The sequence below is a fragment of the Adiantum capillus-veneris genome, chromosome 14 (assembly GCF_014529385.1).
Source record: "Adiantum capillus-veneris isolate H3 chromosome 14, ASM1452938v2, whole genome shotgun sequence".
In the NCBI taxonomy this organism is placed as follows: domain Eukaryota; kingdom Viridiplantae; phylum Streptophyta; class Polypodiopsida; order Polypodiales; family Pteridaceae; genus Adiantum; species Adiantum capillus-veneris.
The window spans coordinates 121,842,494-121,914,582 of record NC_140944.1 but is presented as its reverse complement, the minus strand read 5'-3'; the positions used below and the strand labels follow the sequence as shown (position 1 = coordinate 121,914,582).

Sequence of the window (72,089 nt, the reverse complement as noted above, 5' to 3'; positions counted from 1 at the left end):
TTCTTCAACTCTTGAAGACCAAGCTGAAGATCTTCATCACTCACAATTATGTAGCTCAATGGCAAGGACAACGATTCAAAGACTGTCTACTTCGGTTTCCGGATGATGTTGTTGTCTCAGTTGGTGATTTTGCCAAGAATGATGCCTTTAAGGAGAAAAATGAGGTTTAGTCAATGCATTGGTACTCTAGTCATGCAACCATTTTTGTACACATTATGTACTATCGCAAGGCAGGGGAGGTAGTCAAAACAATTTACTTCTTCATATCAGATGACAAGGTGCATGACACATTGTTTGTGCAACATTGCTTCATGTTGCACTGTGACTAGTTATATGAGGAGGGTGTCACTTCTAAACATTATTGGGTGTGGTGTGATGGTTTAGCCTCGCAATTCAAGGCAGTCAAACCTTTCTACTTTGTTGCAAGATATGGTGGACTTGCAGAGATGGGGATGGGCTGGTTCTTCTTTGGATCAAGGCATGGCAAGGGTGAGCAAGATGGTGCAAGAGTGGTTGTGAAAATAACCTTGGCCCATGAAAAACTAAAACCCAATGGATCTATATTACGGCATGCAAAAGATGTGGTTACTTTTGGTCAAGCCACCCTCTCAGGGATTTTAATTACGCGATGACGCATTTTGTTAAATGTTAATTATTGTTGTTATTGTCAATATTTTTTTCATGTTAATAACATATCTAATGTCATGACCTACGAAAACCAGTAGAAAACGTAGAACCGGCGGGACAACCAACAATCCTGGCAGGCCCAGCGGGCTTAATATGAAACCCGGAGGGCCCGGCGGGACAAGCAAGAATCCCTCTGGGCCTGTCGTGTACCCCCTTTATATTTGGCGGCTCTATATAACCCTTTTATAGACATCACATCACATCACCTCTTCCTCGAAATTTGGTCATCCTTTAAAATTTAGAAGAAAAACTAAAGGTAAAAAAATGAATAGTTAAAAAAAAAATTTAAAACTTAATGTAACTTTGATCATGGATCATTAGTTCTTTTTTGGACTGAACTGATTCTTGAAAGGAGGTAGAAAGGTGAATCTTTGGGTCAGTATCTCTACATTTGGGATGGACTAATCTCATGTTTGGTTCACCATTATATTTGCTAAATTGATTGCTATATTGATTAGAACTTCTATCATGGGTCATTAGTTCTTTTTTGGACTGAACTGATTCTTGAAAAGAGATAGAAAGGTGAATCTTTGGGTCGATATCTCTACTTTTGGGATGGACTGATCACATGTTTGATTCACCGGCTATATCTACTTGCTATTCCGATTAGAGCTCCAATCATGGGTCATTAGTTCTTTTTTGGACTGAACTGATTCATGAAAGGAGGTAGAAAGGTGAATCTTTGGGTCGATATCTCTACTTTTGGGATGGATTGATCACATGTTTGATTCACCATTGTATTTGCTTGCTATTCCGATTAGAGCTCCAATCATGGGTCATTAGTTCTTTTTTGGACTGGACTGATTCATGAAAGGAGGTAGGAAGGTGAATCTTTGGGTCGATATCTCTACTTTTGGGATGGACTCATCACATGTTTAATTCACCGCGCTGTATTTTCTTGCTATTTTGATTAGAGCTCTGATCATGGGTCATTAGTTCTTTTTTGGACTGGACTGATTCATGAAAGGAGGTAGGAAGGTGAATCTTTGGGTCAATATCTCTACTTTTGGGATGGACTGATCACATATTTGATTCACGTTGTATTTGCTTGCTCATGTTTGAGTAGATTGAGGTTTATTCCCTTCAGGCTTCACTACTACGATTGTGTGTGATATTGATTATAACACTAATGTTTGGTTTGAATAATACTTGAAAGAAGAGATAGCATACTGAGCTATGTTTATTGATATTGCAGGAATCCAATAAGTATGTCTTCCACCGGGAATGTGAGTGGTGATGTTGGTGTCTCAAGCCTGGCTTCCTTGAGGAGACCACTTCGCAGGGCAAGCGAAAGGCAGGTGGAAAAAGTCCAAGACCCGAGTGGAATTTTGCCACAAATTTAAATAAGTATCAAGATTGGAAATGTAACTTTTGTGGCGAAGAGAAATCTGGAGGAGCACCAAGAATAAGGGATCGTTTTCTAGGTGGCAATACCAGAATCTAAGGAGGAAAGTGCAAGGGCTTAGGTGCAGAAGAAGCAGCTATGCACTTAAAATCTTTAATTGGTAAGCTAATTTCCACGAGCAAAAGATCAAAATTCTCTACTTTCGACCATCACAACCCGGTATCGATAAGATCAAACCAAGACGAGGGATCATTAAGTGTAACGCCCACCAATGGAAGCACTCAAAGCATGGAACCAACTTCTCATATCGATGGAACTACACCTCCAAACCATGGATCTCCTAACTTTCAGGTAGGATCGTCAAAAAGTAGAAAGGTTAGCTTACAGACGAGCTTCAAAATGCTTGCCTTAGAAGAAGCACAACGTGCACTAGCTAAAGCCGTCTATTTCACTGGGGGATCATTGTCCATTGTCACCCGTGATGCATGGAAGTCAGCTTGGAAACACATTGGGGAGTATGGTGCTGGATTTACCCCTCCAACATATCACCATATGAGAAACCAACTGTTGGATAAATGTTACACAAGCACACAACAGGATATTCAAAGGGTCATATTAAATGCATCAGAACAATCTGGATACACCATAGTTAGTGATGGTTGGTCCAACGTTCAAAGGCGGCCATTGACCAACATCATGCTTGTATGTCCTCGTGGTGAATGTTTTGTCAAAGTTGTGGATAGCTCTGGTCAAATAAAGTCTTGCAGTTTTATAGCTGACATCATTGGCGACGTAGTTGAGGAACTTGGAAAAGAAAATGTTGTCCAAGTAATCATGGACAATGCCAAAAATTGCAGGGCTGCAGGTAGGATACTTGAAAGTCACTTCTCTCACCTATATAGTGCTGGTTGCAGTACAAACAGCTTGAACTTGGTATTGCAAGATTGGTACAAGAGTAATAACATAGAGTGGTTCAAATGGATAGTAGACAATGCTTGCTTAATAGTCAAGTTTGTTTTGAAGCGTCAGAGGGTTCTTGACATGTACCGTCAGAGGATGTCTACTATGTTAAAACTGCCGTGCGAAACTAGATTTTGCACCAACTACTGTACGGTAGAATCACTAATAAAAAATAAGAATGCTGTGATGGAGACATTTGTTTGTGCCACTTTTTCAGAATGGGAGGCCGGTCAAAGAGAGAAGATAAAAATCAAAATAGGGGTGATCAGAGATCTACTTGATGATCGCCACTTATGGGATGATGTGGTGGATGTGCACAATGTCATGATGCCAATTATGCTCGCATTATGCCAACTGGATTCTGCCTTGCCTAACATAGGTAAGGTGTGGATGGCTTGGAGGAGTGTTCAAGAAAGCCTTGCAAATCTAGAGGAGCCCCAGGAGCCAATTGTGAAGCCTTGGAAGACACCATTCACTCAAAAAAGGAGAGAAATTCTGAGAAAGTATGTGCATGGTCGATGGGTTGGAGCACATAGTCCACTACACAGCGTAGCTTTCTTATTGGATCCATAGTATTGGGCAATGGAAATAGACAAACTTGATGAGGAGGTGCTGGAATACTTTTATGATGTGATAGGCAGGATTTATGCTGATCTTGATGAGCATGCATCAGCTGTTACTAATATTACGAAGTTTAAACTCAAAGAGGGTAAGTTTGGTACAGAATTTGTGCAGAAACTTGCCACGGAGCAACTAGTGTGAAAGTGGTGGATGATGAATGGTGGTAGTGCACCCACCCTTAAATGCCTAGCTGTTAGAATCCTAGCCCAATGTGCATCCAATTCAAGTTCTGAGAGAAACTGGAGTGCATATAAATATGTACATTCCACCATCAGAAACCGCCTTCTAAATTCAAGATCTGAAAAATTGGTGTATATGTACTGCAACCATCTGCTATTGGCAAGAGTGCAAGCTGAGAACTACAAAGAGGAGATGCCGCACTGGACTTATGATGTAAACAATGATGAGGTGGACGAAGATAGTGAGCTGCAAGGGGAATCTCATGAAGTGGAAACTACATGTACTTTAGAAGAGATTGAAGAGAATTTGGAAATTGAACCAACTTTGACCCGTCGCAGCAAGCGACGGTGGTTTAATTAATAGATTATCGAATCCATTGAGTGACTTCTATTTAAGTTCAGAAACTGTTTATCTTATAAGCTTTTTTTAATATTTAGTTTATGGTTTAGACATTTGCTTAATAATAAACGAAAACCTTTACAAGGCCACAAATCACTATTAAAGCGTCATAATATACAAAGCCCTAACAAATCTTTGCATTATCACATATCATAATTGAAGCTGAAGTGAAGACAATTCACAATTCACTAATAAATTCTCGCAAGACAACGAGTAAATTTTTTCAAATGTCATAAAAACTATCCAAGTGATAGTGAAATATTTGTGAGAATATCTTCATTCTCCTATTCACGCTGACCTTTAAGCTTAGTATAGTCTTTAGACATTTTGAACATTGCATATAGCTTTTTGGACATCTCATCCTCACATATAGCACAATGAAAGCTATTCATCATGATTTGCATCAAGCATGATATATGGTACATATGTCCACATGGCAAGCTGAAGTGACCACACCACTCATGAAAGAATGATCTACTTATGGGGCAAGGACCACCGTGCTCACCAGAAGCTAGAGGGGCCTCAATAGATGTTGGGTGCTCAATCAATGTGGCAGCATTTTGTTTTTTTATAGTCGCCTCTAAATCTTTTACGTGGCGAGATAGCACCTTCACCTCCCTTTGAAAGTCTCTATTTAGGGTTGCTTCTGCATGAGAGCCTTGTGTAGCTTGTGATGCTTGCCTGAGTTGAGTTTGAAGCTCCTCCTTAACTTGGTGCACTTCCATTGATGCACCTTCTAGCACCAATGACATATCTTGCCGTGTGACGGTGATTGCACTGCTGCAAATGTCCTCAACCGTCATATGAGGTGTCCTTGAGCTGAAGTCCACTGCTTCACCCAAGACATAATGCATGTATAACATCTTGGAAAACCACAATGGACAATCCATATGATGCATAGGATGACCCATAACATCGAGATATATGTTCTCTCCATTGTCTCATATGTCTGCATTAATGCATTGTGATAGCTTGAGTCGGCCTTTCTTGATGTTGTCATCTGCAACGCCTAGCCATATGGGTTTGACCATTTCTCGGTCAATCCTAGAGTTCACCTGTTTCCATTGTGTACCCACTCGGTTGGCCCACTGGGAGCAACGAGTTGCAATTCGAGCGATGTCATTCACTCCACCGCCTTGACACATGGATCTGAGATGCTCAAAAGCGCGCTTAGCCCTTTGATTATCATTATCCATATCCTGATTAAATAATATACTTCAGTTACGGCATACAAACTTAAGGAATAATCAGTTGCTATAAGAGTAACCACCATTTTACGACAATCAATTGATATAAGAGTAAGCACCATTTTACGACAATCAATTGATATAAGAATAACCACCATCTTACGACAATCAATTGATATAAGAGTAACCACCATTTTTTAAATCAATGAATGACAATCAATGATTCCACGTGGCTTATTGCTTGAAACTTAAGAGAAAAAACAAAACTCATAGAAAATTTGTTGTCTATTGAGATATAACAAAGTGTTTTTATTACTCATACATCATCCATGGCACATAAAACCCAAATTTTAAAAGTGTTTTTATAAGTCAAAAGTCTCAGAAAACCCTGCTTCATAAAGTACATCATATATCCATCAAAAAAAGGCTACACTCATTTCAGAGGGAGGGAGTAAGCATCGTTCTGGCTGGGCTTCAAATATTTCTAATTCATCGTCCAAAAGTGCCAAGGTCTTTCTCTCTGTGGATTTCTTCCTCACCCAACCTTCCACAACAATCCTAGATATGGCTTGTACCTCCACTGAAACCTTATGTTTGAACCAATCTGTGTTGTAGTAGTCAGATAACTCTCCACAAAACTTACAAAATTTCCATATCACCCATCCTATGGCGTACACATTTGTGGCCTTGGTCCATGGGCACGGGTGATTGCCATCTAGTAACTCAGGAGCTCGCCAAGGATGAAGCTTTTGCCAGTTTTCATCGGTATTGTTGGTCTTTTGTGTCTCTAAGCCAACACGGAGAGACAATCCCCAATCAATTATTCCAATATGGGGAGTGAGATCCTTGGTAAAGTCCAACATGATGTTCCATGGATGGAGATCATTGTGGATCACTCCCTTGTTATATGCGAATCGCAATGCCTTTACCAAGGCATGGATCAATGAGGGAGCATGATTGCACATGCTCTTGATACGTGTTTTCTGTCTTCAGAGGGCTGCTCCCATTTAAAGTCTTCAGGGATCTTTCCTTTCCCCTCTTGATGCGCTACAAGCGTCCTGAAAGAGCCATGTGGATGGGGCACTGTCTCCATAAGATCACCTAAAGTTCCCTCATTGAAGTAGGGGAATATCAAAAACCATGGCAACGTTACAGAGTGGGAAATACTCCTCACAATCCCTCTATGGTTGAGATCTACCCCACTTTCTGATGCAAAGCTTTTCCACTGATGCTTGGCATGTCCTTTGAACTCCTTGGCACAATAAGTATTTGTTGCAGGAAGGAGACTGATCCCTTTGATTTGAACTTGCCACCCTGTGCCATAAGCCCCTGGCCCAAGTTTCTTGATCTTCTTAATGGACTTATTTGGAATGCCCAGAGTCATACTACATTCAGAATTGTATATACTGCTCTCTAGGTGACTGGCAAAAGCAGTAGAACCCGATGTTCCCTCAATGGTAGCCTCCTCAATAAACAGTTCTCCTACTTGGCTGCTCCCCACAAATCTGGTGACAACCATTCGCATTTTCTTGCTTAGGCCAAACTGTGTGTCTATGTGGGATGCTCGCCTTGACCTCTCCTTTTCAGCTCTCCATCTAGTGTTCCAATGCTCTAGCTTACCCTTGTCTACTTCTTGAGGGCATTCCTCTTTCAAATCAGAGGCCACCTTGGGCAAATTGCCCACCCAACTGCTCAGTAGTTTATTGATTCGGTTGTTTTGTCTGGATATAACAACAACATTTTGCGGGCAATCTCACTGTATAATGATTGCAATCTAGACTCATCTGCAACAATCTGCGCTATATCGTCGGCATCTAGTGCACTGACGATCGTAATAAAAAATTGTCTAATTTTCTTTTTGAACTCTATCATTGAAGTAGCAGAAGGATTCATTTTGCCTGCAATGGTATTGTTGCAAAAAACACATTGTGAAATTTAACTATGTGCCACTGCATTTGGATCTTTTCTACGTGAAAGAAAAAGTGCAATATAGACCATAGATCTAGTATGCTTTTGCAGTGACACACCTAATCGCAATTGCAACCATGTGCCAATGCCTCACCGTACGACAACTTATAAACAGATGCTCTTGTCATTCTAGCAGCAACACCCCTAGTCGCAATTGCAACCATGTGCCGAAGCATGAATGACTGGGAGCAACATAAAACATAATCACCCTACGTTTTTGCAATGACACACCTAGCCGCAATTGCAACCATGTGCCAGTGCATTCACGCACGGTTACTTCTTTCAAACAAATGCTCCGGTCATTCTAGCAGCAACACACCTAGTCGCAATTGCAACCATGTGCCGAAGCATGAATGACTGGGAGCAATATAAAACATAATCATCGTACGCTTTTGCAATGACACACCTAGCCGCAATTGCAACCATGTGCCAGTGCATCCACGTACGATGATTTGATAAAAGAAATTTTAAACCTTTAAGTTAACGCAAAAAACTCAAAAAAACATCAATAAAATAAGGAAGGGTTTAAAAAATTACTGCTACACTGCTTTGAGAATGTGGAAAGTTTCCAGAAAGTTTGGTGAATACTTTTCAATGTACCTCTTTTGTGAAAAGACAAGCACCGGCGTCACCTTTATATAGCCACGGCGGACCCGACGCCGGGCAAATAACTTTACTCGACGTGACCGCCGTGAAGATTCACTAGCGTGGTGGGCCCGGCGGGCTACGAGCCGGTCTCCAGGTCTCCCTAGAGGTCAAAAAAGATGAATGTCAATTAACAAAATATTTGTTATTTTGCATTTCTATTGTTATTAACCTGAAATTCTAGTGTGATCACGTCATTTTGAAATCCCTGCACCCTCTTGTAGGGAGCACCTGCATCATATCCCCATCAAAATAAAGGGAATGTGCCAGTGTGTTTTGGGAGGTTAAAGTGGGGGATGCGAATAGAGAGTTCAAGTAGAATTGTTCCACTCTCCCTCAATGTCGCTCTATGCATGCTTTCCGTGGTCATAATCCGCAGGATCCATCTGCCCTTGAAACTAGAAACTTGGCATGCTTCTGTGATGCATGCATTCATGGAAGGTGGAATTGCTGCATCAGTAAAGCTCATGTCGAGGCTTGGAAGTATCATATTCTTGAGTCATTACCTAATGAGGTGGAGGCAAATTCCAATCCAGCAGTTGAAGTTACGGTAAAGGAGGTCGATGGATATGATGAATTCACATACAAAGGGCATCATGATGTGTTGAGTAGCGCTCTCTGTGCTGGTGACACAATTCCTGTAAATACAAATGCTTCAACCAATGCTGAGGGTGTGGATTTCTACTTGGTCAAGTGTGTTGCAACAAAGGAGAAGGTGGACAAGAGGTACATCAATGAATGGAGTAGTGTAATTGACAGAGGCTCATATGTTGTGCAAGGACTTTATTACAAGAAATTGGATGCATACACCTTCAAGCTGGACAACAAGCTGCCCATTGTTCACCTATTGTCGCATCTAGTGGGATGTATCAAAATACCTATGGAGCACATCCCAAAGATAAGGGTGGTGTACACAACCACTCCAAAAATCTATGAAGCAATTTGTAATAGCATGCCCTTCAGCTTTTAAGTTGTAACTACTGGATGTGCAATATATTTATTTGCTGCAATTTATGTTGTTCTATCTTTAAGTTGATTCTATGTCTCTTATGCACACTAGGTATCAACGGGTTAAGTTATAACCACTGGATTTTCAATGTACCATTTTTTTGCACGTTGTGTACCAAGGTTTTAAATTATAACCAAATGTTCAGTAAATATGCTTCTCTACACACATTCCAAAGGGCTATATCCAAGTCTTTGACAATGCCCAGAATGAAGTGTTGAGTAGGGCTTTGGTACCCTCTTGTATGAGTTGCAAGGCCTCGTAGAGGGAAGAGCATGTACCATGTTTGTTGTCTAAGGATAATTAGACCTGTGGTTATGCTACTAGCATACATAATATACTAACTAGCATACTGTGTATGCTAAGTAGTATCCAAGTCTTTCAAGGCCTCTTAAAGGGAAGATCTCCTACTAGGTTTGTTGTGTAATAAAACTTATTAGAATTGTGTTTATGCTAACTAGCATACAAAGATTTCTAACTAGCATCCAAGGCTTTAAAAGTGCATAGAATGAAGTGTTGAGTAAGGATTTGGTCCCCTCTTGTATGAGCTGCAAGGCCTCTTAGAGGGAAGGTCTGCTACCATGTTTGTTATGTAATGAAAACTGTAACTGTGATTATGCTAACTAGCATACACACATTGCTAGCTAGCATACACAATGTGCTAGCTTGCCGACTGAACAAGAAACATGAAAACAATACACAAGGTACATACACAAAAAATAGAGTACTACAAAATCTGATCCTGCAATCTGAAATGAAAGCATTTATAGGTATGAACATTGAAATGGATTAGGAAATGGCTAATAAGTACAACTTTTGGGGTCATGGCAAGCTCATGACCAAACAGATTATACAAAATGTATGAAACATTTATATGGCAATTTCATGGGTGATTATTACAACTCTCCAAAGCATGGAAATCTCATGCCTGATGTCGCCATTTTTTGGCTCCTGCATTTCCCTTTCTCTTTCTAAGTTTCTGCTCCAAGTGCTGCTTCAAGTGCTATTTTTTCTCTGATTTGAGACTCTCCCGCTTACTCCTCTCTTGCTTTGCTGCTTCATCAACAATGTCCTTTGTATATCAATGCAGGTCCTCTGCTTGTCTTTGACGCTTTTTTCCCTACAGTTGTTTGACTTCCAACTTCTCAACGAATCCAAAAACCAGTTTGGGTGGCTATCATACACATTGTTGGCAGTATATGCAGAATGGTTTTCCACCTGCAGCCATAAAACAGCCAGGGAGATCATTTTTGTCTACCAGACAAGATTGCCGCTCTTCAAGACTCTGGTCCTCCATCTTTGGAAGGACGAGCCAAGTTCCCTTGGGGTTCTGCCACACCTTAAATTTACTGTCATCAATGAATAGAGTGTTTGTGGGACCGAACTGTGGAAAACCTCTCCAAAACTGACTCAAATTCTTGAAGAAGATTGGTTTTTTATAGAGCTTGCAATGCCATTTGACACAGTGCTCTTATGAAGAAACCCCTCCCATCCTTGCACGCTGCGGTCTAAATACTTTATCAAGAATGGCATTGACTTTATGCCCCATGCTCGTGCTCCATACATAGACATGGAAAAACTATAGGCATCAATCCAAAAATCTGTGGCCATCTTTTCGATAGAATACAACCCTGCCCCCTTTCGTACAGTACTTATGGAGTTCCCTTGCATACTCCGGGAGGACTTCACCATGCCGTGACTCTACAACATTCACCAACACCCCATTCAAATCAAGAATAAGAGCACACTTCTCTTCTATACCAACAACTTTGGCACCCATATTGGGCTTGGAAGTTGATACCACTCATCAAAGATAACTTCCCCGGAGGGATGAAAAAAATTCAAAGACTCTTTAATTTTGTGAGCCTAGACTGGAACTGTTCCATGCACTTCTCAATCTCTACTTTTTCTCTCCTTATCTTTCTTGCCTCGACAATATGCCTTTTTCGCACCTTTTTCAATGCAATGGCCCAGTTCAGATCATGCAGGGCAATTATTTGTTGGCAATTTTTCCCTGCAACACATTAAAGGTATCAAATGAAACACATCATAAATGACAATGAAAAAATAATTAATTATTGCACAGAGACATCATGTACACAAAACGGTTTTCTCCATGATAAATATTTGCAAAGATACATGCCATTATAGTAGCTACATGATCTGGGAAGGACATAGTCAAAAGAATAGGGTCAACAAAGTCTTTTGCATACATGTGAGCTAATGGCTCTCTTGTCACCTTTGGCAGTCTTGGATAGATCTTTCTGGGTGGTATTTGGGGCAACAGAACTATCATTTATAGGGTTTTCTGGAAGTTGTTCCAGTCCACCTTTCCTCTTCATCCTCACTTTGTTTACAAAGCCCAAGAAAGGGTTGTTGTCACCGGTTCCTTACACACTAGGCACGATGTCATTTCTACCAGATTCCTCTTGTGAACTCCTCACCGTCTCCTTCAAAGCACTTATTTCATCCTCTACAATGGGCACGGGTTTGGGATGAGCAATCATTACAAATTCATTGTCGTCATTGGTTTCTTTGTTGTCACTTAAACCGTCGGGCAATGTCACATGCCCCGGTGTCGCATTTTCTCCTCCATGCATTGTATCAAGCTCATCCACATTACCATCAGAGGCCTTCTCTTCAACTATCCTTTTCTTGTCAGGATCTCTCTCATCCACCCTTCTCGTGGAAATGAGACCTGTGTATACCAAGAAATTGTTAATTAGCATATTCAATTGCTAGTTGAAATGCAGAGATGAATGGTTAATTCTACAACTAGCATATTGAAGATGGTGTTAGCATGGGAGGTGTGGTGCTTAGCATATCAAATTATGCGATTTTAAAATAGAGTATAATAAATATCATACTGGCTATGGTAAAAATCATATTCTGTGTAACTTCCATGTATGCTAACTAGCATATAAACTAGGCTGACTGGCATACACAACAGAGTAAGGATGTATGCTAGTTAGCATAGTGGGTATGCTAACTGGCACACATTTCATATGTTATGCACAATATGGTGGCTATCATACATGCTAGTAAGGCTACTCATCCTCACTGTGTATGCTAATTACTATCACGAGGTTGCTAGCTAGCATAACTAGTTTTGCTAGTTAGCATACAATATAGCATGTATGCTAGTTAGCATTATGGGTGTCATTAAGGACATACACAATTTTCTAGCTAGCATACCCAATATCATGTACTCTAACTAACTTACAAAATAGAATGTATGCTACTAGGCATACCAAAATATGCTAGTTAGCCTACTCTGTATGCTAATTACCATAATGAGGTTACTAACTAGCATAAACGGTTTTCCTTGTTAGCATAATTAGATATGCTACTGACTAACACACACAATAGCATGCATGCTACTTAGCATAATGGGTATTCTAAGGGCATAAACAGTTTGATAGCCATCATACCCACTATGCTAACTAGCATACAGAGTATGCTGAATATAATGTTATTATCCTAACTAGCTTACAGACTATAGTAACCAGCATAGTTACTATGCTAACTAGCATACATATCATAAATATCATGTATGCTGACTAGCATACATAGCACAAATAACATGTATGTTGACTAGCATATATACTATATTAACTAACATACATAGTATGCTAACATGTATAGTATGCTAATATATACTATATTAACTAACATGTATGCTGACTAGCATACATATCATAAATAGCCTGTATGCTGACAAGCATACATACCATACTAACTAACATACAGACTATGTTGACTAGCATACATAGCATGCATGATGTCTAACATAAACTATTGAATGTATTTTGACTAATATAGCACTCTAAACTGATTACCTTACCAGAATTGGTGTCAGATGGCCTTGCCCCACGAGCTTGCTACACCAGTGTGTTGGTAGCCTTTGATGGTAGCCAAAAACTATACATTTCGTACGCAAGGAGCACACAATAGCAAAGCAAAGAACGTGGTAGTTGTGCTCGTAGGGAATCTTCACCATGGCAGTGATTTCATGTACCTGGAGTGACAGACCACAACCACTACACGGGTTGATCGACATCCCATCACTTACGCCTTCGCACTTTCTGTAAATGTTTGCATAGCCAAAGTGCATAAAGCAGTGGGGAAGAAGGTGCCATGTAGCTGCTTGCTTGCTTATGCATGATAAGCTCTCACTTTATCTTCCATAAACTCCACAATGATCTACAAAATAAATAAATAAAAAGCATGGTCAGCACACAACTTAGTTGTGCACATATTCGAATCAAATAGTTGAAGCACAAAAGTAACAAACACTTACACATTGACAAGTTATGTCACAACCGCGACATCAACAGGCATCCCCTCACTGTGAGGAAACCCTATATCATCCAGCATATCCTTTAGTGTCTCTATCTTCATATTCAACTCTATTTCCCTCTTACATCCTGGATTTTTCTCTACCCCAAGCTCTCCAACTCGTCCATAGCATCACAAAGCTTTGCTCTCGTTGCAAGCACACCAAAGGTAGCCCTCACATTGCCTGCTTGGAGAATGTGCGCAGCTTCGAGCTCTAGTTTTTTTGTTTCCAAATTTTCTTCAACATCGTGTAATAGTTTTTTAAGATGTTCATCCACAGCCTTTATGGGCTTCAAATCTGCGTTGCCAAAGTACGACACGCTTTCTATCCGTTGGTGGGAGCTATAGTAAGAGATGAGTGTCACCTTGTGAGCTTTGACCTCCTTCATGTCAGTAACTCCTCCTTGATGTTTTCACTTGAGTTACTCACCTTCCACTTCTGGACATGTTGATCATAATAGCCTTTGTCTTGCAGATCCTGCAAATACTGGACAACAACAAAATCTACCCAATTGAGCTTTGTGGTTGATCCACTCGCAATTAACGTCGGTCTGAACTCTTTAACGAACCCCTTTGCAAAATCAGAGTTTATTTCCATGTTCGTGTGGGGATTTTGGTGCACCTTGTAGTGTACGATGGAGAGGGGGAATGGGGAACACACTCGCCACACACGCTGTGGCCCCTATATAGCTCAGGCCTGGTATTCACAGCACCCCTGTCCTCTCAAAAATACCTTCAAAATAAGCAACTCACACTAGCAGGGCCTCGCCTACACTTCGCCCAATGCACACACGCTTTGCACGATCACCAAACAACGATCACCCCAATCTTGCCTGCTTCCCGCTCTTCCACAACTGAACACCTCTCTCTCTCTTTCTCTCTTACACACACAGGGGCCTCGTGGGCGCACACACTCACACACACCAGCACCACACACCTTGGAGACGAGCAAAGAAGAAAGGGGGAAAGGGGGGAGATTCGACGCCAAAAACCGGCAATGGCAGCTTCTCCTTCAAAGAAAAAAAACACCATGTACAACATCCATATGGTCTGCTCCTGGACGCACCATGGCTATCACCTACTTTATATAGAGAGGCACACACCTCTCTCCAAACTCGCATCCATTAGCACCCGCCTCGACGAAAAATCCACCATTCGCTTTGCATCGACGACAACTTTGGGTTTTGATAACCCTCGCTAACCGCCTTCTCCGCAAGGCGCTTCACCTCTTGGAGCCGCCTCATAGACAACGTGTGCCGCCTTCGATCGTCGAGCGCGAGTGCACAAAGATCTCTTCTCCCCTTTTCCTACACAATCCAAGAAAACCCTTCTTTCCTTCGAAAACGTTCACTCTTTCCTCTTCTTCTTTTTTCCAAGTCCAAAAGAAAACCTTCTTTTTTTGGCACTAGCTCCCAGGGCCATTGCCCTCTCTTTCTAAGCCTTCCCTTTGTTTTTTTTCCCTCCTCCTTATGAGTTAACTTTCTTTCCCTTTTTCCAAGTCTAGCCAAGCTTTTTCCTTTGCATTTATAGCCAAGGGGGCTTAGTGCCGGTTTTCTATGTGGTCGGTGCTTCATGCACTCGAGTTCGCCAAACACCCATCTCATCCAGCTACCCCTTGCCAACTTTGAACCTTCTATCGCATTTCGACCACTTCAGACCCCTGAATAGCCAGCCGCAAAAATGGGAAAAACAACAAGTTTTACCCTTGCCGCGATTGTTTGTCAACTTAAAGTGGGCGCATCACGGTGACCGTGACTCGGATCGGTGAGCTGCAAATTTCGGCTAACTCCACGCAGTGCATCCAAAATTCGAGAACCTAATCGAGGCCCAAAATCTCCCAATAGGCACGCTTACCAATGCGGGCGAGTTGGCCCATAACGGACCCCTCGCAAACATTCAATTGCCTATATCTTTCTCTGTGAAGCTTTGATTAACAATCGGAGAAGATCGGAATGCTCCACAATCCAAGCTCCACGCATTTGTCTGCTTACCCTAGCTCTGACCATCTGTCATCACCTCCCGTGTCTGTCGAGGACCTGCAAATCCTTCTAACTTCGGACTTACATATCTTTCACACCGAAGCCCTGTTCGAGCCATCTGGACGAGCTTCTACAGCATCTTGAACACCACATTTCGGGACACATTTTTCGCATTTTGAACACCTTGACTTGCCGTCATCATTATCTCACTTTGGAGGCCCCCCTGGCCAAAAAAACCCCTTTAAGCATAAATTTCCGCTGTCACTCTCCTGTTGAGGTGTCCCACACTCGCTTTAGCCCTCTACCATGCACCTGTTAGCACCCTTTGCACTGCACAACAAACTTTATAGCACGGACCAACTTTGGCTGCACCATCATTGCCCACCCCCCTGTTGAACATTTATGTTCAGCCACAAACAGGCTTATTGCATTAAAAAAACTGCCCCACCAAAACAAACTCTCTGTACACCACAAAACCACCGAACATGTGTAAAAACCCTGGCATCTGCTACCCGCTGTCTGTGTTCATGCGGGTTGCCCAACCCCCTGCTTTACATGTCATCAACCGCCTGGGTCAAACACCATGTATTGGTCTCTTTCGTCCACCTGTAACACCCTTGCATAGTGCCATACCAAGGCACATAGCCAGTTGCATACCCAAACCGCCAACATCATACTTCTATTATTCCATGCACCCCATGGCATATTGCCCGCTTGTAACAAAGCACCTCCAAGAACACCAAATAGAGCACTATCGTGCTCAACCAACACTCTCGGCATATCTGCATCATCACTCGTATCAACATACCTAACATATTTGACCAGTCCTCCCATCCATGTAAAGCTAGATCCTCGTCTAGCAGATCCTATACTTGCTCAACAGCCCACTGCACAACCGCTTTTATCAGCATCCCTTTCAACCATCATTCACAAATCCCTTTAGAAAGCTAGGACACAATCTGGGAATCCGTATTCTCTGCCACCATAGAGTGCACTTGCTGCATAGGAAGCACATCTATCTTTGGCTCCACACTCGCCTTCACACTTGCCATGCACTCAATCCCAACATCATCAAGATCTCCCTCATCAATCGGCCCTTCAAGGTCTACCAACACCACCTGCCTGTCGGCTTCTATTACCTGCCCTTCAAGCATCTCCTCTACTGCTGCATCATGCTCCATCAAGGAAGAGAGAAACTCATTCTCTGTCACCTTATCCTCATATTCTCCCATAGTAAAGGTTGCTCCATCCCTTTTGGCAAAGTTTTGCACCTGTTGTACCACTATCGCACACTCCACCGTCACTTTCATCAGCATGGCCATTAACATGGCACCGCACATCACCTTCACTTGCATATCATCACTTGTAGGCTCGAGCTCCTCCACTTGGTCTCCATCAAGCATAACGGTATGCACTGCTCCTTGCTACTCGCACACACTCACTGTATCTGCACCCACTTGCAAGAGATCAAACTCATCATACCTTGACTGAGACGACTCAGTCTCCCAACTCGTGCCAGTGTCTATAGAGCTATTTTCACTGGGCTCAACCTCGTCCTCTGTCTCAAGCTCGGGAAGCTCCTCTAGCTTCACCGCTTCAACCTCATCTGCAAACCGCATTGTTTGGCCCTTACCACACTTCAATGGAGCTTCTACAAATGCACCTTGACTTGGCAGTACCTCCTTTGTCCATTTTGGAACCACCTGCACATCCTCTACAATTGGAGTCACTCTAGTCAGCATTTTCAGCATAGAAACCGCCCTATATCTCTGCAACAACAGAACCCTCGGTTCCTCTCGCACATGCACTTCTCTTTGCACAATCCTTGGCTCGACTATCACCGCATCACACTGTCTTGGCATCACAGCGTCTTGCAAACCCTGCCTAGCTTCGCGCTTCTTCAACATCTTTTTGGTCCGCCCTCTCACTAGAGCTACAGCCTCTTCGTATGACATCGTGCCATCAATTTCCACCTTGTCTCTTACTTCTTCATGCAGGCAATCCAAAAACTTGCTCAATTTCAAAAACCCAACATTCTCAGCAGCAGTTACCTTTATCAGCTTTCCCCAAAGGGCCTCGAATTCCCATAAAAATGCTTGAGAATCCTCTTCAAAGCTTTGTTTTAACGTGTCCATCTTTCTCTTTACTTCATCTAGTTGCGCATCCGCAACATATCTGCTTTGAAAAGCCACTTGCAGTGCTTCATGATCCACCTTTTCCTCATCATGCAGGCCATTGAACCATAGCCTCGATTTACCATGAACCAGGAGCGGAAACACCTGTACGGCACCTTCTTCCCTACACAAACCACTTTCCAACACGAACAATCTATAGTTCTGGAGCCAAGTTTCTGTATCTTCAACACCTGTAAAAATCGAAAAGCCAGTCCACGCCATCTCTAGCAGCACCTGCTTTTCAAAGGCCGCACCTTTGGCATCAAAAAAACCATCATTTTGTCTTCAAAAATGAGCATCAGTGTGCTCTTCCGTGGGGGCACGAGAAGATGGAGAGGGGGAATGGAGAACACACCCGCCACACACACAGTAGCCCCTATATAGCTCAGGGTATTCACAGCACCCCTGTTCTCTCAAAAACACCTTCAAAATAAGCAACTCACACTAGTAGGGCCTCGCCTGCACTTCGCCCAACGCACACACGCTTTGCACGATCACCAAACAGCGATCACCCCAATCTGGCCTGCTTCCCTCTCTTCCACAACTCAACACCTCTCTCTCTTTCTCTCTTGCACACACAGGGGGCCCGGGGGGTGCACATGCTCACACACACCTTGGAGATGAGCAAAGAAGAAAGGGGGAAAAAAGGAGAGACGACGCCAAAAACCAGCAATGACAGCTTCTCTTTTAAAGAAAAAAAACACCATGTACAACATCCATATGGTCTGCTCTTGGACGCACCATGGCCATCACCTACTTTATATAGAAAGTCACACACCTCCCTCCAAACTCGCATCCATCGACACCTGCCTCGATGAAAAATCCACCGCTTTGCATCGATGCCAACTTTGCGTCTTGATAACCCTCACTAGCCGCCTTCTCCATAAGGTGCTCGACCTCTTTGAGCCGCCTCACAAACAACATGTGCCACCTTCGATCGCCGAACACGAGTGCACGAAAATCTCTTCTTCCTTTTTCCTCCACAATCCAAGAAAACCCTTCTTCCCTTCGAAAACGTTCCTTCTTTCCTTTTCTTCTTTTTTCCAAGTCCAAAAGAAAACCTTCTTTTTTTGGCAGTAATGCCCGGTGCCATTGCCCTCTCTTTCTAAGCCTTCCCTTGTTTTTTTTCCCTCCTCCTTATGAGTTAACTTTCTTTCCCTTTTTCCAAGTCCAGCCAAGCTTTTGGCCTGCCCAAAGGGCAAAGGCTATACAGACGCCTTCTCTTTTTGCTGAGTAAAATGTTTTGATTTATTATAATTCATTTTGTGAATTTTTATGGAGAAGCAATACTTGGTATGATTAAGTGGCTGGGTCAGTGGCCATTACTCATCAAGATAGGATCCTAAGCGGTTGATGAAGCTAAGGCTTTCTGAGGTGTAGGATATTCATTGGTTGCTTGGAGATAAGTGAAGTGATGGGCTGTCCTCATGGCGCCTAGGTTTTCTCGTTTCTTTAAATGAAGGCTGTGAACTGTGAGTCCGCGGGTCTCGGGGTTACAAATTGAGGTGATGTTCTTGATGAGGCCTCGAGCTGTGTACGTGGGTTGTGCACCTCGAGGTGAGAGCACTTGAGTGTAAGTTAGGGTTGGGTTCTGCTGTGTGACTTAGTGATGGAGGGTAGTTCTCAACGAGGTCTCGTTGTTCTGTGTTTCTTGAAGCAAATCTCTTTTCTCGTGCGTGGCGCTTCCGGATCTGGTGTACCCGTAGGCATTTGCTGGTGTCGGGTGAGCTGCACTACAAGCGCCATTGCTGCAAGGACGCGGGCCAGGCAAAGGCACCCCCTGCATCCCCTTTGCTGGTGTCGACTGAGGTGCCTTAGCCGTGTGATGTTTCGGCTGAGGTGCTGTCCTGACACTGCTCCAAGGGCGGCCCAGCCAAACGCAGCACCTGCCTGTCCTAAGTTCGCCAACATAACCAACTGCAGCATGTGGGCTCGTCGACATGGTAGCAGTGCTCCTTGAAGCCCCCACCAGAGCGTGGTTAACGGGCTACACAATGCTCTTCTCGCCTAATTTCACAGAGGGTCCCATGGTTTGGGCGTTCAGGTCTACAACCGTCATAATCATCTGCAGCATGTGGGCTCGTCGGCATGGAAACAGTGCTCCTTGAAGCCCCCACTAGAGCGTGCTTATCGGGCTGCCCAATGCTCTTCTGGCCTGTTTTGATAGAGGGTCCCATGGTTTGGGCGCTCAGGTCTGCAGCAGTTGTTTATTGATGCAGGGTGGGGGTGGTGTTGAGCTCTGGAGAGTTTGTTCTTGCCATCGAATTCCTGCAGAGTTTGTTGGTGCCATCGAGTTGATTTCCAGGTACATATTTGCGGCTTGGATGCTGTGAGTTTGTATGTGTGTGGTCGTCTATTGTGCATGTTTCGTTGCTGCTGTTTTTTTTTATTATCAACCAGAGTGTGCTACATGCAGATCTTAGTTTTACCAGCTTGTATTTGGGTTAAGTTTGCTCTTTGTTTTCTCATTTGCTAGTCTGGAAAATAATCAAGGCAGCAAGGGGGGGATGAGGACACTATCAGCCATGATGCTCAGGGTTTTATCCTAAGAGGTTGCAACATTTCCGGAAGGGGTTTTCCGTGTTTGGAATGTCTCAGTGTTTGACAATCTTCTTGATCCAAGTATGTTACCTGTGTCAAATTATTTTTGGTTTTGGGATATCCATCTGCTAATTTCTACCTATTTGTGTTCACGTATTTTCACTGGTTTTTGCAGCTTTCAGCTAAAATGCAGCGTCTCAGCTTGTTTGGTGCTTGTTTGTGCAATCACTAGTTTTTGCAGGTGTTCAGCTAAAATGCAGTGGCTCAGCTTGTTTGGTGACTGTTTGTGCAAAGAATACTGCATTATCTTATGATACAGATGCAGATTTTGGTTTTGCGAAGGGTTTTGCTGAGCTTCTTTGTAATGTAAAAGGAAAATGCTACTTTTTAAAAGTATAACATTGGTTGCTGTGTCTCATATATCCGGCTTAAGAAAATTAAGTAATTTTAACTTATCTTTTCGTTTATAGTTTTCATAAGTCTGTTTAGTGCTTGTGGATTGGTCATACGACTTATTCTCAAATGTTTTTTTTTGGAGATTTGAAGTTTATTTTAATGGTTCATGAAGGTAATAGATAATGCCTGTCATTAGTTATGGCAAAGGAATTGCATTATGTCTTGCAAGGATCTTTATTGCCAAACCATATTGTACGGAAGAGGCAATGAAAGAGCAAGTTATTTGTTTGTTTTATGTTTTCTATTTTATGAGTACATTAACAAATATCTAAGTTGTAAAATAGACTAAGTTAACACTAGAATGGTAACATGACACTTTTATGTCCTTGGACACTTTTGTGTCCTGTTAAGTGACCATTTTGCTTGAATTATTTGAAGAGTATGAAAATGACTTTCTAGGTGTTATATATCCACAAAGTTGCCTTATGAGCTGAAAAAAACTTAGTATTTTTTTTGGAGTATCGATCTCACCATTAACCTTACTCTTGCACAACATTTTTGAACCTAAATTGTGTGAAAAAACGGGTCCTGTTTTTGGTTTTTTTTCAATTTTTGACAACTATACCACTCTAAACTTCATGTCTATGAGGTTTAGATGGCTAGAGGTTAGGCCTTCATAGTTCTCAACATGTTTTGATGCTTGTAGGAAGAGCTAAGTGTTAAAATTGAAAGTTATGACCAACTTACAAGAATTGCATAATTCTGTTTTTTTGGCCAAAATTAGCACTTTTATGATTTTTTTGGTGGCTTTCTTGATATCCAAATTCAATTTTGATTGTGTAAGTGTAATGTATAACATAAAGCTAATCTTCCTTGAGTTTTGGGGGACCTAATATGCTATATAGCATAGTATATGATGATGGTTGAGTTTTTTGATTACTGAAGAATACAATACATTTTAGAGTAGCAAGTATAACTTTCTCAATATTGCTAGTTTCTTAGGCCAATTGTGTGTATTTTGTAGGTGGTAACCATATCTAATCATAGACTACAAACTTGGCTAGATATTGAGTAGTTTCTATGGGTTTCTAGAGGTCATAATGCTAAACCCAGTTTTTTCATGTTTGCTGTATTTAGCACTTTATCATTGCCCCCAAGGTTCCAATTGTAAGAGATCCATTATCCTTTTGACATGCTCCATGGAACCTTTTGAATCCAAAGGCCCAAAGAGAACTAAGAAAACATGTATATAGTATCTGTATTGAGCGTGACTATAGAAACTTTGATGATAGGTCCGCAAAATGGCAAAAATGAAACTTTTTTGTACCTTTTTTTTTTGCCCAAAAAAAACTTAGTGAGGTAAAAGCAACCATATGTTTTGGTCACCAACCCATTGAAGTTAACGGGGCATTTTATCTCATGTCCTACAAAAATCCCCACTCTTATTTATATGCAATCAACCATAAGAAATTGTTGTTTTAGGCAAAATGCACTGGTCCATCAACTTTGGAGGCTTTTAGTGACCAAGGGATGAGAAAAATTACAAGTTTCTCATTTTTTCCATATGTAGTAGTTATTGAACTATAAGCTCATGAAAGGATTTTTCAAAATGAGTGGATCTACTATGGTTTTGGAATTTTTTTCCAAAATCCTGAAAGGACACTTTTATGTCCTGTTAGGTTACCATTCTAGTGTTAATTGGTTATATTAAATGAAAGTTATTTGTTGCCTTTGCATTTTAAATCTTCAAATTTATATTCTTGATTTTTATAAGTGTATTGTAAACTCAAATTTAGTGTGTGAAATCTGTTTCTGAATTAAAGTTTTCTAATTCTTTACTTAAAAAAATAATTGCTTTTTGAAAAAAGAAACCTCTCTAATCATTATTAACTAACTTCACGAAAATAAATTTTATATAAAAAAGTCATGATTGTTTTTTAAGCCTCATAAAGGCAATCTTTTCAAAGACAAAGATATATTGTGTAGTATAAACGTGAAGGCTTTTAACTTTCCCTCCTATCATTCTTTGCCCTCAATGCTTAACTCTCTTTATAAGCTTCCTAAAGCCACAATTCTTTCTATCCACTTCTCTGCAACATCAAACTCTCTATATCTCTAAGTATCAACTAGCTCATCTTATCTCTCTCTCTCTCCAAGGTTGAGTGTCAACCTACTGCTTATAAGCTCAACATAACCATGGATTCATCAATGGATGGTTAGTACCATCTATTTTGAGCTGTGTTTGATGTCTTTGTTGAGTTGTGTTTGATATTGTTTAAGAGCTAGAGCTTAAACTATTCTTTTGTTTAGATGTGGCTGCTCATGAGATTCCATTCTCTCCACTTCTTGATTTTGATCCAACACCACCAACACTAGCTTCCAAGGCTCTTGAAAGTGCTGCAACAGCCAACCTTTCACCCTCTCCTAGGTTGAAAAGTCTGAGTCTTGGGTCTTCTCCCATATCCAAAAAGCTAAGTCCTAAGGGAGGTGTGAAGAAAGCATCTATGTCCTTGAAAAAGGCTTTCCACATTGCTAGAGGTGAATGTTAAGTTATTTTTTGCTTAATACTGTTGGCCAAGGTTATTGCCTTATCATTTGTTTCTTTTTAGGTAAAACATCTAGGTCATTGGCAGATATCGCATTCTCATATCCCTTAGTTAACACTAGAATGGTAACAGGACACTTTTATGTCCTTGGACACTTTTGTGTCCTATTAAGTAACCATTTTTCTTGAATTATTTGAAGAGTATGAAAATGATTTTCTAGGTGCTATATATCCACAAAGTTGCCTTATGAGCTGAAAAAAACTTAGCATTTTTTTTGAAGTATCGATCTCACCATTAACCTTACTCTTGCACAACATTTTTGAACCTAAATTGTGTGAAAAAACGGGTCTTGTTTTTGGCTTTTTTTCAAATTTTGGCAACTATACCACTCTAAACTTCATGTTTGTGATGTTTAGATGGCTAGAGGTTAGGCCTTCACAGTTCTCAACATTTTTTGATGCTTGTAGGGAGAGCTAAGTGTTAAAATTGAAAGTTATGACCAATTTACAAGAATTGCATAAAACAATAGAGAGTGTGTTACTTAGTGTGCAATGGAAAGACAGATAGCCCTTGAGTGATGGGTGTATATACAATGCTCGGGGGAAAAAACCTCCTAAAGAGGGAAAAAATGCCCCGGCGGTCCTAGTGTGTTCACACACATCACTACCACATGTATATGGTAACAATTCCCCCCCTGGAGTGATGCGGTGAACGAGAGGTGGCACATGAGTAAAGGGAAGTGCCATGCCCTGAGGATATGATCAGTCCACAAAGGGGAGTAAGCCCAAAGCTTTGCGGAAAGCTTCAAGCTTCTCACGAGACAATGCCTTTGTGAAAAGATCTACACGGTTGTCCTGTGTTGGCACATAAGCCAAGCTGATCTCTCCTGTTGAGAGCCTCTCCCTGACATAGTGGCAATGCACCTCAATGTGCTTTGTGCGAGCATGAAAAAATGGGTTCCTCACAACTGCCAATGCGCTCTGACTGTCAGTGTAGATAGTGTTGGCAGTGTCCTATCCAACACCCAAATCATCCATAAGGTGTCTGAGCCATACACACTCAACCGTACCTATGAAGACTGCCCTGTACTCAGCCTCACAACTCGAAGTGGCCACAGTTGGTTGCTTCTTTCTCAACCATGATATACATGAACTGCCAAGCATGAAACAAAAACCACTTGTGGACACTCGCATGTCAAAGTAGCCAACCCAATTTGAGTCCGAAAAAGCATGTAAGTCTGGCGGCAATGATCCCCCCTTGGGATAAAACAAACCAAGATGTAAAGTGCCACTAAGGTAGCGGAAAACCCTCTTGACAGCTTGCGAATTCTTAGACCTTGGGCTATGCATAAATCTAATGACCTGTGAGACTGCAACCTGTATATTTGGCCTCATGTTGCATACATAAATGAGGTTGCCAACAACAGTTTGGGTGACATCAGCAGGATCGCGAGCATCATGTAGACTCAACTTCAAACCTATTTCCATAGGAGTGGCAATAGGTTTGCAATCCTCAAGTCCAAACTTACATAGCAATGTCTCTATGTAACTTTTCTGACACAAGGCAATACCACCATCACACTGTTTAAACTGTATACCCAAGTAATGATGCAATAGCCCCAAATCTTTCATCTTGAAAGTAGCATTCAAATCAGCCTTAAATTCAGCAATATGTCTCTCATTTGGTCTAGAGATCAGCAAATCATCAACATAAAGAACCACAATGATAAGTACATCACCCTCACGCTTTACATACAATGTGCTTTCTGTTGGACTGTTACAAAAGCCTCGTTTAACCAAATGAGTGTCAGCTTTCTCATACCAAGCACGAGGAGATTGCTTCAACCCATACAAAGCCTTCTTACATCTGCACACTTTGTTCTCTTGTCCTTTCATGACAAAACCACGAGGCTGCGTTACATAAACTTCCTCAAATATGTCACCATTCAAGAAAGCCGTAACAATGTCTGATTGATGTACATCCCAACCAAAATGAGCTACCAATGCACATAGAAAACGTACAATAGTCATACGACAAGTGGGAGAAAAATTCTCTTCATAATCTTTGCCTTTTTGCTGTGCATAACCCTTTGCAACAAGTCGAGCCTTATGGCGATCGATCTCACCATCTGGCTTGCTTTTCAACTTGTAAACCCATTGCGTACCAATGGCCATTTTGCCAGGAGGCAAATCACATAAATTCCATGTGTCATTCTCTATAAGTGCATCATATTCTGATTGCATGGCAGCCATCCAATTTTTTGAATTCTGTGCTTCATCAAAAGACAGAGGCTCCTCAACATCATGTAAGCTAGAAACAGCCAAAGCATAACAATCTGATGCATAAGATGCATGGCGAGAGCCTGAAGGAGTACGACTAAACAAAGGTGCATTCAATTTACTGTCACACAAAGTGTGCACTAGCCATTTTGGCATAGCTCTAGCCTGCTCATTTTCAGCCCTTTCCTCATCAAGTACATCATGTACATGTGCATCAGTAATAGGATGATCTGTAACATTTTTAGAAACCCCCATAGGCTGTACATTTTCCTCATTGGAAATTACATTCATATTTCCACCACTGAAAAGAGGCAACAAAGTGTCCTAAATGTCCTGTGAGCTTACATTACTGTCTCTAGTACATGATAGCAAGGGCTGAACATAATCTTCCACAAACACTACATCCCGTGAAACCATCATACGCTTTGTTTGCGGATGATATAACTTGTAACATTTTCTTTCCGCACTATAACCAACAAAAATACATTTGACAGCCTTATCATCCAATTTTTAGCGCTGTGTTTGTGGCACCAAAGCATATGCCAAACAACTAAAAACACGCATGTGCTCAATAGAAGGCTTTCTATCATGCCATGCTTCATAGGAGTAATAGACTGCAAAGCTTTCGTAGGAAACTTGTTAAGTACATAAGTGGCACACATGATGGCCTCAAGCCAAAAAGAATGCGGCAAAGCTTGACTTTTGACCATACATCGTGCCATTTCCGTCAGAGACCTATTTTTCTTCTCAGCAACACCATTTTGCTAAGGTGTATAAGGCACTGTACATTGGTGTTTTATCCCACGACTAGCCAAAAATGCATAAAATTCATGAGACATATACTCTCCCCCGCGATCAGAACCGAGGGTGCCCATAATACATTTTGAGAAATTTTCAGCCATAGCAAGAAATTGTTTGAAGCACATAAAATCTTCGGACTTCGCTTTAAGCGGAAATACCCATGCATGCTTGGAGTAATCATCAATGAAAGTCACGAAGTAAAGGGAATTTCCCAAGGACGGAGTTTGCATGGGCCCACAAACATCACTATGCACAAGCTGCAACGTGCATGTGGCCCGAGCAGAACCATCCTTTGGAAACTTAGAACACTACATCTTACCCAAAATACAGCCTTCACAAACATGTTTGACAGGTGCTTCAAGAGGCGGCAAAGAAGCAACCATATCGGATTTCTACAAACGCAACAAACTGGGAAAATTCAGATGACCAAAACATGCATGCCAAAGTTTCGCATCTGAAATATCCCTTGAATCTGCAACAGCATTTGCAAAATTTTGTCCACACTTGTCATACAAAGTGAGCTTATACAACCCACGGCACAAAAGGCCAAATGCAACAGTTTCATCACCAAAACTAAGATCATGAACTGTACATCTGTCATCCACAAATTTGACTACAAGTCCAAGTCTAGCAAGTGTGGATACAGACAAGAGATTCTTCTTGATCCCGGGTACATAAAGTGCATCAACAAGTGTGAAGGAACTACCATTTGCAGCACAGTAAGCACAATCTTTCCAACTCCTTGAACCGGATAAGAGGCATTGTTGGCACAAGTGATTGAATTACCATGAGGGACAGAATCGAGAGAGGTAAACAATTCACGATGTGAGGTAATATGCTTTGTAGCACCACTTTCGAAATATCACACATGTGACTCTGCAGCAACTGACAAGCATGCATCATGGACAACAGGATTGTATGTGCACTCTGCGCTAAAAGCCCATTTTGCATCAACATCAGCAACATAGTCTCCTTTCACAGAAAACTCAACAATGGTTGCATTTTTAGTGGAACCAGTATTTGCAGTGCAACCACCCTCTTTCTTCTTAGCCTGTTTGGCCTTCAACTTAGGACACGATTTGATCAAGTGATCATTAGCTTTACAATAATAGCAACGCATCTTCTTTTTGCCCTTATCACTAGAATTTCCATACGGATTGTTGCCACCAGAAGCATTAGGAACAGAAGTTTTTCCACTCGCAGCAGAACCATAAGAAGTGGCAGCATTGCTGTTACCACCCTTTCTTTGAGAAGCAATAAAAGCCTATTCAACTGCACACTGCCTAGTTTTGTTTTTTCTGGAAAGTGACTCTTACAACAGCAATGTGCATAATGCATCAAACTTGACAACTTTAGGATTTCCTTGGATCATCAATCTGCAAGTACTAGCAAAAGTCTGGTAGGAATCTCGTAAGGCATCAAGAACAGTCTGCACAAGGGAACTGTCTGAAATGACTTTACCTACAGAAATAAGTTGCTCATTGATATCCTTGACACTAGCATGGAAAGTTTCCATATCATCTTCCTCATGCATAATCTTTGACTCCAGCTCTTTATGCAACAAAGCAATTTTAGCCTCATTGCGGCTTGCATAAAGACCAGCCAAAATATCCCAAGCCTGTTTTGCAGATTTTGTTGAATGGATGTGAGGAACAATGGTGCGCTTCACAGACAACGCAATCAATGCATGAGTCTGCGCATCCTTTACATCCCAACGAGCTTGTTTTGGTGTAGGAAAAACAACTCTAATAGCAGCAATCCTTGCAGCAAGACCTGCAACATCCTCAACATCGCCTACATCCTCAGAAGCAGGACGTACATCAATGCCCTGCACAATATTCTAGACTCCCTTTGACACAAGAACGTGTTGCATCATATAAGCCCACATAAGGTAATTGTCCCCATCCAACCTATCCTCAACATCAAACATCTTGAAGACATCTGTGTTGTTGTTAGCCATGGTAAATGCTGCACTTGATGTGAAAACTACTCGAAAGTAGGAGAAACGGAGCGGAAACAACACGTGCTATATAGCACAAACCGTAGAAGACTGTAAGGCACCTGTTATGCAGAAAATGGCAGTGACAGAAACTCTGCACAGAATGAAAAAATAGCCTGTGCAGTACTGCTTGTAGTGGAAACGGAGGCTGAAATGAGCCTGAATCAAAAATCTGAGCAGACTAAGCTCTACGAGCTTCCCCGCAATATTTGTCAACCTACAAAAGCTCTCCAAAGTCACTAAAATCGAAGAAAGTGAGCAGGCGTGTATTGGAGCAGCTGGCGACTAAGCTCGGGAGGACGCAACCTGCTTTGATACCAATTGTTGGAATTAGGGTTGCAAAGAAATGCACAGAGCTCGGAGAAGATGAAGGAAGATCAAGGTACACAATAGAGAGTGTGTTACTTAGTGTGTAATGGAAAGATAGATAGCCCTAGAGTGATGGGCGTATATACAATGCTCGGGGGAAAAAACCTCCTAAAGAGGGAAAAAATTCCCCAACGATCCTAGTGTGTTCACACACATCACTACCACATGTATATGGTAACATATATACATGAGCCTTTGATTTATGAAATATCCAATAACAAAACTAAGGGAGATCAGTCACATACCATAGGTTGATGTCGCTCCCTAGGTGGTGGTGCTCGCTCAAAAGTACCAATAGCCACTTGATGTGAAAAGAACTCCCGTCGTGGCCTCCAATATGTGCCACAACAACGAGTGCACCAACATATAATAGACTCTTCCTAGTAGAAATCGTCGTAAATGGGTTCATGTGAAGTATTGGAACTCTGCGAACCCTGGCCACATGGAGTAGGAGGTGGCGGTGTACCCTCTGAGCGGTCCGAATATGATTTTCAAGTACCATAAAAATAGGAGACATTTGTCAAATGATCAATGTTAGAAAATAGATAAAAGTAACAAAACATTGAAATCTAACAAGTTCTATGGTATATTCTGACGCTTATTGTAATTTTAAAATTCAATAGATGCTACTGTATGGTAGAGACAAACAAGAGGAAGGTTGATATGTGCATGGAGACATGGAAATACTTTTGCAAGGAGAGTGCCTACGCATTAGTTTTCCTCAATAAAAGGTGTGTGCCTTTGCTAACATATAGTAGAATCGATATGAACTCTGCTAGATTGATTCTAACTATTCTCTAATCTATGTTATTTTTCTTAATCAAACTGACATAGGAGGAAACACGAAAGAGAGTAATAGCTAGTCACACATCAAGATTAGGCCAGATGGGACAAGATGGATTTGTGGCCACATTTGTGAGTATATACCAATCATACTTAAACTTTCAAAGGTAATATTATTGAATGAAGGAAACAATAAGTCTTTGGTTTTGTCTTAATGCAGACCGAAGACTATGGTCGTGCACCTACATCGTAGGAGATGGAGTGTGCCACATACTATGGCACCCGCGCTTTGCAGGAGACACTTACTAACATGCCATATCCACTTGTGAATATCACTGTTTCTTTTGTAGTTTATTTTCATGCTAGCTATAATATATTCTTATTTGATTTCACTAACATATGAGAGAAGTATGGCGAGTCGGACATGAAAAAGGTGGCTCGACAAGAGGCGAAGGGGTGATGTCAAGAGGCTGAGAGGAGCGGCGGCCTAACCGCTAGCCATTAATGGTGATGATCGTGGAGAGGGGGTAGTGGTGGTTCCATGGGTGGGGGCAATGGTAGTGTCATTGGTGATCATGGCGAGGATGCTAGTGACTCGTATAGTGATGGCTCTTTTAGTGATCGTGCCTAGAAATTTGTTTAATCTATTGAGGATGAGACTTGTATTGTATATGTGAGGATTCATCATTGTTCATTGTATAGAAATATGTGAGGATGATACTTGTTTTGTATTTGTGAGGATTGATCACCACACCCTCTGGACACATGTATTTATATTTACTAATGATATATGTTGATGTATGTTCATTGCATCATTGAATTTTTCTATTGTCAAACAATTAATTATTTGTCAGTAAGTTAACTAGCCTAAGTATCTGCTAGAATGTTATCTACTTGTTTATACTTTTTTTTTTAATGAAGGTGGATTGAAATTGTGGTCATTGCGTAAAAGGTTTCTAATGTTTGTCTGAAGATGACGATTTGAACTATGACGTTTCAAAATACCAACCATCATAAGCTCCATGTTCCAAATTATGTAGCATGTACCATGCACCAACTGCAAGTACCGAGTTTCAATATGGAACTCCATACCAAATCAAGTACCAAGTACCAAATCTAACACTAACAAGTTTAAGGTTTCAATGTTCATTGCTTAAGGTACCATAAAGTTATGCCGACATGTATCAAGTTGTACCGAATTATAGGGACATAAAACGGTTCTCAATCTAGGTACAAAACTTTACATCTTATCATTTTTGATGTTACTACTTTTTTGTTTTTTTTATTGGTTCACAATTTAGCAAGCTAATGTCTTGTATGCTACGTCCACAAAACTATAGTGTCTTTCACTTAAGCTAGGCTAGCCGTCACTTATGGGACACTTAATTTGTTTAGGGTTCTCTCTCTTATCTTCATCATTGTAGTCCCACCTGAATACATTGTGGCTGGATTCCAAGCTCTTGTCCATGCCATTCCATGAGGGTCCTTGTTTGGCAGCCTTCTTTGAGGACCTACCTACATCTGTAGCTTTGCCTTTTGTTATGAAAGTATGCTTGTTTAAGAGCATGTTTTTGCACATGGATAACCAGGCAACCCATGCTAGGAATTTCTTGGATTCTGAAGGTGAATAAGAGACTTCTTCCATGCATAGGTAGATAAAAGGGATTGACACCTATGAATATCCTACTTGCTATGTTGATCATTGGCACCCGCATCATCATAAGAGTAGAGCCTCATGTCTTTGTCCCTCAAGAAGGCTTGGGCAGGCTCTCTCTTAAAGTCATCATTGTAATCCCACTCTGGACACATTGAAAATAGAAATACCTTTAACCCTCCACTTCTCAAATGTCTGCTATTGATCTCCTCTCCAGTATCAAGAAGAATGCCATTCGTCCTCATTGAGAGGTGCTTGGTGTAGGCAACAAAGAAGTCCGCGAGCGGGGTCAATACTTAATCAAACGAAGTTCACATTGCAGAAAATTCTATGCCAAGTTCTATTTGAAGGGTTTGAGATCCCCTACTTGCAGCTCTATGACGACAAGGATGATCCGAGCTTTCCTCACTTTGAGAGATGTGAAAACAGAAGCATCATCGGGTTGGACGAATACAAGAGGTTTCAGTATTGCTATCCAGAATAGGTACCATGCTAGGTTGCTAAGTTTGGCACGTTTGGAAATGCACGGGCGTGAACCCTATGCAATACTTGGTTTCCTAATCTTCTTAGCATTCATGATGAAGTTGGTGTTGCACCAGGCACGCGCCGGAATGATGTACATGCGAGCTAGCAAGGAGAGAGCTTGTGAGTAATAACACAGATATTGCATTCCACAATATTTCATGAGAGAACTTAAGGCTGTTTGAATATTGCATGAGATATTCTAGTGTCATAACTCTAGTGCAGATAATGGTGGAATTGCAAGTCCAATTGAGCACAATGAGAACTATGGGTGAAACTCTCCATATAAGAATGATAATGTTGCATATAACAACAACCAGAAGAAGAACCAACCCATGCTGCTTATTTCGTGCCTCTGTTGCTTCTATGACAAGCTCTTCTTACAAGGGAGTCAGTAAGAGAAAGAGACCTAGCAAAGATTTCCTAGTATTACCCTCCCCTGCAAAGCGATCCGCCTCACCACATTAAGAGCATCTTCCCCTTCCTCCTCCCAAAAATCCCATCAGAACGAGACAACAACCAGCTGCTTCAAAGCCTCCATGATTGAAGCTTGAAGTTCTTCTTCCCGGTGGGGGAAATGTCATCTTGTAGCTTGAAACTGATGAAGAGCTCAGTGTGAGCGAGCTTGTCTGCAAAGTCAAGCACAAAATGGGCACGGAGACTTGCTTGGTTAATTGGGGTGCACATGTGTACCAAGGACGCAACTGGCAACAGAGTGGAGGATGGTCAAATCTTGGATTGCGAGGAATCAAAGAGGATTTTGATTCCCCACGTACTAAGGTCTCTACCCATTTCACAACTGCATGTAAAAGACCCGAGTGCCTGCAAAAACAAGGAAAGAGGCGAGGCCATGTTGTAATACATCAAAAGAAGCAAAAGATTGGAAAGCATCAACAATTTCTCAAAATCTCTTGGAAAGCTAGATAGAGATAGATCAAAAAATTTATCGCAGTTCAATGATTGTTTTTCTATGTTAGGCTCTAATATTAACAAGCCCATACAGTGACTGTTTTTCTATCTTAAGCTCTAATATCAACAAGCTTTTGATTTCCATAGTTTCTACCACGGTATCAGATTCTACGCTACGTATCAACTCAAGCTAACTTTCAAGCTTAAAGATCCAAACTACAAAGTTTCAAAGCACGTGATTTCAAATTATCAAGCTCACCATAAGCTATTACATCTACAATACTTGATATCAATTTTTGTACCTTGTACCGATTGCAAGTACGAAGTTGCATTATGGAACCTAGTACTAAACCAAGTACCAAGTACCAAATTCAACACTAAAAAGTTTTCTTGTTTCCATGTTCATTGGTTAAGGTACCATAAAGTTACACCAACCAATTGGTACCATGTACCATGTACCAATTGCAAGTACAAAGTTTCATTATGGAATCTAATACCAAATCAAGTACGAAGTACCAAGTACCAAGCACCAAATCTAACACTAAATTTTTTTCTTTGTTTCCATGTTTATTAATTAAGGTATCGCAAAGTTACACCAACATGTACCGACTCGTACAAAATAAAGACAAAAAGGCTCAACCTAGGTATGATGCTTGACATCTTATAGTTTTTAATATTAATATTTTTCTTGTTTTTCTTATTGGCTCATAATTTAGCAAGCTAATGTATCAGATGAGAAGTCGGAAATAATAGCTCTCTTTCTTTCTTTCTTTCTATCTATGTATGTATTTAATACTTGATGTATATATTTAATATGTATTTTCAATAAAAGGGAGAGAGAGAGAGAGAGAGAGAGAGAGAGAGAGAGAGAGAGAGAGAGAGAGAGAGAGATGTGTTGAGCATATCCCGTCGAGCACTGGAAAACTAGTTGTTTCAAGTGCTTCAGTCCATCGCCTATGCAAAGAAGCTCATTTAAATCTACATCCTCGCTTTAAGCGATGACAATCTTTGTTTATGCGACGGTCTGTCGCTTATACGTCGCATCAAGATGGGTGCCCAAAGTCAACCTTTAGCAACACAGAATTGTCGCTTACACCCTTGCTAACGCCCTCATTTATACAATGAATTGTAGGGATGTCACTAGTGACACTCATTTACGTTGATTAAATGACAAATAAAGGTTGCTTATAGCATCGCTACGAGGGGGCAAGGCTAGGAGAGTAGTGAGCTTAATTTTTAGAGTTCACCAATGCTTTTTGTAGTTTCAATCACTAAGGCTTCCTGTGGTTAAGTTAAGTAACATGTTACTATAACATACTCACATATTGTGAGTTCTTGAAAAGAGAAAGTTAAGCAACATGTTCTCACTTGTAGGCCGTGCCAATCTTGGCTTTGGGTTGAATTAAGGGGCATCGAAGCAGCTGCTGCTACGATGGCTTTAAGGGGGAAGAAAAAGGAGGCGGCAAGTGGAGGAAAGAAAATGAGAGTTTCAATTTTTATTCTTAATAGAAGAAAGGCATTAGGTAGCAACAGAAGGTGAAGACTTGCAACATGTAGGCAGCTGGATGAGGCATGTCAAGAAAGCAGATAAGCAACGAAATGCAGCCGAGAGGGAACAAAACAGGGGCGACAGGGAAAAGAAAAAGGATAAAGATTGACACACATTTTGAGGAGACAAAGCATGGGATGGATAATGCGTGAATCTCTCACTCTCTCTCTCTCTTTGTTTCTCGTGAGCAGCAACATGAAACCATTTTTAAGCAAAAGTGGAGATGCAAGCAGTGGTGTGAGGTACCAACGAAGCAAGAGGACCGGCAATGCATTCGATGATGAGTAAGGGGTAGGGTTGTGCGAATGAGGAGGAGACCCATGGAAATAGCAGAGAAGGAGAGCTCACAATTTTGCATATATTTTCCATGGTTGGGTGTACTGTCCATCCTGCTAATTAGGGTCCTAGTTGACAGCTCGATCATTGACACAAAAAAACGCAAGGAAGGGATATGTGCTCCATTGCCCTATAAGGAAGACATGTTTCACACAGAGAGAGTGAGAGAAATAGAGTGAATTGTTTTATTTTTTCTATATTGCTTACAAAGTGAAACGAGTGATGAGTTTGGGGTGAGCAAGGAAACCCATAACGGATTAATGCTGAACAAGCAGAAAGTGGGGGGGGGGGGGGGATAGCTTGTTGTGATGGAATAACTGTGTGTGTGTGAGTGTGTGTTCAAGAGCACAAGTTTGCAACGGCCTCTAATGAGTTAGAGACAACTGTCTCTGTCAGACCTACAATGTTGAGTATGTCTTGCTAATGCTTTTTTTGCAGAGGGGGCCATGCACAAGTCAATCAATGCACTGTAGACCGAAAAGGAGTATGAGGGTTGCGTGCAATATCTGAAACAGATGTGTGTAGAGGCCGGCATGGAGCCACACAAGAATGGGCTCGAGGCCTTTTTGCTTCAAGTTAAAATATTCCTTTGGAATCGAATATAGAAAATTAATAGGAATTCTTGAAAATAAACCGAGTACGATGTTAGCGTGAAAAAGATGAGGAAAAAAAGTGCCTCTATAGATCTGCATGAGTCACACCATTAGAAAGAAACCCTGTATGACGGTACAAAACACCAAAGTCGAAAACCTGTGAAGATGGGCGAGAAAAAGCTCTAACTCAAACCATGGCTAAAATTTTAGAAAACCAAGACCATTAAGACGAAGCTTGTGTCATGAGGATCTCCGTAGAGAATCCATATGCTTGATTCTGATAACCGACAAGAAAGTTACAAGCTTTTGAAGATGGAAGGTCTCTCAAAAGCTCCAAAAAACAAGTCTCTGTAAGCAAAAAAGGATGTGCAGGAAAATACAGCTATTAAAGGGGGATTTTTTTTGTTCTTATCCCAAGGGATTTTCTCTTCCTTCTTAGCTGACTTCATTTCCCTCTTTAGGCACCTTTTTATTGGTCCATTTTTGGCCTTTTTTGGGTCAAAAATGAGCTGTCGGCCACTTTTTGACCAAGGCAAGTGGAGAAAGGGGATGTCCGGTGGACCAAAAAAGTGGCCAGGTGCCTAGGCAGCTGGTGTGGACTGAAAATGGTGCCCCCTCTCTCCCCCAAAGTCCAGGAGCCCTCACAAGCAAGGCCAAGAAGCTCCATTAGCTCCTTTGATACACCATTAGGGGTACCGACTCCCCCCCTTATACCCTCCAATTTTCACATGCTCCCCCCCATGTGGGGTTATTCCATTGCCACATGGCACCATCCTCCCATCTTCCCCAACTTCCCCATGTCCAAACCTGAAATTTCTGCTTTGTCCCTAACTTGAGCCATGTTCTCGAAGGCGTAGCGGGTGACCCCGACCACCAAATATAGCGCCGTAAAGCATGGCTTGGAGCTTATTACCCCGGCTAACTCTAGAAATTTCTAAACATACTATTTATAAAAAAAACCATCAAGTCGGCCCACTTGCCGTCTTCCGACGTGCATCCGCCGCCACTTTTTAAGTGAAAAACCATCCACTTCGAGTGTGTGTAACTTATGATGTCGAAGTCCGATTTGCAAGCTATCAAGCACGGCTAGGAATGCTCATTAAAAACTATTTTTTGAAATCTCGACCAACCCAAAACTCAACCAATAGCTTGACCAAAACCAAGCCTTTGTACAAGGTTTTCTACACGTACAATTTCAAAGCTGGAAGCACTATGTACATATATATACATGAGGGTGGTCAGCAAGTTTTTTTGGCATCATTTATGGCTTTTGCACTCATCCAAAAAATGCCTGACATAACTTGTCAACCCCCCCTAGCCTGCTTGATCATTGATGACAAGCAGAGGTTCCCAGGGTGAACAACTGATGCAGCTCATCCCCAGACACCTCGTTCACATTTTGTGGCGCATCTCATATGTCACAATAGTCATCAACCGTGATAAATACTTCTTAACTCTATAAACATTAACACGGTAGCTATGTAGTGTACCATCTAAATCAGCTAGTTGATATGTCCCATTATCAAACTTGTTTACAACAGTAAAAGGACCATCCCACTTGATCTGAAACTTCTTTTGGAAAGTGTGGTCCAATTTACTATTGTATCGCAAAACAAGATCTCTTTTCTCAATTCCCTTATCTTTCATGCATTCATTAGCTCTTTTCTGGGCCTTTTTACATATTTCTTGATAGTAATCCAAGGCCAAAATCCTGTCTAGCTATAGACATTGTAAATCCAATAACCTTTGTTGCCAAGCATCTTGTTGCTCTTCCTCTTGCAATGACAAAAACTTGAGTGCAGGGATTTCCACTTCAATAGGCATCAAGGCTTATTTGCCATAAACCAAGTGATATGGTGAGAATCCCGTGCGAGTTTTTATTGCCGTTCTATATGCCCATAACGCACAAGGCAACTCTGAGTTCCAAGTTTTGGCATGTGTTAAAGTCATTTTTGTCAGAATCTTCACCAATTCCCCATTAAACCTCTCATTAAGTCCATTGCACTGCGGATAATAAGGGGTGCTGTATTTATGCTCTATGCTAAGCTTCTTGCATAAGAAATCGAACATTTCACCTCTAAACCCTGGCCCTCTGTCAGATAGTAACTTCAATGGCACCCCGAACTTGCAGCATATGTGCTCGTACACAAATTTTCCCATCTCCTTGATGGTAATTTGTTTGACAGCCTTGGCCTCTGCCCAACATGATAAATAATCCACCGCTATCAAAATATACACATTCCTCTTACTTGTAGTGGGTAATGGCCCAATAGCATCGAGGCCCCATTTTTCAAACACCTCATTATCCAGGATTGTCTTTCGCAGCTCGGGTTTAAGAACCCTTTTTCCCATCTTTTGGCAAGCCAAGCAAGATTTACACCAGTGATTGACATCCCGTTGATTACTAGGCCAAACATAGCCTTCTTGCAAGATCTTGTGAAGCATAATCTTCATAGCAAAATGACCTCCACAAGACCCTTCATGGTTTTCTTCTAAAATTTTGTAAATCTCCTCCTTCCAAGGCACATGACGCAACACCAGATCACTTCCTTTCATGTAAAGCATATCACCAATCATTTTGTACTTCCTTGCTCTTCTCATAAAAGCATACTTTTTAGATGAAGGAAAATCTTCAGGCAAGAGACTGGTCAATAAGAAATCCACCTCTTTTGACAACACCTCTCTTCCATGATACAAAGGGACATCCGCTTTCAACACAAACACACAAGTAATCATTGCTTGTGCGGCCTCATGCGCTTCTTCATTTTGAGTCCTTTCCACATGCTGCAAGCTCCATGCCTCAAACTTTTTGAGTAGCAATTTCACTTTGAAGCATAGATTCTTCAGTCTAGGATTCTTATTCTTCCATACTCCCAACACTTGCTTTACCACTAACAATGCATCACCTTTGATTTGCAAACGTTTGATTCCCAATTGTAGACAAATGTGTAACCCGCCTTCAAGAGCCATATACTCCGCTTCATTATTACTCTTTGCATTGAGTTTTAACCCTTGATTCCTCACAAGATTTCCCTGCGCATCATAAATAACAACCCCACCAGAAGCAACATCATCACTTTTTCGATAAGAGCCATCAAAATGTAGCAGTGAAGCATTTGATATAGCATGGGTTTCTACTTTTTTCCTTTGGACCACCTCCTCTTTAACCAAAACAGGAGTCTCTTTATAAGTGAGTAAGTATGCCAAAGTAGCCCGAGTACTCTCTTCCACTAGAAAAGTGAATTGGAACTCTTGCAGCTTAATAACCCATTTCATCACTGCCTTTGATATATTTGAGTTACTGAACAATTGAAGAAGCAATGAAAAATTGGTGAGAAAGGTGAATGGTTTCTGCAACAAGTAATGTCTAAACCGTCTACACGCATAGACCATGCTAATCATCACCAATCCAACCTCTGAGTACTCTCTTTCATGAGGGCTTTTCACCCTACTAGCATAAGAAACAGGCTTCATATACTGAGACTCTTTCCCTCTTTGCAACAACATAGCCCTAATAGCATCTTCTCCAACTGACGGGTTAACATAAAACTCCTTCTCCTAATCAGGGGCCTACATAACAGGTAAGGTGCTCAACACTTCTTTAACTTTGTCAAAAACATCCTCACAGTCACGTGTCCACTCCAAAGGATCATTTTTGACCACTTGTGTTGCAAAGGATACAACAGTTGTAACGCCAAAGGTATGAAAGGAGACAGATATTTGACCTTCTGAATGAAAGTAGCCAATTGTCTTGTATCCTTTGGGGATGACAGCAATAGCAAAGCTTCTACTTTCCCCGGATCTACTTCAATTCCATTTTCAAAGATCATATGCCCAAGAAGCTTCACCCTTGGCTGTGCCAAATGACATTTTTTAGGGTTTAACTGACTCCTGCATTCATCATACCTTGCAAAAGTCATCTCAAGCTTTTGAACATGCTCCTTGCGTGAGCTGTACACAAAAAAATAATCTACGAACCCTTTGACAAACTTCCCAAGGAATGGGGTCAGAACCCAGTCTACCTTTCTCTCAAAATCCCCGGGCCCATTTGTCAACCCAACGGGAAGGCAAAGAAAGTAAAAACAACCCCATGGAGTGATAAAAGTAGTCTTCTTCTGATCTTCAAGAGCAAGGATAAGCTGAAAGTATCCTGAATAACCATCACAGACGCTATATTGTTCAAAACTAGACACTGTATCCAAGAGTTGATCAATGAAAGGCAACGGGTAAGGATCCTTTTTGGTCACTGCATTTAATGGCTTATAATCAACACAAACTCTCCAATGCCCATCCTTCTTGGGAGTGACCACTACAGGGCTGACCGACTCAGCATTATCTATTGGAACAATAAACCCTGCATTCAAAAGCTTATCCATTTCTTCCTTTAAAGCATTCATTTGCTCCTTACCCATTCTTCTTAGTTTCTGTCTCACTGGCTTTGCTCCTTCTATCAACTCAATCTTCACTGGGTCCCCAACAAAACCCCTTATTTCTTGATATGATGTAATGAAAAGATTTGGAAACTTGTCCAGCATCTTCAGGTATTCTGCCCTTTCTTTTTGTGACAAATCTGTACTTAGCATATTTTGAACAAGTCCTTTCTTCACTGATAGCTCCTGCTTGGGCTGCATTAACTCTTCAAGCTGCTCTAATCGACGCATTTATATCCTCCTAAATCTGCAGCACTTCACCATCTTCTTTCTCCTCTTTATTTAGTAACAAAAAGGACACTTCACCCTCGTCACTGGAACTTGAACTAGCACTACTATCTGAATCCTCTGAACTTTTCTCACTGGTGATTTCAGATTCATCATCTTCATACACCTCTTCTAATGCCATAGGCTATTTGGTAATCATATCAAACATCTTCTTCTCTCCCTTTTTGCTATACACAGCGATTGTGCCCTTGCCCCAATCTTGTACAACACCAACAGCTCTTAACCAAGGTCGTCCCAATATGAGAGGAAAAGCTCCCAAACTTGCCAGCATAACGTGAAAGTTCACCCCATGACTTTCACATTAAAAACCTCAATCTCCAAATCTTTGACTAGTCCCAAACACTTAACTTTGGCATGATTTTCTAGTCAAATCCTGAACCCAGAGCTTCTAGACATGATCAAGCCAAGTCTCTCAACACATGACTGTGTGATCACACAAACTTGCGCACCTCCATCAATGTAAGCCTCTCCCATGCCCACACCTTTGTGCAAAGCTTTCACCACAGGACAGATGTCGGGTAACTCCTCCAGAGAAAACACTCAGACATGACCATGCTTCGGCTCTTTTTCAATAGGATTCACTAATGACTTCCACTCCCTCTTAAATTTGGGTACCATGTTCATCAACTATCCAAAAGTACAATTTACTTTCCTCCCAATCAGATTCTCCTTGAGACTATAAGCTGTCTAACCTTCTCCCAATGGCAAATCCTCTACTTCAAACTTCTTGCGAGGTCTCCTTTTCTTCTTGGTCTTTGCATCTTCACCCTCTTTCTCCTTCCCTTTCTTCTTGATAGGGCCAGCACCATTTGGTGCCGTTTCCCGCTTCCTCAATGGCATCATATCTGCCTCTTTATTCTCCACTTGCACAATACCCACGTGACCACCTGATGTTGAAGCTTGATTCTCTTGTTCAGCACCACGATCTTCTCGTATATCCAAGGCATAATCATTAGACCTGTCACAAACCTGCTGGGGAAGTGGGTACATATCACCTCCCATCCTCTTTGGCTTTGTACAATGAGTGCTGATATGTCCCAGTTTACCACAATTATAACAAGTAGGGATAAACCTTCTTGCTGGCTGAGGAGCACCTTGTCCACAACCCGCATTGGCATTAGGTTGAGCTTCATATGGCTGAGCCACCCCTCTACCACCGCCATGACCACGACCACCACCAAGGACATTGAGCCGTAACTCCTGCATCATGGTCATCATGTCCTGCATATTACGTTGCAATTGCTCAGTGTCTATAGCCTTTTGCATAGGTTGAACTCCAGCCTCTACCTGGCTCTCCTCATTTTGGCCACCATTAACCTGTCTATGGACCACTCTCCCATACTCGTTAAGTCTTTGAGCTTTCCATTCTTTCCCCCTGGCAATTACCACTGCTTCTTCAAAAGTGGTAGGCTGCTTCAACTCAACTTTAAACTTCAAACTCTCCTTCAAGGTTGCCACAAAATGGTCATTTTTTAACATGGCGGGAGGGGTTTCATTTCCCAATGCTCGGGCCCATTTATCCCAAAGGTGGGTAAAATGCATGAAAAAATCATCCACACTCTGATTATCCCTCTGAGTGTAGCCCAAAATCTCATGCCAAACTTCATCAGGTGCTTTGACATTCCTGTATTGTGCCAAAAATGCCAGCTTCACATGATTATAGTCCAACACAATCCCTAGCGTTTGTGCCTGTGCCGCCTCTCCATAATTTTGTAGCCAAGATTTTGCTTCATCCTGTAAACTGTATTGCTGCAGCCGTAACAGTATAGCCGGATCCTGTATGCCCCGAAGCAAGCAAGTAACTTCCAATTTATACAGGTCTTGGAGCGATCCCTCGAGCACCCTTAGATAGGCAGCTAGGATGTATTGATTGTGAGTTAGACAGTTGGGATTGCATCTTTGCTTTACTGCCGTTGAGGCATTGTCGCATTCTATGCTTACAGGACAGTGACAGGACAGTGAGAGACAGTACAGGTGCAGGACAGGTTTACCCACAGCTTACAGTGTTAGAGAGACAGTGGTTTTTTGAGCTGTTTTTGGTCTGTTTTTGAGTACACCAGAGCCATTTTACAAAGGAGACTCTACTGAAATTTATGCAGAATCTGAAGCTTTCTTGGTTCATTTGACAGGTTGATATTGGTTCAGAGGTCAGTTTACAGGGGAAACTCTGCTGTGAAGCGTAGCTATGGCTGGATCATAGGACACTGCTCTTTACAATATCAAGAAGCTGGATTAAACCAATTTCCCATTGTGGAAGAAGAAGATTTGGCACGTGTTGGTACAAAAGGAGCAGATAAATCCTATAAATCTCAAGGGGATAAAACCAAAAGATATGGACGAAGATGAATGGAGCAAAATGGATGAATTGGCACTTTCTACCATTATGCTGACTTTGGCAGAAAGCGTTTACTTCAATGTAGCAGACGAGATGTTGGCTTATGAAGCATGGACAAAGCTGAGTGATCTTTATGAGAAGCAGAGTGTAGCTTCACAGGTATACTGGCTTAAGAAGCTTGTTGACTTGAAGATGAAAGAAGGGACACCTATGTCCAATCATCTAAATGAATTCAACACCATCTACATTCAGTTGTCAGCTCAAGGTGTCAAGTTTGATGAACCTGTTAGAGCTATGTTCCTGTTGATCACATTGCAGGAAAGTTGGGACACTTTTCGCACAACTTTGAGTAATTCTACACCTCCAGATGGTTTGACCATAACAGGTGTAGAAGGAAGTCTGCTTACTGAAGAGACCAACAGAAAGACAATGGACAAAGGCAAAGGAACAGCCTTAGTTGTCAGGGGAAGGACCAAAGAAAAGTACAAAGGTGGAAAGAGGAATCACTCTCGTAGCAAGTCCCGCAGTGCTAAAGGCAAGAGTGACATAGAATGCTACCATTGCGGCAAGAAGGGTCACATGAAAAGAGACTGTAGAGAATGGAAAGCAGAAAAAGGCAAAGAGAAAGCTGAAGACCATGGTGAGAAGAACAAGTCCTTAGTGAAGATTCAAGAAATAAATGTGACAAACACTGTTGCAGATGATGACAGTCTAGTGTCAGGAGACATCTACTTCTTGAAGAATACAATGGACTCGGCCCTTCTTATAGCATCTGATGGAAATGCACTGAGTGACTGGATTATAGACTCAGGGGCATCACTTCATGTGTCTCCAAACAAGGAGTGGTTTACCTCTTATGTGACCACTAAAGATCATGTTCGGCTAGGCAATGGGCAGACATGTGAGATCTTAGGTGTTGGAGATGTTCAATTGAAGTTTCAGAATGGCTCTTTTTTCGCGCTGAAAAATGTGAGACATGTTCCCGCTATTACAAAGAGCTTGATCAGCACAGGTTAACTTGATGATGCTGGCTAGGTCACCACTTTTGGACAGAACATGTGGAAGATATCCAAGGGTTCTATGATAGTAGCACATGGAGTAAAGTTTGGAGGACTTTACATGATTTATGTATCAAATGTCTCTAAAAATGTAATCAATGTAACCGAGCAGCCGAACGTTTCTTTGTGGCATAGCCGGTTAGGACATATGTCCAAGAAGGGAATGGAAATCTTGTCTCGTTCTGGTTATTTGCCTGGCTTTTCATTTAATGATTTTGAATTATGTGAACACTGTCTGTATGGTAAGAAAACACAGCATCCACATAAGCATAGAAGCAGTAAAAGAGATACACAGTTGGCACTTGTTCATAGTGATTTGTGTGGACCTATGCCTAACCTATCTCTAGGGGGAGCTTCTTACTTTATGACATTTATAGATGATTACTCGAGGAAAGTATGGGTTTACTGTTTTCAAAACGTTTGTGACACTTGTGGAGAATCAGAGTGGCAAGAAGCTTAAATGCTTACGCACTGACAATGGTGGAGAGTATGTTTCAAAGGCCTTTTAGGACTTTTGTGAGTCAAAAGGTATAAAACGTGAACTTACTGCTCCTTACAATCCTCCTCAAATTGGAGCTGCTGAGAGGATGAATAGGACCATACAAGAGAAGGTCAGAAGTATGTTCTCTAATGCAAAGCTGCCAAATGGGTTTTGGGCTGAAGCTGTATCAACCGTTGTTCATCTCATAAATAGATCTCCTAGCAAGGTTTTGCAGAAGGATTCAGTGCCAGAGATGGTTGGTGAGGCAAAATTCCCTCATACAAGCATCTCAGAGTCTTTGGCTGTGAGGCATATACTCATGTTCCAAAGGAATTTAGGAACAAACTTGAGCCAAAGAGTAGAAAGTGCATCTTTCTAGGCTATGGTAATTCTGGTCAGATGGGGTACAGACTTTCGGATCCCGAATCCAGAAAGGTTATCCGCAGCAATGATGTTCACTTTAATGAAGCCAAATATCATTCTAAATGAGAGAGGGTTGAGGAGATTAGAAGAGTTGTCTTCCAAGAAGATGGACCTGCACGTGCAAGACAAAATGTGAGGGCTCAAGAGGAGCAAGGACAGGATAGAGTGGAACCACAGGTTGTGGCTGATCCTGAGCCACCTATTGTGCGTAGATCTGGACGTATCACACGACCTCCTAATAGGTTTGTTCCATCTATGAACTATGTCATGTTGACTGATTGCAATGAGCCTTCATGTTACAAGGAAGCAGTGCAAATGAAGGACTCCGGGAATTGGCAATTGGCCATGCAGTCAGAGATGACAACTCTGCATAAAAACCAGACATAAAAGCTAGTTAAATTACCACAGGGCAAAAAGGCTCTACCTTGTAAATGGGTTTACAGGTATAAGATCACCGCTCATGATAGTTAGCCAAAGTACAAAGCAAGGCTTGTTTCCAAGGTCTTTAAGCAACAACAAGGCATTGACTTTGATGAAGTCTTCTCTCCGGTGGTCAAGATGACTACATTGAGATGCTTTCTTGCATTGGTTGCCATATTAGAGTTGGTGTTGCACCAAATGGATGTCAAGACAGCGTTCTTGCATGGTGATTTAGATGTGGAAATTTACATGCAGCAGCAAGAAGGGTTTCTTGAGAAAGGCAAGGAAGATTTGGTATGCCAGTTGTTGAAGAGTCTTTATGGCGTAAAACAATCACCGAGGGCATGGTACCATAAGTTCCACAAGTTTATTCTTTCTCAAGGCTACAAACGTAGTGAGTTCGATTAGTGTCTATATACAAAGAAGGCTAAGGATGGCAGTTGGCTGATCCTTATTTTGTATGTGGATGACATGTTGATTCCTAGCAACAAGCACTTGGAAGAAATTTCAGCTTTGAAGTCAAAGATGGAAAAATCGTTTGACATGAAAGACATGGGTGAGGCAAGTCATATACTTGGTATGCGCATTGAGAGAGACAGATCAAAGAAGTTGATTTGGCTATCTCAAACAGAGTATATTGACAAGGTTTTGCAATGTTTCAATATGGAGAAGGGAAAGGCATTGAGTGTTCCATTGCCACCATATGTGAAACTTAGCAAACAAGATTGTCATGTGTCTGAGGAAGAACAGGCTGAAATGGATAAGATTCCATATGCGTCTGCAGTGGGTAGTTTGATGTATGCAATGATTGCTACTCGCCCAGACATTGCATTTGCAGTGGGAGTAGTAAGTCAATACATGTCAAACCCAGGCAAGAAACATTGGGAGGCAGTGAAAGGAATATTGAGATACTTGAAAGCTACAAAGAGTATGCGCATATGCTATGGGATTCAGGAACTAAGTGTAAAGGGTTTTACAGACTCATATTATGCAGGTGACTTAGACAAACGAAGGTCTACGTCAGGGTATGTCTTTACATTGGCTGGTGGAGCAGTATCATGGCGTTCTAGATTACAAGATTGTGTTACTCAGGCTACTACAGAGGCTGAATATGTTGCAGTATCAGAGGCATGCAAAGAATCAATTTGGCTTAATCGACTAGTAACAGATTTGGGAATCAAAGAAGAGATGTCTGTGTTATATTGTGATAGTCAAAGTGCTATACAATTGGCTCGCAATCCAGTTTATCACTCAAAGACAAAGCATGTGGATGTGAAGTATCATTTCATCAAGGAAATGCTCGAGGATAAGCAACTTCAGCTTGTGAAAGTTCACACCACAGAAAATCATGCTGATCTAATTATAAAAGGACTTTCCTCAGAGAGCTTTGCGCATTTTCGCAAGCAGTTAGGTGTAGGGTAGTCAATCACTTCTCTACATCTCTTGTATATTAACTTGTATAGTAGCTTCTCTCACACTTAAAGTACCACATTGGACTTTAAGTGGGAGGTTGTTGGGGTATAAATCCCAATGTGGTCGCCTAGGTAAGTGGGTGGGCCGCCAGGTATGTACACATATTCTTTTGTAAAAACCTAATAAGAACTCACTATGCTCTACACATTATAGTAGAGCGAGTTCACCATATCATCGTGCTCTTCTTCTCGCACTCTCTCTCTCACATCGCACTTCCGCTCGTACTCCTTCACTAGGGTCGTGGCCTCCTAGTTCTACCCTTGCCATGGCATTACTCCCCCTTGGAGAAGCATTTTTGTTCTTGATTTTTTTTTTTTTGGTAAGATCTTCTCAAGAACACTAATCTTTTCCACCTATCAGAGGTCCAATTGTTCATGTGACCAATACATAGTTCAATAGGAGGTTTAGTGAAATCAAGAGAAACATCCCCAGGGAGTCCACTATATAAAAATTGCATATAGCATTAAAACAAGAGGTATTCAAATAATCCCTTACATGTATATGGGTGAAAGCATGAATAGGTGGAAAGCTATATATGTGATATAATTAAATAGCATAGCATGACATTGGGGGTGTGGTCACTGGTGCCATATTTCAGACGTCCAAATTTATATTCTAAAAAATGTTATACTAAGAAATTCAGCCTTCACACACCCACTTTGTTTCATGAGTAGTTGGCAGTTTCAAACACCGTGCCCCCCGACCCCCCCGCCTCTCTCTCTCTCTCTCTCTCTCTCTCTCTCTCTCTCTTGCGCACGTGCTCAAGGTCTACTGTGCTTAGAGCTTCTATTGTGCAAGCTTGACTGCTTCAAGGACGATTGCAGTAACCGCCCTCTTGTCTTCGAGGTATATCTCTCCCATTGAAGATGTACACTCTCTACTACTTGAGCACGCGCGCCCCACCTGGGATCATTTAGCTACATTAAGCTGCATTTGGAGCTGCATGAGTGCCACACCTTGCTCATTTGCAACAAGAGGCGAGCTCCCAAGGTAATTTGCTAGTCCACAAGCTGCATGCAATCTTGGGGCAAATCCCATAGCACATCGCCTTGAATGCCCTGCTTACAAGAGCAGGCCCATGAAGTTCTTGTTTCTTTTTAGCAGGGATGATAAGCGAGGGCACACCACGTCTCATGAGTTCATTGGATGATGTGTAGGTATATCACTTGAGACTGCATCATGGCACCTTCCTCAAAGCATCTGATTCAAGCAAGCAGCAGTCTAGTTAGGAACATTGAACCACCTCTGCATACGAAGTTTTGTCGTCTTGCCGAGGAATTTCATATGGAGCGTGGATTTCCATTGGAGGGAGTTGATCCGCGTATCTTGACAGGAAACAATGACATCTCTGAGGAGGACTGGGAAGCTGTCTTTATATGCCCAAAGCCTGTTCCAGGTAGCCAGAAGAAAGTGAAGGCATACCATGCTCGGTCGCAGTTCTTACAAAAGCTTGTGTGGAGACACTGGGATGTCTACCAAGAGGGTCCCTGCATGTATGAAGTAGGGACTCAATTTGCAAAGGCCTTTGCATTGGAAAGCTGAAGTGAATCTGGCAAACATCAAATTTCTTGGGCTATCTTTGCAGAGAGCGCAATGAGAGCCTCAGAAGAAAGACACAACTTGCAAAACAAGATCAAGAGGTGGGAAGAGCAGATGAGTGGTAGAGGGAGAGGTTCCAAAACCACTACTGCCTCTACCAGATCATCATTGAAACAGAAGGTACGTCTGTACCATTGTCAAGTGTGCCTACAGGAGGATGCCTGGTACAATTGGCAGAGGAGGATAGCAGGGCACTTGCAGAAATGAAGAATATTGCAGAGGGCAGATTGCAAGGCTATAAGTCAAGACTTGAGGGTGCAAAGAAGCAGGTAGAGGATCAAGTCAGAGAATTTCATAGGGCTGAGGGTGCTTAAAGCTCAAACACTTTGGCCATAAAGTTGCAAACGGAGATTGATTGCGTGCAAGACCCTGTAGCTCGACAACGCCTGATTGATTTGATTGGACACTTCTCGAGTACTACTAGAGATAACATTGCTGAATTAGAAGCCAATGTGGCTAAAGCAAAGGTGCATACCCTCCTACATGTGCTTCACTTTGTTTTGGAGTATGTGGTTCACTTCCATGTGGTTATGTGGTTAGAGTGTTATGGATTGTATGGTTATGTACTGTATGAGCATATTCTATTTCTGCTATGTGCTATATAGCACAAAATATGGGCTATATGGCCACAACATAGCCATCATCTTCATGGAGTGGGTGGTCATATGCTATGTGCTATGTTCTATATGGTCACAACATAGCCATCATCTTCATGGAGTGGGTGGTTATATGCTATGTGTGGTTTTGTGTTATGTGCTTTATAGTTCAATCTAGGTGCAGCATGTTCACAATAGTACCCTCATCTATTTGGAATGTGTGTGATTCTATGCTATGTGCTTTGTGTTGTTATGTGCTATGTGATACATAGCACAATGGACATGTGTAATATGTGCTATATAGCATACTTGTATGCTATATGCTCACACTATAGCCCTGAAGTGTGTGTTAAATATTGATATGTGCTACATAGCACAATCTTTTTATGTTCTATGTGCTAAATAGCACATTTTGTGTGTTATATGTTCACAATATAGCCCTGGAGTGTGTGGAATAGTGAATTGTGCTATATAGCACAATCTCTATTTTTGCTATGTGCTACATGGGTGGATGCATGAATAGGTGGCCCGGTTTTAACCTGTTGAAAGTTTCTTTTGGAGGCTTAAAATTTAGGGGGTATGAAACTGGTGTTATGGGCAAGAATTGTTTGAATTAAATATTCTTGTGGAGAATACAAAATATTAAAAATCATGTGGAGGATTCAAAAACACGTGTGGAGCCCACGTCAGAACGAATGTTCAGTCGAATGTTTTCATGACTGTGACTTCTCTGTATCTTTGTGCCTTTCTCCTTCTGCGCCTTTCTCAGCTCGCTCTATAGCCCCCTGTGCATGCTGCTTAGCCTTCGCTATGGATAGCAACCTAAGAAAGAGCCCAAGGAATGCAGCCCGATAGGTCTCCCCCACAAAGACCCGACATTCTCCCACGAAGGTATGTCACCTCTCTGTGTCTCTCTCTGTGTTGTGTACAGTGGACCTGTGTGTAGTAGAGTACTGAGGTGTGGATACATTGAGTAATGAGTATGGATTTATTCCTTTCAGAGACAGAAGTTACAACCTCCTCCCAAAATCAATCGCTTTGTTCACCCCAAGGATGTGGAGGTGCCATTAAAGGCATTCTGCACGACAAAGGAGGATTTTCATAGGGAATATGGGTTAAGTCTTGAGGGGAAAGATGTAAGGAAGTCTTGAGGGGAAAGATGTTAGGAAGTCTTGAGGGGAAAGATGTTAGGAAGTTGACAGATGCAGATGTGCCCATATCCGACTAGATGAAAGTTTTCACGTGTCTTCCAGTGAAGGAGAAAAAAGTGCCGATAAAAATAGCAAGGCCGGATCACTACAAGGCACTCTACCAGCTCTACAAGCAGGTGTACCAATCCAAACCACCAAACTATCTCCTGGGAGTCAAGTTTGCACGCGGATATGTTTATTTCGTATGCACAGGTCCGGTAAAGTGGGCTGAGTTTGCATCTGAGGTGGTGAAGAATGTGACCAATGAAGGTCACTTAGATAGAAAAGAGAACAATGGAAGTTAGAGACTTCCCAAGTATCCACAGGTACCCCAAGTGGTTATGCCATCTTCTTAGTAAATACCCCATCTGGAAGTACACCAGTCGGAAGTGGACTTTTTGTGACCACTCAGTCTGCCTTTAGTGTTGAAGTATCCACTTCCTTGCAAGAACTTCTTGTTGAGGTTAGAAAATCTCATGACAATGTATCAGCCGAGTGTCAGAAGGCTAAGGATTCAGTGGTCAAATCTGTTGCTGATGTGCACCGTTGTGAGGGTGCCCTTGACACCATCCGAATGCACTTCCCTGATGATGCCAATGTACCAACAGGCTTGCTTGACAGCCTCCAAGGAAAATTTGACCAAGCAAATTAGCCACCCTACAACAGGCACAGATATGCTAACTCCATCTGATTGTAGTATAATACATGCAAAGTACCATAAAATCATACCGGTAGGATTATATCATATTCGGTAAGGGTAGATGACAATACCGGTAGGATGTTATCATACCGGTAGGATTATACCCTACCAGTATGATTACATCCTACCGGTATGATTATATCCTACCGGTAGGATGTTATCTTATCGGTAGGATTTAGCAGATAATACTACCAGTATGATAACATCCTACTGGTATGGTTACATCCGACCGGTATGGTTAGATCCAACCGGTATGATAAAATCCAACCGGTTTGATGTTATGCTTCCGGTATACTGTTATCCTACCGGTATGATGTTATAATATCCAGTATAATAACATTATACCAGTGGGATAACATCATACCAGCAGGATGTAATCATACCGGTATGATAACATCATTATACCAATTTTCAAGCATTCATACCGATTTTATACCTCTTTGACATTGTCTGATAACAGAGGTCTCTTGCCTATAGGAAGAATTATCCAAATGCTTGGACCGTGAGGAAACCTTTGGTCTCTATGTCACGTTTGTGACAGGCATGATTAGTCAACCAATGCTACCTGAAACCATAGTCCTGCCTGCACGAGTAACAGCTCCTGGACATAGTGTTGTTCTCATTGATGAGTGCAATGCTTGTGGTGTAAGAATTCATGATCACAATCGCTCAAGCCATGTTGTTCTATTGCCTTGTTCACATGCATACCATGCATTCTGCTATGCTCACTTGGCTGAGAAAGGAAAGTGCATGCTTAAGGATTGCCTCGGAGTTATTTCTGCAGAAGACCAATCCATTCTAAAGAAGAAGCCAGTTGAACCATGCCCAAAAACAGGTGAGAAAATTGTTTCAATGGGTAATCAGGTGGTTGATTTTTGTCTTCTCTGATGTTTTTTCAGAGTCAAGCTGCTTCAAAACTACTGCCGGTAAAGACACAGGGAACGATGCAGTGACGCCTGCATACAAGACACCTGTGGAGGTATTGCTTGATGAAAATGTCACTGGTAATGCTGAGAAACCTGTTTCGGAAACAACAGAAGAAGAACAAAACTTTGAGGTAAAGGAGCAGAGTACGACTGGTGCTGAAGAGAAAACCAGAATGAGGAAGACGATGTGTTGTTAGACAGCATGCGGGTGACAAGATCAAAGACCCCGAGAAAACGAGGCCAACGTGGCAAGAGTAAGTTTTTTCATTGATTATGGCTCTAATAAGTGATCTCTTGTTGCACAGCTTTCTAAAGCTGATGGTTGTGTAGATGTCAAGCTGGAGGGAAGTCCCGAGGAGACCCTTGCTCAGCATATAAGAAAGGCAAAAAGAAAAAAAATCGAGAAGACTGGAGATGAGAAGCCTGAAATGGAGCAAAAAAGCAAGGAAGAGGAAGAGACCCAGGGGCATCCAAAAGAGGAGATGGACATAGAAGACACTAAGGAGATGCAGAATACCGGCACAAGTTCTGACCCTAAACCCAGAGCCTACAAAAGATTATAGTTTGCCCCCCCATGTTTCTTTTTATGTAACCACTTCTGAAATTAATATAACTTTCTTTCCCATTCGACGTCTCTTTCATCTTGTGCCTAATTTTTGAACATTGTGTGTTTTTATTGTATGATTTCAATCTATAGATATGTCCTAATTGCCTATTTAAATTTGAGTCTTGTGTAATTTTGCATCTGCAGATATGTTTTCAGTTGAAGAATGGCCCCTTGCAGATAGGTTCAGGGTTGACAAGCAGAATGGCAGGGCTGACATTCGTGCAATATGGAATTGCGTGTTGTCTCCTGCAGTGCTCGTGTTTCCTCTATGATATAGACTAATTAAAAGAATCCCACTGATATGGCCAAGGCCACCACCTCCGTTGAGCGTCCAACGTAGGGTTCTCATTTTGGACCTTAATGGATTACTGCTCAAGAAATTTGATGGAAAATAGGGTGAAGAATTGCCCCACTGGCCAGAAATGCGGTATGTTGTTGAAGGGGATACACAGTTTTGGGTAAGGCCAGATGCAGAATTGTTTCTGAATTTTTGTTTCAGATGGTTCGAAGTGTGGATATGGAGCTGCTGCGAGTTTTAGAAGCTCAAACGCACGCTAGCGACAGTGTTTCCTGACCACCACAAAAGATTCAATAGAGTGGTAAGTCAGGCGCAGTGCACAAGGGCCCTTTTTAAATTGGGCGCGACAGATAAACCAGTGTTCCACAAGAATCTCGAAAATTTTCCTGACCTACCACCTAACACACTTATCTTTGATGATTATGGATATAAGCTAATGTTTAATCCATTGGGGTCATTTCTTGTTTTTCCCAAGCTAGAAAAGCAGTCTAAAGAAGTGCGCGCCTGTTTTCTGTCAACCGCTGTCATAAACTGGCTGGCACACTGGTTGTACTCTAAGGACAGAATTGAGTATACAAAGAGGACTGTAATTTGTGCAGACGAACAACCTGACGACACCTATGTGCGTCGTTTTTATTGGAAATGGCGGATTGACTTTTTCAAGAAAAAAGGAACATATTTTTTATATAAAAAGAAAGATTCATAAAGTCTGTGAAGTGGGCGACTTTTTTCGATGTATTTTTTTGTCGATGGATGTAAATGGAGAATTACTCAGCCAAAAGGCTCAATCAATGTAACAGAATTCATGTATAATACATTTACAAGCAAGTTGCACGGAAATACGTTGTATTCTATATTTGAAGTATATTGCAAATAAAAGGAGAGAGTGAGAGAGAGTGTCTGATAACGGTATTATACTGGGCATGACTGGTATGATACTGAGAAGTGAGAGAGAGAGAGAGAGAGAGAGAGAGAGAGAGAGAGAGAGAGAAAGAGAGAGAGTCGGATACAAAGAAGTGACATGTATGATACCGATATGATTCTTTCAAGTGACTGGTATGACTGAGAAGTGACCGGTATGATCTTGAGAAGTGACACGAGAGAGAGAGAGAGAGAGAGAGAGAGAGAGAGAGAGAGAGAGAGAGAGAGAGAGAGAGAGAGAGAGAGAGAGAGAGAGAGAGAGAGAGAGAGAGAGAGAGAGAGAGAGTCTTATACTGAGAAGTGACTGGTATGATACCGGTATGATACTGTGAAGTGACTAATATGATACCGGTATGATACTGAGGAGTGACCGGTATGATACTTAGCAATGACAGAGAGAGTGGTATGATACCGGGATGATACTGTGGAGTGACCGATATGATACTGAGACGTTACACACGCACGCACACACACACACACACACACACACATAGAGGGGGACTGGTATGATACTGAGGAGTTACTAGTATGATACCGGTATGATACTGAGAAATGACAAGAGAGAGAGAGAGAGAGAGAGAGAGAGAGAGAGAGAGAGAGAGAGAGAGAGAGAGAGAGAAAGACAGAGGAACTTGTATAATACCGGTATCATACCAGTCACTCCTCAGTATCATATCGGTATGATACTGAGAAATGACTGGTATGATGTTTAGAAATGACACACACACACACACACACACACACAGAGGGAATGTATGATATGGGTATGATACTGGGAAATGACTCGTATGATACTGTATCATAGTGGGAATTGACCGGTATGATACTGAGAAATGACTGGTATGATACAGAAATGATACTGAGAAGTGACAAAGAGAGAGAGAGAGAGAGAGAGAGAGAGAGAGAGAGAGAGAGAGAGAGAGAGAGAGAGAGAGAGGGAGAGGGAGACAGTTCAGTTTATAGTAATAGGTAGATATACACAAAATTATGCATTATGCATTTCTTAAGATGGTTACAGCTCAAAAGGCATACTATTGTAGATAGACTCACTGACATCAAGTGATATTGTATATAGTTTTGAGTTGCTTGGATGGGGTATCATGGGGATTTTGATTGCCCGAACAAGATGTGAATATATGAACACCTCTGGCTTTTTGTCCAAAAGCTCGTAGGTCTGCTCATTTATCATACGATAGTAAAACCCTTTGATAGCATAGGATCCTTGCCCAATGATATTGCCCCAGTCATCTTCAGCGTCTGAATGAAACTCTTGAATAGCTGCAGTGCATTTCACTATATAGAAATCCACTTTTTCTTCATTGTCATTTGGTGCGGGAACAACAAAATTATCACCAACAATAAGAGCTTGACTAAGGGTGTCATAGTGTCCTTCATATGCTGCATCCTCATTTATTTTGTCGTCATCGTCTTCCCCTTCTTCTGTAGGCTCCAAAATAAGGTATGTCCAGAAAGGAACGTGTGACTTGCTCACACATCTCCTCCACTTTTCCTGTTTACATGCACTACAGAAACAAGACAGTGAACGTGTTCTCAAAGCAGTTGTATCATGCTCTGAATATGCAGAAACAGAGTGCATTGAGCGGGTATTTTTTACAGCCTTCACATCCCAATTTTTTCCCCTTTCGACATCTCCCAATTCAATCACCCAAAAAATCCTGCTTACATAAGAGGCCTGGGATGCATAGGTGGCTGTAGCACCATCTGACAAGTTCCGTCTCAATAATGCCACAACATCTGTAGCACAGTCTATCTTTGGGCAGTTTGGCTGCAATTGGTATTGAGTTAAAGACCTTTTTATCACTGCTCCCGCACCGTCGTGTTATCCCTTACCATGTCCGGATCCAAAAAAGTTCCAAGACATTTTCCATCCCGTAAAAACACTGTATCTGCAATTTATTCAATGGATAGAAGAAGATTAATATACTCTTGGAACGATAAAATTACCAAAAAAAACACGTATTATAATATTACTGATGTTAGATAAGCATTTTATTACAACTTTAATGCCACTATTATAGGTCTCTATATTAAAACCACCTTCAGATAATGTTTGTTAGAACATGGTATACCTGGCAAGGAAATAGAATGGTCTTCTTGCTTTGAATTGTGAAGCTGCTCCATCAGACCATACCCAATGACGTTATATATTTAGACCAAATTGATTTAGCCATTCCGCATGTTTCAGAAAACAGTGTTGAACAAAATGTGTGTCATGTTGCTTGTCATCTGAAATGAAGAAGTGAATTGTCTTGTGGATGTCATCTGCATAATATAAAAATCAGAAATTTGAAGGCTTAATACAAAAGAAATAATACTGATCTAGGGTGATGTCGTTACCTGCAATTCAGAAATATGTTATGTGCACAAAAATAGTTACTTGATTTGAATACCAGTGCATGGACTGAATCTCATTTTGTTCTTTGAAACTATAATTTTCAGCAAAGTCAACAACTGACACAACAACATCTTTTGGAAAGATTTGTATACATTCCTTATATTGTTCTGCTTGCCATCTATACACAAAATTATGCATTATGTATTTCTTAAGATGGTCTTTGAACATGACTGAGAGATCCTGGCATGATATTTCCTTATGCGACAAGAATTTCCTTTTCTTCTTCAGACCGTCACGCGCAGTTCCTACTTCTATGTCCTCAAAAATATTCACCACAATCTTTTTAGCAATAAATGCAGCCTCTGCAGCACAAAAGTCTAACTTATCCAGGCCACACCTTTTACATTGACCACTCAAGCAGGCAAGGGCATGGAAGGTGGACGTATCTGATTTAGGACACAATATAGAGTCCAATAAGGCTGTTACACTCTTGATAGGGTTTTTTGGTGCCTTGCATCCTCCATTGTCTTTGCATATGTTGCATTGACAATGGCAATCTTTTCCATGCAGACCGAATACAGAACTTCCCATGTGATTTATGGCATCCTTTAGGAAGGACATTTGAACATGTGAAATGCAGCAGCAAGTATATCGGTCTCTCAATTTCCGCACAAAATATGGCTTCATGTACTCAAACGCCCGCTGCCTTATTACAATTTCAGGGTATTGTTCTTTGAAGTTGAGAAAGAGCTCCACCTACAATGAAAGACATATATGGTTAAAGAATATTGAAGAAAACTGCAGGTTTTGAGGAAAACTGTTACATTACTATAAACCAGTATTTTTATTTCAAACCACTATGTTTTTTCACTTAATTGGTTAGGTAAACCAGTATATATGAACACATGTCCTTGGTACGTACCAGTGGTATATAAGTGTCAACCAGTGCAAATGTTCTTACTGCTGATGTAAACCAGTCTTTTCATTTATAACTGGTATGTTATTTACCTAACCAGTACAAGTGAGCACTTAACCACGATGTATACCAGTGATAAATACGTGTTAAAAAGAATGAACACATGCCCTTGGTACGTACCACTGGTATATAAGTGTCAACCAGTTCAAATATTCTTACTGCTGATGTAAACCAGTTTTTTCATTTAAAACCGGTATGTTATTTACCTAACCAGTACATGTGAGCACTTACCCATGATGTGTACCAGTGAAAAATAAGGGTTAAAAAAATGAACACATGTCCTTGGTACGTACCAGTGGTATATAAGTGTCAACCAGTTCAAATGTTCTAACTGCTGATGTAAACCAATCTTTTCATTTAAAACCGGTATGTTATTTACCTAACTAGTACATGTGAGCACTTAACCACGATGTATACCAATGAGAAATAAGTGTTAAAGAAAATGAACACATGTCATTGGTACATACCAGTGGTATATAAGTGTCAACCAGTGCAAATGTTCTTACTGCTGATGTAACCCAGTCTTTTCATTTAAAACCGGTATGTTATTTACCTAACCTGTACATGTGAGCACTTACCCATGATGTGTACCAGTGAAAAATAAGGGTTAAAAAAATGAACACATGTCCTTGGTACGTTCCAGTGGTATATAAGTGTCAACCAGTGCAAATGTTCTTACTGCTGATGTAAACCAATCTTTTCATTTAAAACCGGTATGTTATTTACCTAACCAGTACAAGTGAGCACTTAACCACGATGTATACCAGTGAGAAATTAGTGTTAAAAGAAATTAACACATGTCCTTGGTACATACCAGTGGTATATAAGTGTCAACTTGTTCAAATATTCTTACTGCTGATGTAAACCAGTCTTTTCATTTAAAACCGCTATGTTATTTACTAACCAGTACATGTAAGCACTTAACCACGATGTATACCAGTGAGAAAAATGTGTTAAAAAAAATGAACACATGTCCTTGGTACGTTCCAGTGGTATATAAGTGTCAACCAGTTCAAATGTTCTGACTGCTAATGTAAACCAGTCTTTTCATTTAAAACTGGTATGTTATTTACCTAACCAGTACATGTGAGGACTTAATCACGATGTATACCAGTGAGAAATAAGTGTGCAAAAAAATTTACTGGATATGTAAACCACTATTTTCCTTTCAAACAGATATGTTTTTTACCTATTTGACATGACAAACAGTACATGTGAACACTTAACCACTATGTATGCCAGTGAGAAATAGGTGTTAAAAGATTTTTACTGGTTATGTAAACCAGTTTTTTACCTAACCAGTTTATACATATCATACGCGTGTGAAAGTATGCGTCTGCAAACGTATGTTTCAACAAACATACGCGTATGATAAAAACTATGTTTCCATTTATATTCTCCTTCACATCCAATATTTATCTACTCTTAGTCTAGGACCAAATACAGATTCCCCTTATTTTCATTTATAACTTCCTTCATATCCGATTTCATATCTACTCTTATCAACCCATTCATAGAGAATATAGGTCATGAATGCAAATATGAGAAAACAAAAATGGATATAGTGAAGCAAGTTATTACCTGAGATTGTTCAAGAAGATGCACAGGATGTTTGACATATGAATTTCTTCCAATACGCTTTTTGCACACGTCCTTCTTATTGGGTGAAACACGAGTGTTAGACATCCAAAAAGAGAAGATCAACTCTTTCTCATCAGGTGTTATGAAGCCATGATCCATGGGCTGTCGAGCACACAAAGAGATTGGAAAATTGCCATCACCTGCTGCCCTCAACCGATTCTTTGCAGCTATGAAGTTCCTCTTGTGCAAATTTAGCAACTTAGATGCAGCTGAAACATTCACTTTTGAGGTAGATGTACACTCAACATTCATAAGCATTGTGGTGATGAACCTTTTAAGAAAGAGCTTCTGTCCGCTCTTGGGTAATTTGATTGCATCTATTGTGTTGCGTATGGCTTCAACGAAGGTTGTTTGTGCCCTGGGCATTTCAAGGTCTCCAAGAGAAGGATGATTGAAATAAATTGCACAAAATATCTGAGCGTGATGCAACATCGAGGGCCTTTGTACGCCGATTGAAGAGCATAACAAGGTCATTGAAAAGTCTTTGACGCTTTGCATCATCAGCACCATTTTGATCATTATCTTCCTCACGTGCTACCTGCTCAAGCTTGTTCTTAGCACGCTGCTCCCTCTTTCTCCTAGCATGATATTCCTTGACCGCATCAACAGCATACCTAGCACACAGTTCACAGTGAGGCTGAGAGCAGTCACATACAGTGTGAGATTCTTGCTCCATGCTAGAGAGGGATAGATTGAGCGAGGTGATAGGCCTACAAAGAGCAAGAGCAGTACATGACAGCAATAGATGTGTGATAGGCCTACAAAGTAAAACAACAATCTGTGCTCCTACACAGAGAGTTAGAGAGAGACAGGAAAACAAGAGAGCGGGAAGACAAAGAGCTGGCTAACGTGCATAGTTAAGAGCTACATAGCCATCTTCTATATTTGAAAAAGAGACGTGGACATAGTAATGGTGTAAAGAGCTGGCTGACGTGCATAGTTAAGAGGTACAGAGCCGTCTTCTATATTTAACAAAAAGCTGTGGAAATTCTATATTTAATTAAAAATCTCCTCAAAAGAATATATCGAATTGAACTAATAGAGATGGTTTTATGTACCGGTTATAAAACCTCTGTCCGGGACAAGGTTTTTGGTCCACCTATTCATGCATCCACCCACATAGCACATTTCTAATTGTGATATGTGCTACATAGCACAATATTTGTGCTATATGCTATGTGCTATGTCTCATATAGCCCACTGCATATCATATACCCAACAAGCTTGTGCTATATAGCATATAGAGAAAATGTTTGGGCTATATCTGGTATTTTAAAAAGTCTCTCTGCTATGATCTACAGTGCATACTCTATGTAGCACTTATAGCACATTATACTTGGACTGTGCTATGTGCTATATAGCATAGTGCATATCATATACCACATCAATCTTGTGTTTATAGCATATAGAGTAAGTGCTTGTCTTATATGTGGTATTGCAAATAAGGGATAAGATTCACACTGCATATTCTTTTTAGCAATCTGCTTTTGTTGGGTTATTGAGACTTAAATTAGATGTGTTGTCTTCTTTGTTTCATAGGCACTACTTGCAGACGTAGAGACCAACATAGCACAGGAATCAGAGCACTTTAAATTTTTTGTTACCATGGAGAGGACTTCACATAACGTGGGAGCCAGTTTGATGAAGCCTTTTCCTCCTGTGGATTTTAAGCAGAGCATTAGCGAGGTGGCACTTAATGGGTTCTACCATTGTGTAGGATGTGGATTCCCGTTCGATGCCAGAAGCTTGGATGTATTCTCCCTGCCTTGCACCCATGTGTAGCATATGCTATGCTTCGCGCATGTATGTAGGGACTATGGCTATTGTGTTGCACTAGATTGAAACATGTCTGTTCCCCCTAGAGCTAAGCATATGATTGGTCTGAAGGTGAAGAGTGAGATGAAAGAATCAAGTGCAGGTAGTCAGTGTGTCAATTATTTGCTACTACTATTGCAGGCCCACTTTCCATTGGTAGTTTAAACTCTTGCATTTTTGAAATCATTTGGAGGTACAGACATTGCAGCAGAGACCTGTATACAAGAATCATTGAGGACAAAAACAGAGAGAGTCTCTACGCAGGCCATTGGTAGGTACCAAAATCAGTATTTATGTGTGTATTTTGGGATACTCCAAGTGAGACTTTGTAAATAGCTTGCTTTGTAGAACAATCATTGCATGCTTGCTCCAAAAAGACGATGCATTCCACAAGGAAGAATGGCCTGATTACCCCAAGTATGCAGCCAGGCCTTGAAGCGGAGTCTACCCGCGGGATGCAGCCAGCCCTTGAAGCGGAGTGTGCCGTAGGGGATGCAGTACGTGGAGTAGTTGAAGACATCTTGATGGCAAAGTCTTCTGCAGCCAAATCACCTAGGCAACAACTAACTCCAAGAAGGCTGTTGCATTCTCTGTTGAGTGCCAAAGCATCACCAAGTGTGGACACTAGAGATGATGCATTAGATGAGGCAGTTGCAGGTGCGGTGAAAGCAACACCCCCTCCAGCGGGGAAGAAACCAACACCAAAGCGCAAGAAATCGACTCCCAAGAACTTAGGTGGAAGTCCCACAATGGATATACCTCTTGATTCATTTAGGAAGAGAAAGAAACCAAATGCAAAGCAATGAGTGCGTTTTTTTTGTAACTTCATGCAATTAGAAGATGTCTTTAGAAGGCATGTGAAATCCATTGCACCCCTATTGTATCCATGCTCATTGATGAATCAAGTGTTGGAATTTGTTAGTGACATGTCTCTTAATTCTTTGCATCGAGTAGTTGCAAACTATTTGATTTATTCTTTGTACATGTTTAGTAATATGTTTCTACTTTCTCTTGTCGTAGATAATCAAGAAGCTGAAAAAAGAGGAACTTGCATGAGACGCACTCGCTCTTCAGGGTTTCTAGATGAGGGGTTTGTAGGTTCACTGGCTCAATCTTATCCTGTGAAGAATCCAAGAAGGGGTGCTACAGCTTCCAGGGGGGTTACAGGCAAAAAAAAAGTGTCTTTTGATACAGTTGAGGGGTCTGTAGGTTCACTGGCTCAGTCTTATCCTGTGAAGAATCCAAGAGGGGGTGCTACAGCTTCCAAGGGGGTTACAGGAAAAAAAAAAGAGTCTTTTGATACAATTGATCCCTGCACACCTACTAGTACTGCTGAATTTGTTCCAAATGTGCCTAATGCAATTGATGTGCAGGTTGTGCATGATGATGTGCATACAGATGTTGACCGTGCTAAACTTGAAAAGGGTACATTACCCACCCCCACCATAGTTGAATCTGGCACAGATGCCGTTGATGATGCTATGGTAGTTGATGCCTGCACAGATGCCATTGTTGATGCTACGCTAGTTGAGGCCTGCAAAAATGAAATTGTGGATGCTATGGAAGTTGATGCTCGCACAGATTCTGCTGCTGATGGCAATGTTAATGATGGTGGAACAGAAAGTGTTGTTCATGTTGTCATAGATGCCCTTCTTGATGCAGTTGTGGCTATGGTTACAGATGCCACTGTTGAATCTGGCACAGATGCCATTGATGATGCTACCACAGTTGATGCCTGCACAGATGCCATTGTTGATGCTACGGTAGTTGATGCCTGCACAAATGACATTGTGGATGCTATGGAAGTTGATGCTCGCACAGATGCTACTATTGATGGCAATGTTAATGATGGTGGAACAGAAAGTATTGTTCATGCTGTCATAGATGCCCTTCTTGATGCAGTTGTGGCTATGGGTACAGATGCCACTGTTGAATCTGGCACAGATGCCATTGATGATGCTACCACAGTTGATGCCTACATAGATTCCATTGCTGATGCTACGGTAGTTGATGCCTGCACAAATGACATTGTGGATGCTATGGAAGTTGATGCTAGCACAGATGCTGCTGCTGATGGAAATGTTAATGATGGTGGAACAGAAAGTATTGTTCATGCTGTCATGGATGCCCTTCTTGATGCAGTTGTGCCTACGGGTACAGATGCCACTGTTGAGGATACCAGAGGCATGGGTGAGGAGGTCCTCATTGAGAGAGAAACTGGAACACGTGAGGCAGTGGGTGCAAGTGATGTCACAGCTCAAGCCCAGGTGGTCTGTCCAAGTGATACAGCTGATGACATTGTTGATGCAGAGGAGGCAAAGGGTACAGATGCCGTTGTTGAAGATATGGGAGGCTTGGGTGAGGAGGACCTCACTAAGAGAATACATGGAATAGGCTCAGCAGTGGGTAACGGTGATGTCGCGACTTTTGCCGACACAGCTGAGGCAGTTCAATCGGGAGAGGCAATGGGAGAAGTTCTCGTGGCTGCTACGGACATGAAAGAGGCAAATACACATAATACAACTGAGGCATGTATAGAGCAAAAAAATGAGGCAGGGAAAAGCATAGAGGTGCCCACTGATAGAGCAGCTCAATCGGGAGAGGCAATGGGAGAACGTTTCATGGTTGCTGTGAACACGAAAGAGGCAGTTGTACATGATACAACTGAGTCTTGTACAGCATTTCCTTGATATTATCGGTCAAGAGGGGTGTAGAGAGGCGAGCTTCAATCTAAATGAAGTTCCTGGGATCCCTCCATGTAGAGATAACGCAAAGCCCATATTTTTCAAGTGTTTGAAAGACTTTTGGAAGCACCATCCTAAGTTCAACTCTGATAATACACTGGTGGTGGATGACACACTCTACAAGTGTCTGCTCAACCCTTCCGGGACATGTGTCTGTCCTACTTCATTTGAACCAGTAGATATTTGTCCGTCCCCAATTTACCTGGTTAGCACATTGTTCCCTTGGTTAGTCAAGTGGACAGTCTCACCCAGCCCTAATGCTTATGCAAAGATGAACCAGTTTGAAAATCCTTCGGACAGTGTGTCTACTCGTGTCATCAGCCACTATAGAAGTCAACGAGAAGTATGTAAGGAAGGTTGATTGTGGTTATGGAATCATGTATACAGCATTTTGTGCACTGAATGTACTTGCGATTACTATACAAAAAACTGACCTGTTCAAAGTTCTCTAAACTTAATGATTGAATGGTATAATTTTATTTTGCTGATATGATGTAATTTTATTTTGCTGATATGATGTTGTTATACTCTGATAGAGTCCTACTACACGGCACACATAATAGCATAGACAGGACCATCGGGCTATTATTACACATAGTTATGCTATATAGCACTCATACTGCAAGAAATACTATGACATAATAGCATAGATAGGGAGATTGGCCTCTTATTACACACACTTACGCTATATGGCACACATAGTGCTCTCAATATGTAATATAGCTCTTTCACATACCACACATCATATCATAGACAGGAACATTGTGCTATGTGATACACACACTTTTACTGTATAGCACACATGTTGCTATCTTACTACAATAGAGTCCTTTTATAGCATAGACATGGGCTATTATTACACACACTTGTACAATATAGCACACATAATAGCCTAGGTAGAGACAATGGACTATCTTGACACATTAGTTGGCTACATATCACATATAGTAGCATGTACACAACTCCATAACACCCAATGGGTAGCTATTCATAAGAGTGAGATGATTGTAAGAATGAGACATGTTTACCTGAGATTCATCAAGAAAGTGAATGGGATGCTCTTGATAATGTTTTCTTACCAATCGTTTCCGACAAATATCTTGGCTAAATTTTTTCAAGGTGCAACATGTTCACAATAGTAACCTCATTATCTGAAATGTGTGTGATTCTATGCTATGTGCTCTGTGTGGTTGTGTGCTATGTGATACATAGCACAATGGACATGTGTAAGGAGGTACTGAATGGTGAAGGCTATATAGAACATAATATAAGCCTGTTAAATAGGTATCATGGTGCTTCATAGGGCATGGCATTGTAAATGGTTTCATGTAGTTCCGGAGATAAATAATATGTCTTTGAGGTAGCATCTACCAAAGGCATGTCAAACTTGATTGCCTGAACAAGGTGAGAGTACAGGTTAGTAACTCCCCTATCATCAAGTAGAGTGTAGTGATTTGGGTCCCCCTCTTGCTGTTGATAATAACACCCTGTGACAACATAAGTGTTTTTATCACATTTGCTTTTCCACTTATCTCTTAAGATGCAATCTGTCATCCATTTTCTCTTTGTACATCTCAAAAGAAAGAACTCTACACCTTCTGCATTGCCAGCGTCTGCATTGACTGCAAAGTTATCACCTTCAATGAGATACTCACTCAGCATATCCTGGGATCCCTCAAACATTACAGCTTCATCTTCTGGTACCTCAGTCTCTTCTGCTACCTCAGAGAGTGGTTTCAATGCCTTATGTGTCCACTAGCCTGCATATGATTTGTTGGCACAAGTCCTCCAATGGCCCTTCATGCAAGCATCACAAAAACAAGAAAGCCGCCTAGTCCTTAATTGAGTAGGATCATGACGACAAAAGCCTGAAATGCAATGGAGTGATCGAGATCCTGGTACTCTCTCACAACCCCATAGATTAGACCTATCCACTTCTGTCTCTTTTACTAGCCAAAATTTCCTGTTTATAGTAAGACCTGCTTTAGTGGATTGTGCATAAGAGCTACATGCAACATTGGACATTGTTCTCGTAAAAAATGCAACCACGTTTGCAGCTTGCCTAAGAACAACTCCATTACTCTTGAGTTGTTCATGTGTAAGGGCTCTCTTTATCACAGCGTCAGCGCCATCATGCTCCCCCTTGCCATGGCCAGAGCCAAAAAAATTCCATGTCATCTCTGTACATGTTAGTTGGTAATATCTAGCAACAAAGTAAAATGGCCTTGCAGCCTTGAATTGCGAGGCTGCACCATCTGACCACACCCAGTGCTTCTTGAAATTCAGCCCCTGGTCTTTAAGCCACTGATCACAAAGAAGAAAACAATGCTAGACAAATAGCGTATCATGTTGCCTATCATCAGAGATGTAGAAATGCATATGCTTGATAATATTGTCATCTTCATTGTCACGCATGTACGTTATGTGAACAAGGATGGTGCATTGATATGTATGCCAATGCATGGATTGTACTTCATTTTTCTCTTTGAACGAGTAATTTTCAGCAAAGTCTACTACAGATATAATGGTATCTGAAGGAAAAACCTTCAAACATTCTCTGTATTGATGTGTCTGCCATCTGTAAGTGAAATTGTGCTCGATGAAGATTCTGATGTAGTCTTTTATCGTCCCTGTCAGCTCACTTAAAGCCACCTGTTTGAGTGACAACATCTTTCTCTTACTTAGACCATGCTTAGTTTGAACTTTAATGTCCTCGAAGACTTGCAGTGGAACTGTCTTTGTCATCTCTGCAAGTTCTCGTGGAAAAAGGCTGAGCTTTTCCACACCACAGGTTTTGCATTGGCCCATCAACCAGGTGTGTTTATGGAACATATCCCCCTCAGCCTTTGTACATACGCATGATTCCCACAACTTCGTGATCCCTGAAAACGAGTGCTCAACGGCAAGACATTCTGCATTCACCCCATCTGATTTGCAAACATTGCATTTACATGTACATGACTTCCCATGAAAACCAAAAGCATATGAGCGCATAACATTAAATGCATCTTTGAGATACATCATTTTGATATGATAAACACAACAACAAGTATTTCGATCTTTCAACTTTCGCACGAACCAAGGCTTCAGCTTCTCAAAGGACCTTTGCCCAATTGTCACATGTGGGTGGCTATCTTTAAACTTCAAGAAATACTCTGTCAGTTTGAAAAAAAAATGCATTAGAATTACATTTTTCTATATATCACACATAATAGCATAGCTACAGATGCATTGGTATAAATACACATAGCTATGCTACATAGCACACATAATAGAATAGATAGATAACTCAGCTTTCATTACATGCTCAATTTTGTTATATAACACATAATAGCATAGATAGGGATTTTTAGTTGTTATTACACACACATCACACACGTCTACTATATAGCACACATAGTGCTCTCATATTATAACACAGTTCTTCTACATAACACACAAAAGAGCATAGACAGGGATATTGTGCTATTATTACACATATCACACTCTGCATAGCACACATAATAGCATAGACATGGATATCGTGCTACTATTACACTAACATCTGCTATGTAGCACACATAGTGCTCTCATAATATTATAAAATCTGATAGCACACATAATACCATAGATAGGTATATTGTGCTATTGCTAAATAGCAGACATGATGTTGTCATACTCTGATAGAGTCCTACTACATGGCACACATAATAGCATAGACAGGACCATCGGGCTATTATTACACATAGCTATGCTATATAGCACTCATACTATAAGAAATACTATGACATAATAGCATAGATAGGGACATTGGCCTCTTATTACACACACGAACGCTATATGGCACACATAGTGCTCTCAATATGTAATATAGCTCTTTCACATACCACTCATCATATCATAGACAAGAACATTGTGCTATTCTTGCACACACTTTTACTGTATAGCACACATGTTGCTATCTTACTACAATAGAGTCCTTTTACATGGCACACTTATAGCATAGACAGGGACATTGGGCTACACTTGTGCAATATAGCACACATAAGAGCATAGGTAGAGACAATGGACTATCTTGACACATTACCTGGCTACATATCACATATAGTAGGATGTACACAACTCCATAACACGCAATGGGTAGCTATTCATAAGAGTGAGATGTTTCACTTGAGAGTTATTCATTGTAAGAATGAGACATGTTTACCTGAGATTCATCAAGTAAGTGTATGGGATGCTCTTGATAATGTTTTCTGCCCAATCATTTCTGACAAATATCTTTCTTGTTTGGAGACACCCTACTGTGCTCTATCCAAAATGTAATAATTGTCTGCTTCAATTCCTCCAATAAGGACCCAGCATTTCCAGACTTCCTTTTTCATAAGTCGAACCTCAGCATACTTGACATAGGATCATTGTCAAGTCTACCCAAAGCTGAATATAAATTCCTTGGATGAACATTTAATAGCTTTGCCACTTTATGTAGAGTAACACCTCTACCTTGGCTCCCATTATCATGCAGTAATCCATTCACTAGCATGCTGAATGTGCTTCGTTTTAAAAACATCTCGTCAGCTGATTTTGGAATCTTTAATTCCTGTAAGGAGACCTTGAGTGCAGAAATAAGGCCATTTGCAGGAAGATACAAATCTTCACAGAATGGCAAGATTCTATCATCATTGAAAACACCTTGAAGAATTGCATTCTTATCTTCTTTCCCGTAACTATGCAACTGTCTCACAATGTGCTGAACAATATTCTGAATACTATGTTGCTTCTTGTCTTCCTTTGTGTGTACATCGACGTCCTCCCTATGACAATCTTCCCTATGAGAATCTTCTGCTCCAATGTTGACGCTTGGATGTACTTGCTTTCTTGCACGACATTGCTTTCTATACTCACGTTTAGCCTGTGCTTCATACTTCCTCACTGCAATAATTTCATCCTCATTTAGACAAGCCTTTCTCTTGGAGTGCACCTGCGTATGAATGGTGTCTATTCCATGTGCCTCATCATAAAATCCGTCTTCCACCATCCTGGAACAGTCTGCAACACAGTGTGCAGACTCTATTTATAACTCGCTTGATTATTGTAAACGAGTTACCACAACAAAGAGGTCTCTAATGAATGACTTTATGAAGGTATCGTGACATGAAATAATACCTCTTCTCATTTTTGCATGAAAGTGACATACTGATATATCTCATCAGCACCAACGAAGTTGAAGTCGTGGACTTGATGTTGTTTCTTAGTAATAAACAACCTCTTCAAAACTTGTGGTCAAGGTTGAAAAATAGACAATAACATGTAGGGATTAAACCTAGTCATGGTATGATTTATGCCTTTGCATAATGAAACTCCAAGCTAAAAAGGTAATCTTGCCAGCTGGGTTGCTTCTTGCGAACGTATGCGGGAAAGTAACTATTGATTACCTCTTTGCAGATGGAGAGTTTATTTCCCCAAAAATAAAAGTGTGAAGGTTTCTAGAATTTCCCGTCAATATGTATTAGTAACCACCACAGGGTCCTACCCCAAAAATGGTGCTGTTATAGACACTCCTAGTGCTAAAGAGGAAACTTGATCCCAAGTTGGAACCTTATTCACAACTAGATTTGCACAAGACTTGAAAGTCTATAACCTTGGGTTCTCGTAGACAAACGCACTTTCTGAACCACTATGCTTAGCTAGACACCATGGTATAGATAATCCTATATGAGTTTAATATGAAGAAAATCCCAACTTGATCCTCACATAAAAAATATTAGTGCTAAAGCGACACACATAATATTATTAATGAAAAGGCTTTTTCTTGTCCATTAACATCAATCAATACTCCACTAGTTAGATCTGCTTGATCTTAAGAGCAATCACCCACAAACTGAAAACAATTGGCTCTTAGCCCATTCAAAATAGATGGTTCTTAGCCTTTGTGGCTCTTAGCCCTTATGCCAATTTAGTATTCAATCTATTGACCGATGAATACTTATTTTTTTGGTGTCATTGCCACTTTCTTCCTGACATTCAAAGCACCTTGGCTCATGACTACGCACAGACAAAACACGTATTAAAATCCTACTTTGAAGGTTATCATTAGTCCTTGAGAGAAAGAGGAAAGATAAAGAGAATGCTCGGATGACAAAAATTCCTTAAGTTACTATAGTGTTGTTAGTGTGCAAACGGCAAGGAAAACAAGTGGCTCTATAGCCTTGCATGAGTCACACCGTCGGAAGGAAGAACTATTGCACTGCCAAAACCACCTGTGATAAGCACCTGTAAAGATTTATGAAGAACTTTTCAAGCATAAAGCACACATGAAACTAGGAGAAACCAAGGACACCATGACGTAGCTCGTCTCATGGAGATGTCCAAAGAGTATCCATAGGCAAAAACAGATGAAAGATGAGAGAGCTAGGGCCACTCGAAACTAGGGGTGTACTCTTTCTTGCTCAAAAATGAGCTCTCTAGAAAGTTTGTAGGTGTTGCAGCTATTAAAATGGGGGCCTTTCTTATCTTTCATTGCCAAATATTTTCTCTCTCTGCTTGCCCGACAAGGCTTTCCTTGTAGGCCTCTGTCAATTGGTCCATTTTTGGCATTTTTTTGGGTAGGAGATGAGGTATCAGTGACCTTTGACCCAAGGGAGGGGGGTGTGGCAAGCGTCAAGGGGACCAAAAAAAGAACCAAGTGCCTCAGTAGGTAGTGGGAACTCAAAATTGGCCATCTTCCCTCCCATGAAGCCCATAATCCCCCATAGCCAAGCCTTGAGAGAGCTCCTCTCACTTTGATACACCCTAAATGGGCACCCCATCCTCCCCTTATACCTCCCACTTTCCCCTTCCCTCTTCTCATGTGGGATAATCCCAGTGCCACATGGCACATTCCTCCCACTCTTCCCCAAGTCCCTTCTTTCCCCATAGAAAATTTCCAGCTTGACCCCTAGCTTCTCAGGACCAACTCCCCGGGAGCATAGTGCACTACTTCGGCCACCAAATGCGACACCATAAAGCACAACTCGGAGCCCATTACTTTGTCTATCTCCAAAAATTTAAAATCTCGGCATTTCTAATATTAGATCATCAAGTTGGCCCAGTTACCTTTTTCACATGTGTATGCAACCACTTTCTAAGTCAAGACCACCCACTTTGGACGTACATAAGTCATGATATACAAGTCCGATTCACAAGCTATAAACCAAGGCTGAAAATGCTTATTGAAAACCATGTTTTGGAGACTTAGACAACCCAAAACACTTGTACACAATCCCAGCACAACCAAACCTTTGTACATGAATTTTACAATGGTCACTCCCAAAACTTGCGAGACTATGTACACACATATATACATGAGTCTAGTTAGGAAGCCTTTTGGCATGATATTTGACTTTACGCTCATCCAAAAAATGCTTGAAATAGCTTGACAACCCCCTAGCCTGCTTGATCATTCATGACAAGCAGAGGTTTCTAGAGTGAACAACTACTGTAGCTCATCCTCAAAAACCATTCTCATATGTCTTCACACTGTCTTCCTCCATTGACAGCATCTCATATGTCACAATTGTCATCAAATGTGCCAGATATTTCTTCGATCTATAACCATTGACACGGTATTTATGTTGTGCTCCACCCAAATCTGCCAATTGTTATGTGCCATTCTCAAACTTGTTCACAACAGTAAAAGAACCTCCCCATGGGAACTGCCAAAAATGACATCGCATGCAAAAAATATTTTCTCATTAGTATCCTTGATACCAGCAAGGAAAGTGTCCATTTCATCTTCCTCATGCATATTATTTGACTCGAGCTCTTCACAAAGTAATGCAATTTTAGCCTCATTGTGACTTGCATAAAGACCAGCCAGAATATCCCAAGCTTGTTTATATGATTTATCTGAATAAATGAGAGGAATAATATTGTGCTTCATAGATAATGCAATCAATACATGAGCTTGTACATCTCTAACATCCCAATGAGCCTACTCATCCATATGCAAAACAATTGTAGCAATGGCAATTGCTACAATCGGAGGCGTGGAGTTCCCTGCGAAATACCCGAAATAGCATACTACAAACCATAGAGCAGACTAATCGATATACCTCGCAACCACATAGATGCATAATTGCGAGATACACGAACAGAGAGAGACAGTGTGAGAGAGAGGAAGAGAACATGCGCAGGCGCACCTCCAAGAGCGGAGTGCTACGCCTGGCATGGCGAGAGAGAAGAGAGGGGAGGAGAGAAGAATAAACACGAGCACTGGGTGCAGTCTCTCCTGTGCAAGAGTGAGCATTTCCTTCTTGCACGTATTTGTTTTATAGATTTCTTAAATGCCCAAAAATGAGTACAAACTGGCGGGCCGGTCATAAATGGCCAAAGCTCATAAAGAGCACTTGAATAATAAAATGTACAATATATATTTCCATTCGCATAGGCCTAGCTTGGTCTTTTCCACCCGTCAGCTGCATAAATAATAAAATATCAATTCTATAACATACCTCTCTGTTGGAAAAGCAACTGTCCTTAGTTGCGCAAGATAAAAATCTACAAACAATACTTGTCAAAAACAATGATTAGAAATCTATATCAAATAGTAAAAGAAAAAATCCATAAAATTAGAGAACATTGCTTATGCCTATCGTCATCCACATACTACTTATTCTAGTGTCCCATGCCACTAGAATAAGCAGTATATGTCATTCCCTGATGAATTAGGATATCATTGGTCACACTCATCATCAATCTCATAATGTCAAGTCTCATCACATAAACACTGCTAAATAATCGCCAGATACCAAATTCCAATCCAATTCCAATTCCACATTATAAATCCAAATCCATGAAATGAATTTCATTATGTACCCGAGTAACAAAATCATACCAGTTACAGTGGTGGCCAGCCACTGCAGCATGATTTTGTGATTGGTATTGCTTAAATCGGCGAATCTACACCAATAAGATGTGATGCCTAAATCGATGAATCTGTACTAATGCTGCTTAAATCGACGATCTGCATTTACCCTTGTGAATCTGTAATTTTTCAGTGTGCTACCTAAATCGGCGGATCTGCACAGATAACTGGTGTTGCCTAAATCGGCGAATCTACACCAAGATGAGCTTTTACACACTACCTAAATCGGCGGATCTGTGTGCATGTGACCAATGGACTAGACAAGACATAAAAAAACAAAACATGTACTACCTGTGTGACACAACATTGGAGTATATTTGAGTAGCAGAGTACTTACAAATTTTTGTTCACTAACTCAAAACACCGCAACTCATATGAGTAGTTGCATAGCTTAATGCCAAATCCTCTCAATAGAAATTACATGTAGTGCAAGCAGAAGCCAGAACTTTAGGAATTCTTAATTTCATATGCCATAAGAAAATCCAAGGAAGTAAAAGATCTTTTTGCTTTCAAATTGTCCAATGGTATTATCCTTATTGCAAACTGCTGGACGTTGTGTCCTTAAATATATGCACTAACAATATAAACTTCCAAGCAAGTAGAGAAAGTGAGTATTATTGTAGGAATATGTTAAGGGATGTCATTGCAATATAGGCAGACGAGATATGTTATGTAAGTGATGTGATCTTAAGAAATATGATAGCCGTAGATATATATAGGAATGGATTCATTAAGGAGAATTAAAATAGCGTGGAAAACAACGAGAAATTACGTACTTGGAGGTGGTTTGCATAAGTGACTAATATCCAAATCGGCAAATGCTAAAAAATTTCTTGAAAACAAAGGTCAACAGCAAAATTCATCATGTGAGTAATGTTATGCAACTTAGAACAAACTAAAATTCAATTCGTACAGATGGATGTCAGATATCGATGAGGTGGACTGTATATATGAGTAAGTGTTTAAACCATTGATTTTTGTCGCAAGAAAATTAGTAAAATTTCACCAAGGTTATTGAAAGTAGTTAAAATAGCAAAACATTGGCTAGATTTCATGCTTTCCTTCACGTATATCAGCAAAGTTTTATAAGTTTTAGTGTGAATACTTGAAAACCTTTGAGTTCTGACCTAAAAATAAAAAAGCTTTAGCTGTGCCCTTATTGTCT

General features: G+C 41.1%; 2 pseudogenes; one reads left to right on the top strand and one right to left on the bottom strand.

Annotated features, from left to right (window-relative positions):
* Nucleotides 1-18,874: 18,874 nt before the first annotated feature.
* On the bottom strand, nucleotides 18,875-19,563 carry LOC147443053 (uncharacterized; annotated as a pseudogene).
* Nucleotides 19,564-19,577: 14 nt separating this feature from the next.
* LOC147443052 (uncharacterized) lies at nucleotides 19,578-33,946 on the top strand (annotated as a pseudogene).
* Nucleotides 33,947-72,089: the final 38,143 nt, after the last annotated feature.